A 72,089-nucleotide genomic window follows, 5' to 3' on the forward strand; every position below is an offset into this window, starting at 1 on the left:
CCGGAATTTCAGCGAATGGATTGGCCGCTATAGGTCGAGATCAAAGATGGCCATTGGCCGTGTCTTAAGCGTCCGTAACAGTAACAGCTGTTTCTAGTCTGATTCTAGTCAACTCGGTGATTTTTTTTTTAATTTATATTTTTAATAATATTAGCGAATGACGTAATATTTAGAAAACACGATTATTGTTTTTGTTTATCTTAGTCTAGTCCACAATTTACGTTTAATGAATGTTAAAAAATAAAAAATATTTAAAAAATTATACATAGAATTCGGTGACATAGGAATGCTGAGTATTACTATTAGCCTAGCCTCGCAGCCTCGAATAAAGGGTGTGAATTTATTATGAATTTTGCCCGTAGGAAAGTACCATGACAATTTTTGATTTTATAAAATGTCTTTACGCTTGCCCAACTTGTTGAAATATTCCCCTGGAATAGTTCAGCCAATACCTAAGAATGAGTTCATAAACTCTTTAGTGGGAGAGGAAACGGATCCACAGCTGAAGCGGGTAGGCAACATTTCAACAAGATGTACAAGGTTATTCTATAAAAAGAACTATTGTAAATCATTACCTATGAACGGCCAATTTCAATCACGATAAATATCGAAGTTGGCTGTACCCAGGTAGCGGGCCCTTAATGGGTTAGAGTGTGCAATAACTGGTGGTTTTACCGGGGAGTCAGGGTCCGGCTCTTGTAACCCATAAGGGCGGTGGCACACTGGGAGATGATAGCTCTGATCAAATGGTCCTATCTCCACCTCCGACTTCGGTGAGGTTTGGGTTGGATACTGAGCTTCGGCTCAGGCTAAAGTAGAGGGTCCGTGCAAACTGGCCGCCTCGGCGGATTGGGTAGCCTGCTGTGGGGCGGTGGTCCTCCGTATGAGGACACAGCGGTCCTGTTTCCCGAGCTTTTGGACTCCCACTGGGATCTCCAGTGCCAGCTGTGCCGGGTTACTTGGACTGCTGTGTGCTCGTCGTTGCCCTTTAGGAGCTCTCTCCAACGGGGTTGACTCTTTACCTACGTAGGTAGGGTGTCGGCTGGAGTTGCTACAGCATCCACTCTTAATCCCACTGCTGTGTGCGAAGTGGGGATTGGTCCACCCATTGCTGCTCCTTCTACTGGGTTGAGTGGCTTGCGTCAAAGGTGCGACCATCAGTAGCAGGGTACTGCTACCCATGCTGGATTTGTCACCTGTCCGGGCTAGGTGGAAGCTGGCGTAGGGCACTATGATGATAGGCCTCCGGTGGTATGGTCTATGTTACTAGGTACACCGGGCTATAAATTTTGACACACTACCCAAGTAGCGCCCCAGTTCTATTTTTTAGAACTACTACACTGCGCATGCGCAGTATTTTTTTTATCTCTAAGATAATTTACCCCCTACATGGCCACTTGCTTTGCCCTTTAAGAAACGCGCGCAGAGCTATACCCAAAGAAGCTTCTTGAAATACTAACAATGACACGAGCCAATACGCCTAAATCTTTACCGACCAGCGTCAAAGTTAATCTAACGAGGTGCACATGGCAAAGATAGAGGTACTAGACACGTGTTTAAAACGTGCGATTAAAATATAATACTTGTAAAGTCTTATAATTTTTTTCCTATAAAAGTGTAATACGCTACTGCGCTTGCGAGCCGTTCCAAGGCCAAAAAGAGGGTTATTTAAAAAGCGCCTACTTCTATTCTACCAGTGGATCAAGCTCCATGATTATACTGAGATTTCAAATATTTTATCGGCGTGACACGCTTACAAATTGCGAGGAAACCGATCTTCGGCGTCTCATTCTTAAATAGCTTCGGATTCAAACATGAGTGAATTCCAGAAACCAGAACAGTTTTGGAACATTTTGCATCTGATTTCACGTATTTTCCAAATCATTTGGCGCCAGATTCTCGTTGTTTTCATCGGAAGCAGAAGAGGTGCATTACCGGCCATCAGGGATCATGTGTTGCTGGAATCAGCCACCAGTCTGGCTCAGAAAATACGGACTAAGCAGGTGAGCTAAATTGTCTATCCAGTTAAGCCCAATGAAACTGATTGGTAACTTTAAATTATCGGCTTTTTAATAAATATTTATACGTGAATAACGTAATAAATCATTTTAATTTTAATTAATAAAAAGTGATGTGTTAAAATAAGAGTCATTTTAGTTTTTAAATATTTACGAACTTGAAGAATGAAGAAAATGTTTATTCTGACTATGCTAAAGATGGCGCTACACAACATTTCCGCGCGTTTCAATTAACACGTGACACCGAGCTAACGTCGCACGTAGCTACTAAATAGAAGTGAGAAGGCAACCCTAATGTTGCGTAACGCCATCTTCAAATTGTCATTAGTTGGATAAAAATACAAAAACGATTTAATAACCGCGTTAATGACAAAGTCACCTTAAGGGTTACATTATTTTCGAAGGTTACATAAAATCTTCAAGAATTCTTTAATGACATACTAATTTTAGTTTTTAAGTTTTTTGTTAAATTTATCAATTTCATTTTAATTTGGCTTAGCATGTATTAAAGGGTGCCAAATCTTCCAAAACGCCTCTGACTTCTGTCGTATTTAAATATTTATCGTTCAAAAATATGAATCACTTACTCTTAAAATAAACTAGTAGTACGTATACATAGATAATGGATCTCATGTGTCTAGACAAATCCTAGTAAACACGCACTTTATCAGAATTATTTTCTGCGATAGAAGATTACTTTTTTAAATTGCACATTAAGCTAGCTAAATTAAGTTTGTCGAATTGTAAAAGTTATAGGCTGATGAATTTTATATATTATATTCCGTTAAATAATTCTTAGCTATAAGCTCAAAATGGTTTTAATTACGGAAGAGGCCGAGAGCTCAAATTTCGTAATCATTTTATCTTTTAAAATAAGCATTTCCATCCTTAATATTCGACAAAGTAGGTGACCTAAGTTTATCCTGAGCTAGGATGAAACAAACTTCTCAAAAGACTCTCCCTTCCACCACTTAACAAAGAGTAGCAATTTGAAAAGTCTTCTACCCTTAATTACGTAAGCAACACATATCTTAGAAATATTAGGTTAAATTAAAAATGCTTTTAATTTATTTATATGCAGAACACTAATCATTATTATTAGTAAGAAAGACATGTATTAAATTGTTAGCATACTTTAAATTACTGTGAAATTTTAGTGAATTTTAAATTTGACACACCTAGAAAGCTGAAAATTTGGAAGAAAGTGTCTTAAGAGTGCCTCTTAAACATAACCAAGAATTAATTTATTTATGCTTCACTACCAAATTTCCGTTATTTCAAAAAACTAAATTTTATTAAAAGATTATTTTAATTCCAAAAAAAAGAATTACGCAGTGCTGTTAAAAAATGATTAAACTTTCAGAATTTTTATCTACATATTTTTAGTCTAATCGAAGATTGAAATCATCTGTTCAAAACCCACAAAAACATTCAGCTAGGCTAATATCCAAGGCACCCCCTTAGGCCGTAGTCATCTAGCGACTTTCACTTAAATCAAGTTAGACGGTCCTAGAATTAATTCCCCCCGGCACGATAGAGGGAATGAAAGTCGTAAATCGAAGACGTGAGTTTAAAGGCAGCAAATGAGAGACTAGTCTGATTGGATTACTTTTAGGCGGAAGGAGCATTCTCTTCGAGCGTGATTAGCCCAGGACAGATACGGTTTGACCCGGAACATTTTCCCATAAAGATGAAAATTGGTACATAGGTAGTTTTGGACCCCAAAAAATATATACTAAAAGTCCCCACCTCTCGAACGTGAGCTTCCAACGCCATCTTGGAAAATGGCCGCCAAGCACGCCGGACGTCATAAATTAAATGAAAGTGTCCAAAAATGTTAAAAATTGGTACATTATACATTTAAGGCTTTCTGAATAGTATTGTAATTTTTATTTGGTGTACAACCGTTATTTTGGCCGCCATTTTGGAAAATGGCAGCCAAAAAGGTTTTCCACGTAACTTTCCACTATATGTTTCAATATGTTTGTTGGTATATAGTTTTATTACGGCCTTTGGAACATGGTTACAAAATCTTATGTATCTGCGACTGTTATTTCGTCCGCAATCTTAGAAAATGGCGGACTGCAATGCCGAATTTCGCATTCAAAATTGAATGATATAGTCTGATTGTTTTCAAATTTGGTAAATTTTTTGATTATGACGCTGAGAACACTATTACAAAATCTTAAAGGTATCTGACGGTTACTTCGTTCGCCATCTTGGAAAATGGCCGTCTGGAAAATATTCACCTTGTCGATAGCATTCTTACAACTATTTCGAATTACTTTAGGGTTAGATTGTTAGCTTTTAAAATCTGGAAAATGAAAACCGGTGATACACATATAACACATTTATTTGTAGAAACATTTTATTGGGAAATGCCCAAAACTGTTTAATTAACTATATAATAAGCACATGATGTTTTCTTTGGCGATGTATCGTTTTTCATCATTTATATTCGAACTGTCGATGGGCTTTCCTTTCTCTCTTCAGGCCACGTGTTTTAATTTAATAGAGAACGGTCTATATCCCCGGGTCCTGGCAGTATATGGCCCATGAGGTACTGATTGGGGCCCCTAGGTGAAGGAGGGGGAGAAAGTCAATAACATTTTGAAAACCTTAGTGGAGCCCGGGGTCTAAAACATTTGCCCCGGGCCCAAAAAAAAATAGCACGGCTCTGGCGGTAGTTTAAAGAGGTTCATGGGGCTCCTTATAGGAGTACACTGATATTTATAGAGGTACACGGTACACGACGTTAAAGGGGTCAGCTAGGTTACTGATATGAGTACGAGTTCTAAAGCAGTCTAAAAGGTTTCTTAGAGGAGTCTATAGGAGTACTTCGAAATTTTAGAGTAAAGGCGTTATACAATCTAATAAACCGGTTCTAAACGATCAAATGTGTTTCTTATAGTGGTACACGGTTATTTTTGGAGGTACAAAATCTTTAATATATCAGTGATTAAATTTAAACCAGAAAAAAAATCATATTTATTCAATCCTGCCATTTTGATCCTTCAAATCGTTGCAGTGGCGCACGCGGGTGGGGGCAGAAGGCCCGGGCCCCCTCCAAGAACAAAAAGAAAACTCGGTTTTTTTCTAATTATTACAACTAAATTAGTCGAAAGAGTTTTGATCTTCACGGGCCCCCTCCAGAAAACAATCCTGGGTGCGCCACTGGATCGTTGTTAGGAAACTGCGCGATATTGTGTAGCAATTTTGGTGCAATCCTTTACCTCGGTGTACGATAAGTATCGTCGTTTTATACATGAGAAAATATATGGAGATACAAAATCTTAAATATATCAGTGATTAAATTGATGGCTTTACAAATTATACGATCAATGCAACTATGTGGGACGCGGTCGAAGGTCGGGCTCCCCAGCTACTTCCTAATATTTACAAATCGCAAATTATAATCTCGTCGTCTTCTTCAATCAAATATTTCCAAGGGTTACTTCAGATCATACCACACATTGCAGAGCAAACGAGACCAGATCTTTTGCAATCGCAGTTTTTAGGGCAAGTCGTTCTACAGTTACACGAAATGAGTGTGAATATGTGTGTTCGTGTTTTACAGGCAAACGCTCATTCGTAAAGGGGTAATTTAAAAGTAATTTAAGCTCACAAAAATTGATATTAATCGTTAGAGATATATTTGAAACCATAGCATTTGTTTCCATTCTGTAACCGTAAAGAAGTAACTCCCAACTCTTTCCTTACTCTCTATGAACTACTGAAATCAGAAAACGGTTACTTGCTCCAGAATGGTTAGTAAGCAAAGTATTATTCATGTAACGACTAATAGATTTTAAATTTTAATATCTACATATATAAACCGGTGTGTTTTAATTTCGAAATGTCTTGCTAGAGAGATGGGCAACGACATTTATTATTATTTGGACAAAGAAAGATGGATGTTTCTTGGTACGAGCTGCAGCAACTGATAAATATTTCATTGAATATTTTAAGAATATATAAATAGTTTTGGGCATTTCCTAATTAAATGTGTTATATTATTATTATTAAATGTGTTATTTTATTTATATATACATATACATTTGTATCAACGGTTTTCATTTTCCAGATTTTAAAAGCTAATAATCTAACCCTAAAGTGATTCGAACTAGTTATAAGAATGCTATCGACAAGGTGAATATTTTCCAGACGGCCATTTTCCAAGATGGCGAACGAAGTAACCGTCAGATACCTTTAAGATTTTGTAATAGTGTTCTCAGCGTCATAATCAAAAAATTTACCAAATTTGAAAACAATCGGACTATATCATTCAATTTTGAATGCGAAATTCGGCATTGCAGTCCGCCATTTTCTAAAATGGCGGACGAAATAACAGTCGCAGATACATAAGATTTTGTAACCATGTTCCAAAGGCCGTAATAAAACTATTTACCAATTTTCAAACATATTGAAACATATAGTGGAAAGTTACGTGGAAAACCTTTTTGGCTGCCATTTTCCAAGATGGCGGCCAAAATAACGGTTGTACACCAAATAAAAATTACAATACTATTCAGAAAGCCTTAAATGTATAATGTACCAATTTTTAACATTTTTGGACACTTTCATTTAATTTATGACGTCCGGCGTGCTCGGCGGCCATTTTCCAAGATGGCGTCGGAAGCCCACTTTCTAGAGGTGGGGACTTTTAGTATATTTTTTTTGGGGTCCAAAACTACCTATGTACCAATTTTCATCTTTATGGGAAAATGTTCTGGGTCAAGCCCTTTTTTAGTCTATCTGTCCTGGGCTAATAGGGATTGGAATCCACGCTAACAAACACCTCAATACAGGGTGTCTTCATTTGTTCGGCCCAGGCATTTTTCTCAAAAACTATACCTTCTAAAAATTTGAAATTTTCAGTATGTACTCTCTCGGTGGAGATCATTGTTATTTGTGAATTTCAGAAAAATCGGGAAATTTTTCACGGTTTTATAATTTGTAGTTTTTGAACGCTAGGTGGTAGATGAAAAGTTTCAAAAAGAGTTATTTGTAGAGCATACTCGAAAACCTTTAATGGAGTTGGTATGGTCAAAATCGTACGTTTTGTCAATGAAATAATAGGTCATGAAAAATAACAAGTTGGTACTACCCAAATGTATTTACGCCTCTTGTCATTGTAATGATTGTCTGTGAAAAATGAACATGTTTTGAGCCAAATCATTGTTTTACTTTTACAAATTAAGTGTTAGAAAAAGTGCAATTTTATAAGGAATTACAGTAGGACCCCGCACACGTTTTCTAGGGACAAACAGTTGGTGTTTTTTATTAAACAAGAAAAAGTAGATTTTAGGTTCTAAAAATGTCTAATTTATGCCAACTGATTTTCCGAAACCTTTTTTGTTTGCACTTCTGCTTCGTTTAAAATGTGGGTCCGTTTTAGTATTTTAAATGCCACCGCTTTGTTTGAAAAATATTATCTCTACCTTATCCGGTAAAAAAGTATGAATCGTTATACTCGTGTAAAAGTAACACAAAGATTTGGCTCAATATATGTTCATTTTTCTCAGACAATCATTACAATAACATGAGGCGTAAAAACATTTGGGTAGTGCCAACTTGTTATTTTTCATGAAATATTATTTCAGTGACAAAATGTACGATTTTGACCATACTCCATTAATGGTTTTCGAGTATGCTCTACAACTTACTCATTGAAACTTTTCGTCTACCACCTAGCGTTCAAAAACTACAAATTCTAAAACCGTGACAAATTTCATCGTGTTTCTGAAATTAATAAATAACAACGATCTCCACCCTGAGAGTACATACTAATAATTTCACATTTCTAGAAGGTATGGTTTTTGAGAAAAATGCCTGGGCCGATCAAATGAAAACACCCTAGCTGTATAGTAATTATCCCTTAACATAAATAATTACCTTCTTGATATAAACCACTCCATTTCCCTAGGCTATATTAAGTTTGAAAAATATATTGGAAATTAGCCCAGCCTACCTAAACCCATAAACCTGTTGTTAAAAAAATATTTTCTCTCAGGTGTCGTCCGTTGATGTCGTATTAACCTATATTCGGAGGATAGAATCAGTGGATCCGTTGCTGAACGCCGTCGTGGAAGACAGGTTTGAGGATGCTCTGGAAGAAGCCAAGGCTGCTGACGAGTACATCCGGACTTCTGGAAAAACCGCGGAGCAGTTGGCTCATGAGAAACCTTTCTTGGGAGTGCCGTTCACCAGCAAAAATGCCATCGGAGTTAAAAGTGAGCTTCCCTACGTTACCTTCCCTTTCAGAAAGAGTGAGATTTATTTTAGATCATTCGATGGTCATCCCAAAGAGTATGCCAAAGCAGAAACAAATGAATTATTTCTAACAGAGAAGTACCTTTACCTTTCGTAAAAATGAATGAATCTTTATTTCCGGAGAATCCAAGCTCGTTTATTTAGTTGTAATACGTAAACCGTCCAAATCCACCATCATTTGGTTTTGTGCCTAATTGTTATCGAAAGATAAATTCTTCAATTAAATTTTTTTGCGAAAGTACACTATAGCAAATAAAACTTCAGATTGAACCATCTGCAGTTATTTTTCGAAATAAGGAGCTCTTTAAAACACAAATTGTCTAATAGAGAATATACCATGTGAATGTGTGATTGACCGAAAGTTTTTTGTTAAGCTAATGATTTCCAAAACTTCCACATTTCATTCAGCTTGGGTGAAAACCTCTTTCCTAAATTGATGTTACGCATACCAGCGCCTATATTAAAAGTTTTAATAACTAAAAATTACTATAAATTAACATGGCGCTTAACTTATGTGCTTAAATAATTCAGGCTACTCATGAAAGTAAAATGTTTGATCTTCATAAGGAACTAATAAATATTCCATCGACATGAACGAAATTGCATTCATTGGTTTCTTAGATTTTACTAATTTCGCGCTATTTTCAGGATTAAAACACTGATCAGAAGCCACCATTGCATTGGCAGAGTAACCTGTACATTCTGTTAAATAAGTCTTCGGCCGTTGGGATTTTGGCACTTATTTCCGATTATCTGCTATGAATGATAGCAAATTGAAACCAATTTTATTTTTTATATTTTACTAATATCTTTCATACCTCTCTCTTGATTCACGTGTAGCATTTCCATATCCGCCGGAAACGCGAAATATCGTTTTTGACAACTTTTTTAATAATGATGTTACGCGCCTGAAATTTGCATTTTTGGATTCTAAAGGGTTGATTCATATTTAGAAAGTGCCATTGTTTTCCGGCTACGTCGAACGGCTGCTAAGATATGGCCTATTGAAAATTCGGGTCTCATTCGGAAAATTCTAAAATGCTTAATTAATCAATATTATTAATCCGGCATATAACCACACCGTTCCAACAACTCGTTAAATCAATATATATGCTTATTGATGAAACGACGAAAGTTGTTTTTTCCTCAACAATAAGATATTATTTCTCGGTCGCCTCGAGCATTTTAGAATTTTCGGAATGAGACCCGAATTTTCAATAGGCCATATCTTAGCAGCCGTTCGACGTAGCCGGAAAACAATGGCACTTTCTAAATATGAATCGACCCTTTAGAATCCAAAAATGCAGGTTTCAGGGGCGTAACATCATTATTAAAAAAGTTGTCAAAAACGATATTTCGCGTTTCCGGCGGATATGGAAATGCTACACGTGAATCAAGACATAGGTATGAAAGATTTTAGTAAAATATTAAAAATAAAATTGGTTTCAACTTGCTATCATTCATAGTTTTTCAGATAATCGCAAATAAGTGCCAAAATCCCAACGGCCGAAGACTTATTTAACAGAGTGTACTTGCTCCCATTTGGCCCCACTTTGTAGCCGGTTACATTTCCTCATTTGGCCCATCTCTACAGCAGATACTTGGTGCTCTGCAACTAATATCGGCTCCCATTTGGCCCCACGCTGAAGCTGGTAATTACTCCCTGTTTGACGCACCTCTACAATTGGTACTTGTTGCCAGTTAAAATCCGGTCTGCAATTGGTACCTATTCCCATTTGGCCCTGCGCTGTAGCCGATAATGAAGACACTACGGTACTTGCGAAGGCTCTATCTTTCTCTATCTCTCTCTATCTGCGTAATAACCTGATTACATTCTTGATATCGTGATATAAACACATTTGACCCTCTTTATAAAACCCGTGAATGGTGGAAGCTATTCAGAACAAATTATGTTACTGTGGAACATTTCATTTCTAATTATCCCTTTATCACAATTTACATTTATCAAATAAGTCAAACATTTTTTGGATAATTAAAAGAGCTGGTGTTGGATTCTGGAGTGGCAAGGAGGAAAGGATCCAAAGCCAAAGAAGACAGCGCTGTCGTTGCTTTGATGAGAAATGCGGGAGCCATTCCTCTTTGCGTTACAAACGTTCCGGAATATTGCATGTGGTTCGACGCCAGCAACACCGTCTACGGAAGAACGAACAACCCGTATGATCTCACCAGGATATCCGGAGGGAGTAGTGGTAAGCGATTAAAGAAATGAACAATAAGCTAGATCTAGTAAAATTGACAAGAAATCCTTCATCAAATGTAAATAGTCATCATTTGAAAAAGACCAACGGGTCATTTCGTATGAAATCGAGCTTTCAGTAATAATGATCGGCAAAAGTTTTGTAATTTTTTTATTTAAAAAGTTCCAAAAGAGGTTATTGAGTTTTTATTATTGCCATTTCCGTCTATATAACTACATAAATCGTTGTACAAGATCAAAGATTTTAAGTAATCAGACGTGCTATAAACGATGGCGTTATCTTTCAATTGTTTGCTATGAAATTTTAAAGTTGGAAAAGAGTTTTTTGGGAATAGCCATTCAAAGAACCGTAACGTCGTTCCATCATCTTCTCTTCAGCTTCCGAAAGTAGGAAAGAAGCCAGAAACGGAAAGCGGTATGATGTAGGCCTGTAGGGGAAGTGAGTCTTCCTAAGACAGGGGAAAGGGACTTTTCATTTGCTGACTTTGGAATCGACCTATTAAGAAAACCTCTTTTGATTCCAAATGAAGGTGGTGAAGGTGCGCTTGTGGGGTCAGCCGCCTCTCCGATTGGAATAGCGAACGACATCTATGGCAGCATAAGGATGCCTTCCTATTATTGCGGAGTCTTTGGACACAAACCAACTCGAAGTAAGTTCAAGAATGTATTTATTATACTTAGGGAAAGATACTATTTTGAGAATATTTGAAGCGTCGATCCAAATCCCTCTCATGCCCGAAGAGTAAGCTCCTATAAATTCAAATCAGCCCGGTATTTAACGTCTTCCGAAGCCGTTAAAGCACACGCCGACGATCCCTGTCTGTGGTAAATTCAACCATATTGCCCACGGATCGTCTAAACATATTCATTACCCCTTAGTATAACTAAATACGCTATTTATAAATTTGAAAGCGTAACTCAAATCTACCCTTGGAGAGGTATAAATTCGAATATTTCTAGTTTATTACCAATTCTGAATTTCCCCGTGAGTCAATCTCCTTCTGTTAACTTAATTTTAAAAAGAGGAAGATTAGTAAAATTAATAAATTAAAATTACATGGATCTACTTTTTGTATTAACGTTAACTCTTAATTCCACGTTATACCAATCTTTAAGGCTAAAAAATATATTCACTTTTCTTAACAGAGGTCATTTCTAACCTGGGCCAGTACCCATCGAGTTACCAAAATGAATACGACGAATACAATGTTACCGGGCCAATTTGCAAGAGCGCCGAGGACCTTTTGCCAGTCATGAAGGTCATGTCCAACAATAACCCAGATTTGAACCTCGACAAAAAAGTACGTCCAACTACTAAATCACTAGAACTCGTCGAAAAAAGAAATTATTCTTGAAATTACACAAAAGAAATCGAACATTTTCGAAACATTTACGGAGTTCTTTTTTGCTATTTTTACATGTCCCCTGTAGCACAAAGAGTCGATAAAGGGTCGGGCTTTGGTCGAAAAGTCGCTTTCCAATTGTCGACGCTAAAATCTTAGGCCAAGCGCTCACTGCTCTTCGTAACGTCTACGAACTACCTTCCACAAGCCTTTGCTTCGTAACGGAGACAATGCCTTGAGGAAGGCAGGACGGATACGAAACGGAGAGCCAGTGGGCGCCTAGCCTTAAACGTTTTTGAGATAATTCCTCGTAAGTACGTTTTTGATCCCTTTTAAAGTTGGTACGGTGACCCTACATTTTGTACCGCTTGCCGACTCGAAAAAGACCTTCAAATGTTTATTTTTAAATTAAATGGTAGCGAAATTCAGATAGTAAATAAGCACCAAACGAAAAGGTGTGAAGTTTTTGATTTATCAAAAAAATAAAAGATATCATTGTCTCTATCAATAATTTTTTTCATGTAATCGTAGGAAAATATACTTGCATGTATATGATTCGTGAACTAGAAATAAACAGCCCTCTGTTGAAAGTTCACTGTTAAGTTTTATTGGTAATTCAATAATTCATGTATTATATAATATTTAATCATTATTATAGTCAGTTTTGAGTCGGAAATACGTAGTTTTATTTCGTAGTTGGTTAACCATCACAATTTATAGTCGGTATAGAGTCACGTTTTGAAATTTGGTCGACTGTGGCCCAAAGTCGTTTTATAGTCGGAAACAGGTACATTTTAAATCGGCAGGGAGTCGACCTTAACTCCTCTAGGACATTTCGGCTGTAAAGATGAAGGATAATTTTCGTTTGTGGATAAAAATGAATAAAGTTATTATTTCTTATCCAAACGCCGAGCTCTAAGTCCAAAGGATTTATTGTTTGGTCTCTTATAACTCTTTATCTTTGAAAATTACGCCTATTATCGATTTCTAAGGCTATATTTAACAATACAAGCCGAGCTATAGCAAGCGCCATTGCTTTTTTCCCTAAGAAAGACGGTTTGGGTAGTGGTAGCTTTTTGGCAACACGGGAGAAGGGGGGGGAGGTAGTTAAAAAGAATTACTAGCTCGATGATTGGTTGAAACCTCTGTCGAAAGCGATCTCGTAAGCTTCGGACACGACGCGATCGACTTCGAGAAGTCCATCGAATTCGAGTAGCATTTTTCGACAAATATTTGATAGAATAGCGTTTTTCGACATCTCGTGAGAGCGATTCGAGATCGAGAGAGATCTCGATCGAGAAGTGCTTACAGAAAAGGGTTCCTTATTGATAGGTGGCGCGAAATACCATGTTGACCGCGAAAATTTGAATACCATGTAATATGCTGCATTATTTAAAAAACTTCTAGTGTAAAATTGTTATAGATTGATTGAAAGACCTAATTGATAGGTGGCGCGAAATATCATCTTGCCCGCGAAAATTTAAATACCATGTAATATTTTTAGTCTTGCGAAATACCATCCTGACCGCGAAAATTTAACACCGAAAATAACAAATAAGTGTGACACTTATCAGAGTAATACGCGATGCTTACAACGTATGACCTGAAGTAACAAATAAGTGTGACACTTATCGGAGGCCATTCTAATATGACCGAAAGTAACAAATGAGTGTGACACTTATTGGAGTAATAGGCGATGCTTACAACGTATGACCTGAAGTAACAAATAAGTGTGACCCTTATTGGAGTAATACGCGATGCTTACAACGTATGACCTGAAGTAACAAATAAGTGTGACACTTATTGGAGTAATACGCGATGCTTACAACGTATGACCTGAAGTAACAAATATTTTTACAGATTCCTTAATCACCTTGTTTTTTAAAATTAGTGTAACCAAAATAATGATCTTTTTAGGTATATTTGCCAAATTATGTTAAGCCACATTTCTAATGATAAAAGAAACTTTAGTGATCTTTTTAGGTATATTTGCCTAATATAGATTAAATTAAATATACAAAATCTTTACATATATTTAGGTTAAATTAAATAGAAAAATATATACATATACATAGGTTAAATTAAATAGAAAAATATATACATATACATAGGTTAAAATAAATCGAAAAATATATACATAGGTAATATATTAAACAGTTGGTTCGTGTTCGGTTTCCTCAGCGGTTGGTTACTTAGCGTTTGGCTCGTCAGCGGTTGGCTTGCCAACGACTAACTCGTTATCGCCATCCAACTTATTTTTTTGGGGGAAGAAACGAGGTCCTCCGCCACAAAAGTATACAAATAGTCACCCTCGTCTCTTTAAGCTTGTCTTAGATTTTTATAACGCACATCATACCTTTGGCCGATTGGAAATTCGTTAGTTCAAATTTAAGCTCTGAAGTATTCTTTGTGTTATGAGTATAATTGTGATTCTATACAATATGACCTATTCGATAGTTTCAATTCTTAATTTTATCTTGTAAAGTATCATTCACACAATATAAGTTTCGTAGGTTCTCTTCTTTAGGCTTAACTAATTTAAAACTTCGATTTGTCAGTCATTTCGGAACCTCTTTCAACGCGATCTTGAAGGATTTATACTCGATACAAGAGCAGGCCTTAGGCTTCACCATTCCCCTCCCCTCTTCTCTCCTTTAAAGACATAATCAAATGGTTAAATGACCTACTCTCAATCGAAATATAGATGCAAATTAAGTACAAAAATTATATTTACATTATTTTATTGATTAAAACCAACTTTTAATTTAATAAAATCATCGTGTATAACTTGCCAAAAGTATACGAAATTTTTATTCGCGGCTGGGCGTGGGGATTCCACAGCGTGGGCTTCTGGCGTTCAGAAGGTTGCGGGCTTTAATTTTAAAAACACTCTATAGTAAAAACTTTTGTACTAAAGAGTGTTGTTAAATAAAATTTTAAAGAAACCAATTTAACACAGTTAAACTTGATATCATAGGTCGGGGGGGCTCTGGGCTTCAAAAATCGCCAATGCCCTAGGTTAGGCTGGGGCTCGCGAGCGCAGTCGCTCTCTGTTGGATATTAGAATGCCGATCTCTGCTTGATATATAACGGTTTAATTGAGAGCCGTGCAATGAAATAATATCATCGCCTTCTTGGCGAACTTGTTCGTAACCTATTCGGGATCACTAGACATACTATTTCAGGTTGCTAGTTAACACATTTACAGTACCAAACCAAAGCAGTCAACTTCAAGCCATACCGAATCAATTAAATTCGTCATTTGACTTAATAAAAATTATTTTTCCATTAAGACCGCTGATTATTTTTGAAAAAGGAAGAAACCGCGCGAAAGCCCTCGGTTAGGCCTAACAACATTTTGAATTTTTAAAATGGGCCTACAGCGTCTCCATTGCTTTTTTGTCAACGGCGAAATATGGCGTATTTAACTAAAAGAAGCAGTTTTACCAAAAGTAAATGTCTCAAAAAGTGGGTCAACTCTACGTTTGCGCGCTTTAAAATATTTACTGAGAGCTAGTTTCGCAATAAACTACATAGTCTACTAGGTGGAATACATGAAGCAACGATATATTTAGTCTATGGTCTAGCGCAATTTTCTTTCTTCGATTTACTTGCCCATAGACATACGACGTTAAAAGCCTCACTTGGCGGCGATGAAGTGCAAAAATTTCTAATTTTGTAGACGTGTTTTTAACAACCTCTCCAACGCCCTCTTTTTACTTCGTGTTAAGCTCTCATAAAACATTATACCGTATTGACACACTTTGTTTATAAGGAGATGGGGTACTTCGAAGAAATACATAATTAACTTCTGCTAAAACTGAAGTAAGGGTTCTTCTTAACATTTCTTCCTCTCAACGGTTTTCGCCTTTGAAAATACCAAAAACGACTTCAATTAAAGTCTATTATGAATAATAATTTATATCATGCTGAAACTTATAACTGTTCTCTTTGTTGCAGGTGAATGTGAAAGATATTCAAGTTTACTACACTGACAAATACCCATCGGGATTCAATATTTCACCGTTGGATTGTGAACTCGAAGAATCCTTAAATAAGGCGAATATTTTTATTACAAACTAAAAAATTATAATTATTAAAATATTTAAGTTCAAGGTATTAAGATAATTAAGTGATTTATAGAGAGCATTCGTGCGCTTCTAATTTAAATAAGAAAAATCCTATCCATAATATAGAAATATAAGTAGGAATTAACAAATGTATACCCTTGGAATATCTATGGATACGGTCTTCCTTAAACATTCCAAGTGTATAATTATATAATTTCCCGATAGAATATTCGGGAGATATAATTTTGGTCATCAGTCCCGTATTTTAAGTACGTTTAAATGTCATTCGGATCAAGTATAAGCAACCTAATACCCATACCTAATACAATGTTTTTAACCGCCACAATCTTCATTTTTATTGAATTAAACAATTTCGATGAATTAAAAAATACAGCACTTCCTAGAATGATCAGCAATTGAGTTCACGGAATGGAAAGCTATGCCAGGCGTTTAAAGAGGCCTTATCAATATTTCTTACCAAAACGTCACAACTAAACAAAATTTTTATAAACATTCTTTTCTTAAGATTTAATAGTAACTTGATATTAAGGAAATACTTAATTTGGTTTCCGTGTCATTTCTAGTGGATTAGAGACAGCTTTGTCCTGGATTTCTCTTAAAATACACAACTGAGAGGCCCTTACTTTAGCGCGGTAGGTCGGGAAAGTTAGTACTGACGTAGCTAGACCGAGGGGTAAGGCAGTCTCATATAATCTGTACACCGAGTTCGTGCATTTAGCACTGTTAAAGGTACATATTTTCAAGAGTTCACGAGTTCCATTTAGCACTGTCAAAGGTACGGCAGTGTACACTGAGTTCGCAGAGTGTCTTACCCCTCGGGTTAGACTCAATTTAAGGAAAATACAAATATTAATATTTCTGTCAACCAAAACGGTTCCAATATTGGCCGCTTCCTCTTGTGGCCAGCGCTGGTTAGTAGTTTGTTGATGAGGTAATCCCTAAAAAAGTTCAGAACACTTTAGAGGTTATAATCCCTTTAAAGGGGGAATATTCTTCATCGTCTGCCTACACGCGCAGCGATGGGTTTTAACTAGCTTCTTATAAACTAGGTGCCAGAAATGTAATATTTTTGGTCATCCACCATAAAGCAATGGCTCCTTTAAACACCCTGCAGCCCATTGACAATGTGGGGCCCGTTTTGCACCCCCTCGATATCAAACCACAAATTTACAAAGTTTCGGTCCCCCCACCACACTTTCTATGGGGATAATGGGCCCTCAAAATTGGGCCCAATGGGATAAAAATACATGTACGTCTTTGACAGTAACAAAGTGGGCCTCGTTTTGTCGTTTTACCATTTGTGCGGTTTGGTGGTCTGGACATTGAAATGAAGCGCTTTGGTCAGTTTTTAGGGTTTCTAAATTTTAAACGGTTTTACAATTTTACGCGTATTTCGATAATTGGTAAGTTTTTTGAGTTGATTACTGTTACGAAGTTTTCGGAGGCTTATGAATGTTAGTTTTGAGGATGTCCATCGATTTCCTTGTTTTTGATATAAGTTCCTCTGCAACCAGTACGAAGATAATAATTTGCCAAGTTGAATATCAATTTCGGATTCACTTAAAACCTAATAAAGTGCCAAATACCGTTTTAGGACAAAAGTTATTTTCCAATACAATTGTTATTCCTTTCAGCTTCGCAATTGCGTCTTGCTCGTCGTAAATACCGATATAGTTCAGTGACTGCCTCGAGGGTGGTTGGTTTTCTTTTAACATGATTTAATCTTTCAGGTGGTGTCCTTTCTGGAAGGCGTTACTGGAAAGAAAGCGAAAAAGATTCGTCCTTCGGAACTGTCGTCTGGCATCATAGCAATGAAATTTGCCAAGTATGTCTTCGCCAACGCCCCCAGCATGATTGAAGAAGTCACTGGGAGCGGTGCGGAGTCATTCAACATTTTCTGGGAATTTCTGAGATGGATCTTGCGGACATCGCCACATACGCTCAATGCTTTGGTCTACATGACGTACATGAAGTACTACCTCTCCCAGCCAAAGTCCACTCTGACCAAAGCCCACGACAAAGCGGACAGATTGGACAAGGAACTTCACGAAATATTGGGAGACAACGGAGTTTTCATCTATCCGAATTTACCAGAACAACCATACTACCACCAAGAACAGTTCCTGAAGTTGAACAACGTGACCTACACCGTTCCTTTCAGCATTCTCGGCTATCCAGTGAGCCAATGTCCGACTGGTTTAAGCAAACACGGTCTGCCCTTGGGTGTTCAGGTGGTCGGGTATCGTCACAGCGATAGTGTAACTATGTCCATCGCGAGGGAAATCGAAAAGGGATTCGGAGGATGGAAATGCCCATCTAAGGTCTTTTAATAACGCTAACGAGACTTAAAATTAGTTTTAGCCTCAATTTTTTATGTAGAGATGAAACACAATCCAAACAAAATATTTAACAAATCGACATACATTTGTAAAAATGTAGTAGAGACGAATGCGGTAGAGTAAAAACTAGAGATCCAAAATCTTGGTTTGGACATGCAAACTCCTGTCACAATATTTAATCAAATTGTGTTGGCGCCATATTCCGAAAATAATAAACCGTTTTTCATTACGTACCGTTTCAACGCCACAGTATGATTATTACTATTTTAATTACGTAATTAGAACTGAAACGAGTTTGGCTTCCAAGGATTCGTATTCAATTTTACCATTGTTTTATCCGTCAAGTGATATACTAAAAATAATTGTTACCTAAGACTAAAGGTAATAAAATATAGGGGTCATCTATAGCCTTTGATAGTCGTATTAGGTAGATCTGTTTCTTTCAGTGTGAGATGCAGATTTCCATTAGATCTGTAGTTTATACTCTACCTCATTGAGATTAACCATAAATGGAAGAAAATTATGTCTCAAGGTTATCGTCATGGTATATCATCATTTATATTACACAATGGTAACTGTTACGCTTATAAGAGGACTAATATACTTAACATAAAAAAATAACTACTATTTTTTATGTAGTTTTGTTCTAGTTTTATTTAGCTTGATCGTTTAAGTGTTTAATTAGCTTCATAGGTTCTATGAGTTCCGATAAAAATTAATTTTGTAGGAAAAGTAAACTATATTTACAAATGGCAACTTCCAAGGTAATAATTGTATCATCCTTTCAAAATTGGAATGAAAGTTCTTGCTATAATAATGGGTATTAAAATTGGATATTAATAAACATCTGTTTATAATAATTGGTTCGTTGATGTATTTATATTATAAAGTTATGTTATGATTGATAAAAAAAGCATGAATTTCTTATTTTATTATTAAACATTAAGTCTTTTACAATTTATTATAAAATATCTACATATCTATAATTTAAATTATTTTCAAAGCGAAAAAGTAAATTTTTCAAAGGTTAAACTTTTTTTTATTAGTACACTCTAAAAACTAAGGGTTTAAATTTAAACCATTAATGTGTATAAACTTTTTGTCCAAAATCCAATCCATCGAAGGATTTCATAAAAACCATTCTAAATTTAATTGGTTTAGTTCTAAACCATTTATATTTCCAGAGAATTTAACATTTATTTATTTGGTTTAATTTTAAACCATTACTGTAGCAATATAAAACGATTTATTTGATATTAGAGTTTAATAAAGCTTGTATATAAACCATTTTAAATATATTTATATACTGCAAATACCACAAATGTTTAAAGTTATACTCTTACTAATATGGCGAGATACCTTTACTACGCTTCCAATAGCAGCTTAATGGTTTGAATTTGAACTCTTACTATACTGCCGGGAGACCTTTACTGCGCTTCCAATAGCGGCTTAATGGTTTGAATTTGAACTCTTACTATACTGCCGGGAGACCTTTACTGCGCTTCCAATAGCGGCTTAATGGTTTGAATTTGAACTCTTACTATACTGCCGGGAGACCTTTACTGCGCTTCCAATAGCGGCTTAATGGTTTGAAGTTAAACTCTTACTATACTGCCGGGAGACCTTTACTGCGCTTCCAATAGCGGCTTAATGGTTTGAATTTGAACTCTTACTATACTGCCGGGAGACCTTTACTGCGCTTCCAATAGCGGCTTAATGGTTTGAATTTGAACTCTTACTATACTGCCGGGAGACCTTTACTGCGCTTCCAATAGCGGCTTAATGGTTTGAAGTTAAACTCTTACTATACTGCCGGGAGACCTTTACTGCGCTTCCAATAGCGGCTTAATGGTTTGAATTTGAACTCTTACTATACTGCCGGGAGACCTTTACTGCGCTTCCAATAGCGGCTTAATGGTTTGAATTTGAACTCTTACTATACTGCCGGGAGACCTTTACTGCGCTTCCAATAGCGGCTTAATGGTTTGAATTTGAACTCTTACTATACTGCCGGGAGACCTTTACTGCGCTTCCAATAGCGGCTTAATGGTTTGAATTTGAACTCTTACTATACTGCCGGGAGACCTTTACTGCGCTTCCAATAGCGGCTTAATGGTTTGAATTTGAACTCTTACTATACTGCCGGGAGACCTATACTGCGCTTCCAATAGCGGCTTAATGGTTTGAAGTTAAACTCTTACTATACTGCCGGGAGACCTTTACTGCGCTTCTAGTGGCATCTTAATGGTTGGTGTTTAAACTCTTACTATACTGGCGGGAGACCTTTACTGCGCTTCCAATAGCGGCTTAATGGTTTGAATTTGAACTCTTACTATACTGCCGGGAGACCTTTACTGCGCTTCCAATAGCGGCTTAATGGTTTGAAGTTAAACTCTTACTATACTGCCGGGAGACCTTTACTGCGCTTCCAATAGCGGCTTAATGGTTTGAATTTGAACTCTTACTATACTGCCGGGAGACCTTTACTGCGCTTCCAATAGCGGCTTAATGGTTTGAATTTGAACTCTTACTATACTGCCGGGAGACCTTTACTGCGCTTCCAATAGCGGCTTAATGGTTTGAAGTTAAACTCTTACTATACTGCCGGGAGACCTTTACTGCGCTTCCAATAGCGGCTTAATGGTTTGAATTTGAACTCTTACTATACTGCCGGGAGACCTTTACTGCGCTTCCAATAGCGGCTTAATGGTTTGAAGTTAAACTCTTACTATACTGCCGGGAGACCTTTACTGCGCTTCCAATAGCGGCTTAATGGTTTGAATTTGAACTCTTACTATACTGCCGGGAGACCTTTACTGCGCTTCCAATAGCGGCTTAATGGTTTGAAGTTAAACTCTTACTATACTGCCGGGAGACCTTTACTGCGCTTCCAATAGCGGCTTAATGGTTTGAATTTGAACTCTTACTATACTGCCGGGAGACCTTTACTGCGCTTCCAATAGCGGCTTAATGGTTTGAATTTGAACTCTTACTATACTGCCGGGAGACCTTTACTGCGCTTCCAATAGCGGCTTAATGGTTTGAATTTGAACTCTTACTATACTGCCGGGAGACCTTTACTGCGCTTCCAATAGCGGCTTAATGGTTTGAATTTGAACTCTTACTATACTGCCGGGAGACCTTTACTGCGCTTCCAATAGCGGCTTAATGGTTTGAAGTTAAACTCTTACTATACTGCCGGGAGACCTTTACTGCGCTTCCAATAGCGGCTTAATGGTTTGAATTTGAACTCTTACTATACTGCCGGGAGACCTTTACTGCGCTTCCAATAGCGGCTTAATGGTTTGAATTTGAACTCTTACTATACTGCCGGGAGACCTTTACTGCGCTTCCAATAGCGGCTTAATGGTTTGAATTTGAACTCTTACTATACTGCCGGGAGACCTTTACTGCGCTTCCAATAGCGGCTTAATGGTTTGAATTTGAACTCTTACTATACTGCCGGGAGACCTTTACTGCGCTTCCAATAGCGGCTTAATGGTTTGAATTTGAACTCTTACTATACTGCCGGGAGACCTTTACTGCGCTTCCAATAGCGGCTTAATGGTTTGAAGTTAAACTCTTACTATACTGCCGGGAGACCTTTACTGCGCTTCCAATAGCGGCTTAATGGTTTGAATTTGAACTCTTACTATACTGCCGGGAGACCTTTACTGCGCTTCCAATAGCGGCTTAATGGTTTGAATTTGAACTCTTACTATACTGCCGGGAGACCTTTACTGCGCTTCCAATAGCGGCTTAATGGTTTGAATTTGAACTCTTACTATACTGCCGGGAGACCTTTACTGCGCTTCCAATAGCGGCTTAATGGTTTGAATTTGAACTCTTACTATACTGCCGGGAGACCTTTACTGCGCTTCCAATAGCGGCTTAATGGTTTGAATTTGAACTCTTACTATACTGCCGGGAGACCTTTACTGCGCTTCCAATAGCGGCTTAATGGTTTGAATTTGAACTCTTACTATACTGCCGGGAGACCTTTACTGCGCTTCCAATAGCGGCTTAATGGTTTGAATTTGAACTCTTACTATACTGCCGGGAGACCTTTACTGCGCTTCCAATAGCGGCTTAATGGTTTGAAGTTAAACTCTTACTATACTGCCGGGAGACCTTTACTGCGCTTCTAGTGGCATCTTAATGGTTGGTGTTTAAACTCTTACTATATTGGCGGGAGACCTTTACTGCGCTTCTAGTGGCATCTTAATGGTTGGTGTTTAAACTCTTACTATACTGCCGGGAGACCTTTACTGCGCTTCTAGTGGCATCTTAATGGTTGGTGTTTAAACTCTTACTATACTGCCGGGAGACCTTTACTGCGCTTCTAGTGGTATCTTAATGGTTGGTGTTTAAACTTTTACTAAACTGGCGGGAGACCTTTACTGCGCTTTTGAAAACACAGTAATGGTTGTTCTGTTAGCATTATTTACCAGTAAACATAAAGTAGATTGTACCCTAATTATTATTTAAATTTATATGCCCAATTTAAAATACCGACCCAAATTGAGACAATTACCCAAAATTTGATATTTACCCAAATTTAACTACCTTTGTTTAAAAAAAAATTAATAATTTCATAAGGGGGACCCTTAGAATCTTAGATTTTGCCATGTTAATTTACATATAGAAATATAATATTTTAGTTGTCAAAAACGTTTTCAGTTGCCATGGTAATACTAAATCCCATCGCATTTTTTCCCTTTGGGGTTTTTTTAGTTACATGAAGGTCTACTTAATCCCTGAATTTAAACAAAATCCGTGAGTTACACCTCGGGTAGTCTCCTTGCTAGTGTAAGGTAGGTGATGCTAATATAAATAACTTTAATCTTTATTATAATTAAATTTAATCCATTTAAATACAGAAACCTAAATTTAATAATTAACAAAAGAGGTAGGCTTACGTTAACCTAACGGCACCACTAGAGGTGTCAACGAGCCGAGCAAACTCGCGAGGGCTCGCAACTCGACACGCTCGAAGTGTATCGAACCGAGTCGAGCTAAGAATAAATGAGTCGAGTGTCGAAGCGAGCAAAAACGTATCGAGCCGAGTTCTAGAGCTCGCTCGTTAATCAGCAGAAAACGAACCGTGTCACGAACCGAGCCTATGTCATATCGAGCGAACAACGAGTCGAGCTAGTTTCTTGGCGAGTGAGCACGGAGTCGAGCTACTTTCGTGGCGAACGAGCAACGAGTCGAGCTAGTTTCTTGGCGAACGCATCAAACTACGAGCTAAAAAGTTGAGCCCTGAAACGAATCAAGTGCCCTCGCTTGAAAAAACCATTGGCTCGCTATTTAATAGCTCGAAAGCTTACTTTCTAAGGTTAAAGGAACGCATATCGTAACACCTTTCTAAAAATGGATATTAGGTTTATATTATTCTGTATTATATATGAGGCATTCAAGGACGTTCTTTGGGGGTGGGAGCAACCAGGTGGTTGCTCAGCGATAATCATGGATGGTGATGAATATATAAAACGTTTTGTACATTATAGCTGGCCATTATTTTAAACCCAGACAATAAACCGTTTAAACAAATGTGGTTTCCTGGAGCACTAAATTAAATGTATTCATTTCATTAGTGTAGCTTGACTAAGCTAGGGTCGGACTGGGTACGTAAAGACTCAGGTGAAAGTTGCTGTAGTCAGCAGTAGGGTTTCAAACTGGGTGGGCAAATCTGCTTCTTGAGACCAGGGCAAAAGGGCGATCGCTAATTCGGCCTATAGGTCAGTGTGGTCTTGAATTTAGCGGCCTTAATTGACGTCTCTGTACATAACAAAGACCTTTAACGGTCTTATATCCTAACACGATTTACACAGTAATAGTTGATTGTGAAAATTATATTTAGGCTTGGACAGTTCCTTTTTATTTTACTTATTGAAAACATTTTCTATGCATTTTTTTGTGGATTTCTAAATTGCCTCATTGACTTGAACGTTACGCGTTAACTGTGCTTTTACTCGGTCTGCATTTGCACTGATTTAAAGTTCTTAATGTTTGTTGTTATTCATCAGTTCACTTTGAAATCACCCTTAAGGCTCATTCTAACTATCCAACTTTAGTCAGCTGACCAAATTAGGCAGACCAGTCAGCCTGACTTATTTTGCATTCACACTAACCAACTGACACGTTCACATTACCCGCCTTGTTCGTCCGACAAAAATCTTTCAAGTTGTCAGCTGACTAAAGTTGGATAGTGTGGATGGGCCTTTAAACTGTCTAGTTCTACGATAAGTTTTACACTTATTTTTTGGTGCTAGAATAAAAATTGTAAATAGCATTCTCGAGTGGTGACAAAGGTTTCAATTAAAATAGCTGCATTTATTATTGTTCGGGTAATTAATTTTAAAACATAAATTGACGGATTTTAAGTGGTTATTTATTTTCATAAACTCGCTCGGTACAACTATGTATTTTACACAAGTCGAACAGAGCAATTTAAATCGGAAACCATTTTGAGCGAATATACAACTGTGTTGCCCTATATACACAGCTTTGTATTAGTTTTAGTAATATTGGTAGTTTTTCGAGAAAAGCCAGAAATCCTACACAGTACTGATGAGCCACAAAAGGGCGAAACCGGTCTACGTTTGGATTCTCCGGCTGAAATTTTGACTTTTAGACATTTTGAGCGAGTTATGCGGCGAGCGAGTCTTAAACGAGTCGAGCGCGACTAAAATAGGGTTCGGCGAGCTAAAACGCCACCCGAGTCGAACTCTCGCTCATTGACACCTCTAGCCGCCACCCGCGAACCTTCAACGAATGTAGAAATCAAAATGCCACGGACATTTGAGTATAAATAATCCAAGCAGTGTTTTAAGTGTATCTTACATATTATAGTTAAATTTCAAAAACATAATTAAGTATTCTGTACATTCAGGGGCGTAGCGGAGGTGGTTGAATTGGGGGGGGGCAAGGCATGGTTTTGCCAACTATAACTTCGATGGTTAGGGGAAACTCAAGGGGGAGGATGCTGACGAAACATTTCAAGAAGGGGGGGACGAAGCTTCGGTAAATAAAATTTGAAAAGGGGGATGCTGATGGAGGTCTTCTTCGTTTCGCCAACTCGACCTCGATTATACATTAACTATAAGCAATATTTGAATTAACATTTTCATAAGTTATGAAGAATGTTTTAATCACCCTGTACACTTAGAACACATTTACGTACGAAAAAAAGCCTCACCAAGGAAAAACGTTATATTATATTACTTTTGATAATACAGTATCCATACACTTAAATTTGTTACGCTTGTGGCATAACTATACAGTTTTCGTTTACTTATCTGTGTCAAAACCATACAGTTTTCGTTAACTTATCTGTGTCATAACCATATAGTTTTCGTTTACTTATCTGTATCATAACCATACAGTTTTCGTTTACTTATCTGTGTCTAAACCATATAGTTTTCATTTACTTATCTGTGTCATAACCATATAGTTTTCGTTTACTTATCTTTGTCATAACCATACAGTTATCGTATACTTATTGTTGTTATGTTACTTTTGGTAATACGATACCATATGCACAGCCTTCAAACCAACCATCACCTACTTAGAAATATAACTTTTGTAACGCCTGTGGCATAACCATACAGTTTTCGTATATAAAAGCCGGTACACATTCCCAGGGCCCGTACAACCAAAGGGTCCCAGGTTTGAGCCTTTCCCTCATCAATGGGAAAGAGTTATGTGTTACCTCTGGTCATACGTTGAAAGTGACGCATAATGTTTCCATAAGTGCCACACTTACTTGTTATTTCTGGTCATACTTTCAATGAAATTCAAATATTCCAGCATGCGTAAAAAAAATCCACGTTTAACGCGAAATGGCTAATTATTTAACTTTTTTTCTACGCGAGGCGCCACAAACAGGCGAAGTTTGTCCAATGCCGACCTTTTTTATAATTTCATTTTTCTCTCGATGGTTTCAGCAGCACATTAAGGGTTACCCAATAGTGGAAGAATAGTTTAGCTTCCCACCATTATACAGTGTTAATAGCACAATAATGGTTTATTTCTAATATAGTAGTAGTTTAACTATAAACCATTATGGTGTTTTCAACTTTATAGTAAAGGTTCCCCGCTGTTATATTAAAGGCTTACTTTTAAATCAGTATAGTGCTTTCAACAGCACAGTAAGGGTTACCCAATATTGGAAGAATAGTTTAGCTTCCCACCATTATGCTGATTTAAATAGCACAATAATGGTTTATTTCAAATATAATAAGAGTTTAACTATAAACCATTATGGTGTTTTCAACTTTATAGTAAAGGTTTTCTGCCAGTATATTAAAGGCTTACTTTTAAACCAGTATAGTGCTTTCAGCAGCACACTAAGGGTAACCCAAAAATGGAAGAATAGTTTAGCTTCCCACTATTATGCTGATTTAAATAGCACAATAATGGTTTATTTCAAATATAATAAGAGTTTAACTATAAACCATTATGGTGTTTTCAACTTTATAGTAAAGGTTTCCTGCCAGTATATTAAAGGCTTACTTTTAAACCAGTATAGTGCTTTCAGCAGCACACTAAGGGTAACCCAAAAATGGAAGAATAGTTTAGCTTCCCACCATTATGCTGATTTAAATAGCACAATAATGGTTTATTCCAAATATAATAAGAGTTTAACTATAAACCATTATGGTGTTTTCAACTTTATAGCAAAGGTTTTCTGCCAGTATATTAAAGGCTGACTTTTAAACCAGTATAGTGATTTCAGCAGCACAGTAAGGGTTACCCAATATTGGAATAATAGTTTAGCTTCCCACCATTATGCTGATTTAAATAGCACAATAATGGTTTATTCCAAATATAATAAGAGTTTAACTATAAACCATTATGGTGTTTTCAACTTTATAGTAAAGGTTTTCTGCCAGTATATTAAAGGCTGACTTTTAAACCAGTATAGTGCTTTCAACAGCACAGTAAGGGTTACCCAATATTGGAAGAATAGTTTAGCTTCCCACCATTATGCTGATTTAAATAGCACAATAATGGTTTATTTCAAATATAATAAGAGTTTAACTATAAACCATTATGGTGTTTTCAACTTTATAGTAAAGGTTTTCTGCCAGTATATTAAAGGCTTACTTTTAAACCAGTATAGTGCTTTCAGCAGCACACTAAGGGTCACCCAAAAATGGAAGAATAGTTTAGCTTCCCACTATTATGCTGATTTAAATAGCACAATAATGGTTTATTTCAAATATAATAAGAGTTTAACTATAAACCATTATGGTGTTTTCAACTTTATAGTAAAGGTTTCCTGCCAGTATATTAAAGGCTTACTTTTAAACCAGTATAGTGCTTTCAGCAGCACACTAAGGGTAACCCAAAAATGGAAGAATAGTTTAGCTTCCCACCATTATGCTGATTTAAATAGCACAATAATGGTTTATTCCAAATATAATAAGAGTTTAACTTTAAACCATTATGGTGTTTTCAACTTTATAGCAAAGGTTTTCTGCCAGTATATTAAAGGCTGACTTTTAAACCAGTATAGTGATTTCAGCAGCACAGTAAGGGTTACCCAATATTGGAATAATAGTTTAGCTTCCCACCATTATGCTGATTTAAATAGCACAATAATGGTTTATTCCAAATATAATAAGAGTTTAACTATAAACCATTATGGTGTTTTCAACTTTATAGTAAAGGTTTTCTGCCAGTATATTAAAGGCTGACTTTTAAACCAGTATAGTGATTTCAGCAGCACAGTAAGGGTTACCCAATATTGGAATAATAGTTTAGCTTCCCACCATTATGCTGATTTAAATAGCACAATAATGGTTTATTCCAAATATAATAAGAGTTTAACTATAAACCATTATGGTGTTTTCAACTTTATAGTAAAGGTTTTCTGCCAGTATATTAAAGGCTTACTTTTAAACCAGTATAGTGCTTTCAGCAGCACACTAAGGGTAACCCAAAAATAGAAGAATAGTTTAGCTTCCCACCATTATGCTGATTTAAATAGCACAATAATGGTTTATTCCAAATATAATAAGAGTTTAACTATAAACCATTATGGTGTTTTCAACTTTATAGTAAAGGTTTTCTGCCAGTATATTAAAGGCTGACTTTTAAACCAGTATAGTGATTTCAGCAGCACAGTAAGGGTTACCCAATATTGGAATAATAGTTTAGCTTCCCACCATTATGCTGATTTAAATAGCACAATAATGGTTTATTCCAAATATAATAAGAGTTTAACTATAAACCATTATGGTGTTTTCAACTTTATAGTAAAGGTTTTCTGCCAGTATATTAAAGGCTTACTTTTAAACCAGTATAGTGCTTTCAGCAGCACACTAAGGGTAACCCAAAAATGGAAGAGTAGTTTAGCTTCCCACCATTATGCTGATTTAAATAGCACAATAATGGTTTATTCCAAATATAATAAGAGTTTAACTATAAACCTTTATGGTGTTTTCAACTTTATAGTAAAGGTTTTCTGCCAGTATATTAAAGGCTGACTTTTAAACCAGTATAGTGATTTCAGCAGCACAGTTAGGGTTACCCAATATTGGAATAATAGTTTAGCTTCCCACCATTATGCTGATTTAAATAGCACAATAATGGTTTATTCCAAATATAATAAGAGTTTAACTATAAACCATTATGGTGTTTTCAACTTTATAGTAAAGGTTTCCTGCCAGTATATTAAAGGCTTACTTCAAAACCAGTATAGTGCTTTCAGCAGCACACTAAGGGTAACCCAAAAATGGAAGAATAGTTTAGCTTCCCACCATTATGCTGACTTAAATAGCACAATAATGGTTTATTTCAAATATAAAAAGAGTTTACCTATAAACCATTATGGTGTTTTCAACAGTATAATAAAGGCTTCCTGCTAGTATATTAAAGGCTTAATTTTAAACCAATATAGTGCTTTCAGCAGCACACTAAAGGCTACCCAATAATGGAAGAATTTTAACTATATTTATGGTTTAGAACCAGTACAGCAGGTAATCCATTTATGGTTTAAAGTTGTTTAAATTATTTACAAACCATTATACATCCATAATTTTCGCCATTAATAGTATACAATTTCCATTTAAACCAATTATATGCCATATTTAAACCTGTAATTTTTAGAGTGTAGAAAACTTAAATTTGTCACTTTTAAAAATAGTTCATAAATAAATTTGTAATTATACACATTTAAAGTATGTATAGCAAGTTCTAATAACTTCGGTTCATTTACTTAAGACTGTTTATAACGGTTATATTTTCAATGCCTAGGCATTAATGGAATTAATCAGATATTAAATTCTTTTCATGTTACATGTACAATTTTTCGTGTAATTACGCTGCCCATTGATCTTGAATAGATGCTTCGTAAAATCCAAGGCTTACGTGGAATTTGAAACTCCGCCAGGGTTTCCGCTAAAAAATGCTTGAGTGCTAATAGTTTAAAATCTTATATGCTTGGAATTTAATATTTTGCATATTGCAGGGGGTGATTTGGTGAGTTACAATTGAATAATATTGACCCATGTCTTCAAGGTTATTCAAATATTATATCGAGAACCGTTGAATTAAGAGATTCGGTTCCAATCAGAAAAATTTTCGCCGTCACATTTTGAGTCTAGATGGCTTAATACCGATGTGAATTGACCAATAGGAAGTCACGGACATTAAAATCAAAACACCAAGGTCATTAGTTATAAAAGCTCTAGATATCACGGTTAGGTGTTAATAATTTAAGTACTTGTGCTACGGTATTTAAAATATCACGACAAACTCACCCTGGTAAGGGGTCTTTGGTTATGGAAGTTCTGTTGACCTTGAACCATGTCTTTAAGGTCATTCAATATTCAAATTTACATCGGTATTAAACCATTTAGACCCAAATTGCGACGGCAAGCATTGTTCTATTTGGAGCTGAGTTTCATAATTCATCGGTTCTCGAGAAAAAAAAATGAATTGATGAGATAAACCTCAATGATCTTGAACAATATCTTCAAGGTCATTGAGGTTTATCTCATCAATTGACCCCCTGAGCCGGCTCTGCCATCTTAATATATTTCCTTGCCAAAATAAATTTTGAATTATTAGCAGTGAAGCATTTTTTAGTGGGCACCCTGTATATGAACTAAATTATCAAGATTTGGGAAATTTTATATCTTTAGGCTTCAGAGGCGACTTATGCATATGCGTTTCGGGAAACTGATCTTCCACGTCTCATTCTTCATTATCCTCGAACAGCGAAATGACCGAACTCCAGAAACATGAGACGTTTTGGTACATTTTGGATCTGTTGTCGCGAATTTATAAAATCGTTTCGCATCAAATTCTGGTCACTTTCGTGGGCACCCAAAAAAGTTCTTTACCACCAATAAGGGATCATGTGCCAAAAGCTGATTAGTGAACTGTTAGAAGTATGATTTAATTAATAATGATTTTAGCAATGCCAACCTAATTTTAATGTCAAACTTTCATATGGTACTAATTAAATTAATTAGATTTAAAGATGCAATTAGCAGCAATTACAGGAATGGTTCAAAATGACCAACCCCGGCTCAAATTCTTGCAGGGCCTCAACGTTTTGTACTTCCGTCTTGTACACTAAGTCTTTCAAATTACCCCACAAAAAATCGCACGGGTTTTAATCTGGAGATCGGGCCGGCCACGCAACTGGTCCACCTAGTCCTATCCACCTCAAGGACAAAATGCTTGTTTTGTCTAATACAAATTTTGGACGTCGACTCAAAACATTATATTATTCCAAATCGAGATTTTTGGCGTTAATACTCGCTATCGCACGAATTCAAATTGATATAAATGAAAACCAGTCTGAAGGAGATTTTTTTGTGAATATCCAACCAAGTTGCCATAAATTGGCTTGAGGTATTGTAGTTGGCTTGTTTGGCTAGCCAGCCGAATTCAGTAACCAGAATATTTGATTCAGAGATCCATCTTTTTCTGGTGGAGGAGTTAAAAGAGCGTGTCTGCAAGTCTTTTATAGGATCGTCTATTATGATAATGGAACACATAAAAACATTTTCTTTCAGGTGACTTCCTTTGATGTCGTATTAACCTATATTCGGAGGATAGAATCAGTGAATGTGTTGCTGAACGCCGTCGTGGAAGAAAGGTTTGAGGATGCTCTGGAAGAAGCCAAGGCTGCTGACGAGTACATCCGGACTTCTGGAAAAACCGCGGAGCAGTTGGCTCATGAGAAACCTTTCTTGGGAGTGCCGTTCACCTGCAAAAATGCCATCGGAATTAAAGGTGAGTTTTTCTAGTCGATCGTTGCAACCCGGGGTAGATTAACTAATAAGCTGAGTATATTTAGGCCTAGAGCCCCAAAAGCAGGGCTCCGAGACAAGAAAACGAAAGCTTTCCCATACAATGGATTCACAACTATACAAAGCTAACGTATCACATGTCGGATTCTTGTCAGCGTATAGAATTGTTCGACGTCCACGTGTCGCGAATAAAATTATAGATCGAGATGATGATCACACTAAATTCCAAAAATGTCAGTACTAAATAATTTGTATGTTTGGAACATTATTCGGTTCAATAGTGTGAACATGATTTAATATTTCTTGCCATCGGTCGCTATTAACTGGGACCCTTTGTAACAAACATTCATACAACTTTCCAAGAGGGTAAACGCAATATTGAACGCGTCCACAAAATTATATATAAATCAGTGTGAAAGGTAATTGGGTGTTTTCTTTAAATTCATTCTGACACTCTAAACGTGCTGTAAAATTGTTCCATTTCTAGCTTATCTTTTAATATTACAATGCTCGACTTAGAAATGAATCTCCGATATTTTTAGAGGCCACATAATGGATTCTGGAGTGGCAAAGAGGAAAGGATCCCTAGCCAAAGAAGACAGCGCTGTGGTTGCTTTGATGAGAAATGCGGGAGCCATTCCTCTTTTCGTTACAAACGTTCCGGAATATTGCATGTGGTTCGACGACAGTAACACCGTCTACGGATGAACCAACAAACCTCATGATCTCACAAGGATAACTGGAGGCAGTAGGGGTAATAAATACAAAATACAGTAAACTGAGTAGGCTTAAGCTTAGGAGGCCAGATAAGCTAGATAATAAGCAATTGTAAGACGGTAGGAAGACGGGTTTGAGAGTAACTTTAACTATATAAATGAGCCAATATTGCAGTGGTTTCAATATTACATTTCTTCTTTTGCTTAAAGCAAAATCACAGTTTAATTGAACATTTAATCATTTATGGCTCTTCCGATTGACGATTACCGCCAATATTAGCCTGAAATACAGCGATTAATACCAAATTCTAAGCGTCTCATCTATGTCTTGTGGAGAAGCTATGCTGAAAATTCCAATGTCTTCTTTGTAAGCTTTGCTTGGCGCACTCGTTCAGCTAGACGACAAAAAGATAAATGTGTGCCACTTATAACTTTCGGTTAAAGATGCTCAAAACGACACTGTGTCTAGTATAATACGTATGGAAAACGTTTTTTCTTGTCTTGAAAATATTGATTACAGTAAAAGCAATCGCTTGGTTTCCACTAGGTACTAATAATACGGTTTCACAAATTAACACTAAGCTTTGAACGTGGAACAATGGATAAACAATTAAAGAAACCTTCCTTAGTCTATGATTAAAGATACACTATCTCTATGTTTTATTTGAAGGTGGAGAAGGGGAACTTATTGGTGCAGCTGCTTCTCCGATTGGAATGGGCAACGTCATTTTTTTTTACAAACCAACTTGGAGTAAATTTAAAGACCATATATAACAGGTTGAAAGACATACATACCACAAAGTAAGCAATTCAAAATTTAAAGGGTTCAAATTGTAGTGTGGTTAGTAAAATGATATTAACACCACTGTGTAGTGCACGGTAGATTCCAGATTTTCGATTCCTGCAAGAGCAACATGTAAAATCCTCTTATATCAGGGGGAATACAAATTTCCAATTTAAGTGTTGCCATTTAAATGGTTAAAATCATCAAATTCAAATTTGAGATCGCCCTGTTTAAAGCAGTAATTTTTATAATAAGTTTTGAGTATATTTTCGATAGAAACATTTTAAAGGTCAAGGTGCCGTTTACTAATTTAATGTAATGAATAGTTTTTTTCGTTAACCTGCAAACCCTTAGGTCGTAGTAAACATAAAAATTGATTAAAATATGCTAGCATAATGATTCATTCGATGCCTACGTTTTTATAAAGACCTGTGCACACCTCCCGATAAGGAGGTACATTGTTTCTTTGCATTTGGTTCACAAAAGATTTCTGTCTGATCTGCACATATTAAGTTTTCAAAACGTTAGGGTTACCCCTTTCCATTGAAACTATTTAAATTAAAGAAATGTGCGTCATCGTCTTTGATTTCTTAAATTCTGGCAACTACGCTTATTTATAGAAGAAAAAAGTCTATTGCGTACCAAATTATATTTAATGCAACAGTTTACGCTTTCCAAGGCATATTTTTTGTGGGATTGGGCTCTTGGAAGTTGAAACCTTCCTGTTGCCTAGACAACGGGGCTAGATACGAGATTGCCGGGGACTGATCACTATGCGTAATCGGTGTACAAGCCTGTCGCTTTGACTGCACTTAAAAGACTAGGCGTACTCTGTTCTAACAAAGGTTGTACTCTCTGTACTCAGTGTACAGAATTTCGAAAAGTGGTTAGCTCCTCGATTCACGGGCCTTCAAAATAACGTATTCAACGGTTTATATAAGGGTAAATTTTACTTTGGTTGCCCGTCTAGTTGATTCAGATGGGATTTGGTCCGCCAACAGAAATATTTGACCATCCCTAAAGTGCAGTTTTAACACACAATCCTAAGAGATTTGTGTGTATACTAGTTTCCCGTAGAGTGTAGCAACCAGATTACCAGAGACAAGTTGGGCTGACTATTTTTTAGGCTAGATCCGGCCCAGCCCGAAAAGAAATGAAATAAAGTTTACCCGAACCAACCCGATCCGAACCGAAAAAAATCAAAATTAATTTTATCCGGCCCGGCCCGGCCCGACCCGACCAGAAAAAAAAAACAAAAAAAATTTTACCCGGCCTGACCCGTCCCGACCCGACTGAAATAATAGAACTAGTATAAATGCTTACAATGTTGCCAATGCCAATGACTACTAAATTCTACAAAACTTTTCAACAGATATATCTTTAAGGGCAGGAAACCATACCTCTACTTGGAATGCTTATTTTGCCGTATTACGTAGGTTAAGATCACTCTGACGGCTTTGGCCTCGCCTACGAGATAAAAAATGCCCTCTGCGCGCGCTCCCCTCTCACGTTGTTGTTTGTTAAGTTAACATAATGACGTCAAAAAAAACCGTCAGCCACATCGAGATGAAAATCTGCCGCGATAAGCATTCCAAGTAGAGGTATGGATTCCTGATAAGGGTCAATCAACAGAAAATAATATTCCATCTGAAGCCCATTAAGAATTTTTATTTAGGATTGAAGTCAATTAGAGGGAACTAACATTTAATCGGCGTACGCAATGTTGTGATGTTTGAATTAGTATCAATTCAATATTAATAATATTGAAATCAACTTAAGCAGTTAGCCGTCGCGGTCACTGTATCAAATTGGGTTCTACGGGTCCAACTGTTGAGCACTAAGGGGTGCCAAAATAGAGGGGATTGCATGGTTATTGAGAGGTCTAGATATCATCAGCGCAGGGGATAGTGTAAACTCGATTATCCATGACAACGTAAGAAAGGCTAGAAGGCGAAGACGTTATGTGAAGGTATTTCCTAAAGCTTGGAAATCTGTGTTTACTTGTTTAAATAAAACATTCTGTGAATTTAATTCTTCAAAGTAAGAAAGTACCTATTGGTAATAATCAACATTTTTGAGGACAGGGCACTTGGAGGTTGTCCTTCGCACCGCTAAGGATAAAAATGAAAATGATAAAGCCATCCTTAGGTGATATCGAGCCCTCACCAAAGCTGTTTCAATTTTGTACATTTGGGCCCATTAATTGGGTATAAGCTGTCCCTCAAACCATTAACGATAGAATGGAAAATGGAGCATTTCTTACCATTTTCAAGGTATACAAAAATGTAAAGGGCTATTAGACGTATAAAAACATTTCACATTTTTGATAGCCCTATCCCATTATTAATGGCGGACGAAGTTGAGAAAATCAAAATGCTTTGCGCTTTGTTCACTAATTTTTCTTCAGCGTTAATTAGAGGGACCGAGTTGTCTCGCCTTGAGGGAGATTTTTAAAATAGTGTATTAAAGCTATAGTTTAAACTAAATGGTTTGCAATGTCATTTTAACAGATTTAAAACTATTTAAAATAAATCTAACGCCATAGAAAGGCATTCAAAATAGACATTTGAATTCGGTACACAACAATAATAAATTTGGTGAAATTCATTTAAGTAGGTGCTCTTTCCGAATTTTTTTGAAGGGAATAAAACTTTCGCTGCCGTACAAGGATTTGTTTGTTTTTTTTACCCGTAGCAAAATCCGCTAAAGAGATTTTTCTAGGAACCTTGAAATCCGCTCAGGTACATATGCATGCCATAAAAAATACGCTAAACTTAGGACCATTCGGTCACAAAATACATCAGCTCTCACAGCTCTAATACAAATCTGTTGGTCTTTTTTTGCTACCCGTATATACAAAAAAATTACGCCACGTACAACCAGTGAATAGCATTTGGCTTTGAACTTGACAGTAATAGTTCTGGCTTTCTTTAAGTTTAATTTCATTAGTTTCTTTTTTCAAGTAAAAGCCCTTGATGTTGAGACACTTCTCTATCGTCTCATAATTATCTTTAATTTTAAATTAACTTTCACATTTAAATATTTTGGAAAATTGTGAAATACAACAAATTGTTTAATATAATAGGGGAATTTTACGGGGAGTTTTCGTGCCTGTAATGGGCGAAAATCCCGCCTGTTGGATGGAATCAGTCTAATATCGAAAGTAAAACTAAAACAAGCAATCTCCAAAGAACGATGTCCGACGAATCAGACGTTTTTGATAATCAATTACAAAAAATGGGAGGTGGGGGAGGGAGGGGGGGTTTCGGGGTCGTTCCGATTTGAAAGTCCCGTGGCTCTCTCGGCGTACGTTAGTCCCGTGGCCTTTATGCATCAGCCATTGGATACAGGGGGTTTAAAGGGGTACAGGGGTGTTTGGTAGGACTGCGTGTTTCAATTATTTTTGCGGGGAAAAGGGTACCACGGAAATTATCGCATTGGAAAAAGGAGGAAGTTGGGTACCACGGTAATTTTCGCATTGGAAAAAGGGGGAAGTTGGGTACCACGGTAATTTTCGCATTGGAAAAAGGGGGAAGTTGGGTACCACGGTAATTTTCGCATGGAGAAAAGGGGGAGAGGGTACCACGGTAATTATCACATGGGGAAAAGGGGGAGGAAGGGCCTTACTGGGGTGTTTCTACTATGGGGAAAAGGGTACCACGGTAATTATCACATGGAAAAAAGGGGGAGGTGGGTACCACGGTAATTATAACATGGGGAAAAAGGGGAGGAATGGTAATTATCACATGGGGAAAAGGGGGAGGTGGGTACCACGGCAATTATCGCATTGGGAAAAGAGGGAGGTGGGTACCACGGTAATTATCACATTGGAAAAAGAGGGAGGTGGGTACCATGGTAATTATAACATGGGAAAAAAGGGGAGGAAGGGCCTTACTGCGGTGGTTGCACTAAGGGGTAAAGGGTGCCACGGAAATTCTCGCATGGGTAAAAGGGGGAGAGTGCCTTACTGCGGTGGTTCGACTATGGGGAAAAGGGTGCCACGGAAATTATCCCATGGGAAAAAGGTGTTGGGGGGCGTACTTGGGTGGAGTGCCTCGAAACACACAACTAGCTGATGGCCCGCCTGTAAGGCGGGCTTCTCGGCTAGTCTATATAATATAAAGCTGTTGGTTGGGAAAAAAGGGGATGTAGGGCCTTACTGGGGTGGTTCTACTTTTGGGGTAAAGGGTACCACGGAAATAATCGCCTGGGAAAAAAGGGAGGGGGCCTTCCTGGGATGGTTCGACTATGGGGAAAAGGGTACCACGGTAATTATCACATAGGGAAAAGGGGGAGGTGGGTACCACGGCAATTATCGCATTGAGGAAAGAGGGAGGTGGGTACCACGGTAATTATCACATGGAAAAAAGGGGGAGGTGGGTACCACGGTAATTATAACATGGGGAAAAAGGGGAGGAATGGTAATTATCACATGGGGAAAAGGGGGAGGTGGGTACCACGGCAATTATCGCATTGGGAAAAGAGGGAGGTGGGTACCACGGTAATTATCACATTGGAAAAAGAGGGAGGTGGGTACCATGGTAATTATAACATGGGAAAAAAGGGGAGGAAGGGCCTTACTGCGGTGGTTGCACTAAGGGGTAAAGGGTGCCACGGAAATTCTCGCATGGGTAAAAGGGGGAGAGTGCCTTACTGCGGTAGTTCGACTATGGGGAAAAGGGTGCCACGGAAATTATCCCATGGGAAAAAGGTGTTGGGGGGCGTACTTGGGTGGAGTGCCTCGAAACACACAACTAGCTGATGGCCCGCCTGTAAGGCGGGCTTCTCGGCTAGTCTATATAATATAAAGCTGTTGGTTGGGAAAAAAGGGGATGTAGGGCCTTACTGGGGTGGTTCTACTTTTGGGGTAAAGGGTACCACGGAAATAATCGCCTGGGAAAAAAGGGAGGGGGCCTTCCTGGGATGGTTCGACTATGGGGAAAAGGGTACCACGGTAATTATCACATAGGGAAAAGGGGGAGGTGGGTACCACGGCAATTATCGCATTGGGGAAAGAGGGAGGTGGGTACCACGGTAATTATCACATTGGGAAAAGAGGGAGGTGGGTACCACGGGAATTATAACATGGGGAAAAAGGGGAAGAACGGAAATTATCCCATGGGAAAAAGGGGTTGGGGAGGTACAAATTACTCTATTTTGAAAAAATATTTTAAAATACAAAATACTCTATTTTGAAAAAATATTTTAAAATACAAAATACTCTATTTTGAAAAAATGTATTTTAAAGTACAAAATACTCGAAGTAACAATAATTGGTCGAGATGATTATTGGTCAGTCTATTTCTACTTAAAGTATAAATAAGTTTAAAGCAAAACATGCGTAAAATTATACCTTTTACGAAATCCCCAATGATTTTTTTTAAAATTGGCCATAGCTCTTAACACTTACTCTCAAATGTTTTAAAAGATTTGATATTGCATTCGTTTGAGCCGAAAGAGTAGTATTGGGACAAAACGTACATTTTGCTTTAACGTTCATCGTAATGTTATTAAAGCTAACTACTTAAAAATAAAATAAAATTCTAAATAATTTTTCAAAAAAGGATTTAAAATAAAATTCTTAATATTTTTTCAAAAAAGTATTTACTATAAAATACTAAATACTGAAAATGTATTTAAAGTAGTATTTAAAATACGACTATTTAAAATACTATCCAAAACAGCACACAACAGGAGTTATTGAGTAATTGGAAGTTCACTCCCTACATGTACTTGACTCTCTTCGTTGAAAAAATTAGTATACCTGGTTCGTTTAATAGAAATAAAAAAATCTAATATGAATTGTCAAAATTTGGTAAGTAAGTACCGTGAAAAATAACCCTAGTCAATTCCTGTTTAATAAATCCATGTTATTTTGCCAAAGGAAGCTTTGATTTATTTTTTAAAGCATTACAATTTTCAATAAGAGTTGGAAGAGTAGAGCATGTCATACTTATTTATATTTTCTTACTTATGATAATTTATTTTTATCTTTTAGATGGTGTTCTATTTGGAAGGTGTTACTGGAAAGAAAGCGAACAAGGTTTGTCTGTCGGAGCTGTCCTGCGGTAAAATGACAATGAAATTTACCAAGTACGTCTTCGCCAATGCTCCAAGCAACGTCATCGAAGAAGTCACCGGAAGTGGTGCTGAAACGTTCAACGTCTTCTGGGAATTCTTGAAGTGGATCCTGCGGACATCTCCTTATACTCTCAATGCCTTGGTGTACATGATGTACGCGAAGTACTACCTCTCTCAGCCAAGTCCACCCTTACCGAAGTCAACGAAAAAGCGGGCAAATTGGACAAGGAACTTCAAGAGATCTTGGGAGACGATGGAGTGTTGATCTATCCGAATTTACCAGAACAACCGTACTACCACCAAGAACAGTTTCCGAAGATGAACAACTGTAGCTTCACCGTGCCTGTTAATATTGTCGGATATCCATCGACCCAATGTCCACCTGGATTAGGCAAACAGGGTCTGCCCTTGGGTGTTCATGTGGTCGGGTATAAATAAATAAATAAATAAATAAATAATCAGCTAGGCTAATACCCAAGGCACCACCCTAGGCCTAGGTCATCGAGCGACTTTAAAGCCTTTAATTCAGGTGGCCGGCTTACAATGCGTAGGAGGGTGGTGGCAAGCCCTGCAAGCCCTGCAAGCCACGCGAGCCAACACGATCGCTTAACTCTGTCCATCGCGAGAGGAATCGAAAATCGATTCGTAGGTTGGAAAAGTCCATCTAAGATTGTTTAAGTGCTAACAGTACTTGAAATTATCATTTGGCCCAATTTCAATACGATTTATAACCATGGGCTTAAAATTAGACTTGATAAATATTTTTAAAAGTAAACCTTATACTATGTTATCTTTTTGCCTCTATTAGAATTTACTAACGTCGTAAGTTAATAAAGGGAGTGTTACGATTAGCAATTCAAATAAAATATGAAATTAAAAAAACTTTATTGCCAGTTTTATAAATGCATTACGAAAGATCGAGGCCTTGTTTGGTTTGAAAGACAGGCGAGTATGTGGAGTTCTCTTAATTTCGAAATCGCTCATTTGCTCGCGTAAGCCCAGTGAGTTTCCAAGTTCTTGTTATCTTGACCACTACGGGAAAACGCAAAAATAAAATTTGAGTTATAGATTTTTTTGAAAATGTGTGTATTCCGTAATTTTGTAATTTACTATTTAAATGAATTATCTGTTTGTTTTAAAATAGTCTTTAAAGTTTAAAGTGTTACCAGACGGAATTTAAAACAATCTGGTTTTATTTAAAAAGGTAAGTTTGATATCAGAATTTTTAATAATTTGCTCTCTTCGGCTCTCCCTTAAATCCCGAAAATCTTTTAATTTATCGGATAAGAATTTTAAGTTTACATAAAGCCACATAGTGTTGACCGTGATGAGTTTATTAGCAGCTGTAATATAATTTGCTAAACCAAACGCTTTTTCTTTCAAATCGTTTACTTATCCGTAGAAAATCCAACCTTCTCGACTTCACCGCTACTGATCTATGCTAACTGAAAAGGCTAATTGCATTTTCTCGTTAATTTAACTATATTCTTAGAAATTTGAAAAATTATCTTGGTCCTTTAAAAAAAAGATCTGTTCTAGTTCAAGAGTATTAAGAATCTGAACTTTTCTATCATTATGCATTGGTGATCTGTGATCTGCCCCCAACTCTTACCCGCAACAAGCTCCTTTGAACAAGCAGCATTTGACAATGTTGATATTCGTGAATCTGGTGATTCCATTGGAAGCGGGGCAAGGATTGCACTCGTCACTCAATGCCATACTCAACAGCGCCAAAAATAGCACTCCAAAAATGATGTATTTGCAAGTGGTCATCGTGATTGTTTACTGAAAACATCCAATCGATCATTAATTTTGGGAAGTTTTTTTATGGAAAATAACAATGAAGTTAAAGTAGGGTTTCTCTTTTATTTAACTATACATATTTCTTTTGATAAAATCGAGATAACGTTGAATATGTTTTCGTAGGCCAATGCCAGAAATGTTTTTTGTTAATAAAATGAATTGTACCCTATTTAGTTCACCGAAAAGGGAAACAACTTTTCGAAATTATCAGAGTTTTAAAACATTATCCTTAATTGCTTATAGACATGCTAATGCGATGTGTCTTGTCAGTGAGCTATGGCCACAATCTTCACCAAGTTAAATTATCCTTACGGTCCTTACCCTCGTTAAAATTCATCTCTCATGCTAATCAATTAATATTTTTAAGTCTCTATCAGATCCACTATTGAAAAAGAAATTGATACATCTTTGAATTTTGTGACCTTGGAGCTATCATTTTTTTGTAGTAAAGCCGAATAGTTGATTTTATAAAATGTCTTTACGCTTGCCCAACTTGTTGAAATGTTGCCCAGGAATAGTTCAGCCAATGCCTAAGAATGAGTTCATAAACTCTTTAGTGGGAGAGAAAACGGATCCACAGCTGAAGCGGGGAGGCAACATTTCAACAATATGGCCAAGGTTATTTTATAAAAAGAACTATTAATAAAAAAATATGAAGTGACTAGACAGCTAACGTCAAAGGTGACCACAATTTATTTTTTCTTTTATTTAACGCTTTAAAAATTATAATTTAATATATAACAAATTGAATTTAAATTTAAAATAAATTAAATTTAATTTAAATTTAATATATATCAAATGTAATTTAAATTTAATATAAAACAAATATGATATTTCTAATCTTATATTTAATTTTGGGTTGATTGGGTTGGGATATTTTATGTCATTATATGGACAGAATTTGCCCTATAAATGGTTGATTTGGTTTTATTTTAAAATCCGCTGGAGTTTTTTTCGCTTATATTACATTCCCAAAATATAACCTTACCAAATATTTCAGGTAAATTTCACTTCATAAAATTTCAGCAAATTTAAATATTTATCTCGCGGTATAATAATAAAAAAATAACATACCTTGAAATAAAAATGAATCGAAAGACGAAATATTTTCGAAAGCTTTAAATTCCGAAACTCGTTTCGAGAAGATTGTGACTGTGTTTTTCGATTCCCCGATGTATATATAGTCGCGATGAAAAAAGTTCATTAGTCGCGTAATGAAACATCCGAGAAGTTGACGCATCATTTTGATTGAAATCGATTGTGATCACATCGCGTTTCCGGTGAAAAAGTAGGAATCCCTCGTTAGTGGTAGAAGGTAAAACACCTCTTGAACACCGGGTTAGCGCTCATTAAAAATGCATTTATTACGCTTGAATCGTTCCCGGGTAAAAATTATCCCGTGACTTGATATAATTTTAACGAGATTTCGTTATTTAAGATCTTGGTCAACGTGATGGCAATTTCTTGAAATGTTAGCAAAAATTAATGCGGGTTAACAGAGAATATTCGGCATAGCCTCATGTCATAGAAATTAGAGAGAGGAACGGAAAGTGTAGCCTTGACAAGGCATTAAAATAATATTCTCAAAGCTATGCGTTAGGCCCATTTACTTCCGGTTGCGTTCCGGCTTTCTATTGGCTGATCGAGAAATGAAAATAATTTTATTTTCTAAACTCACATTGGCTGATTAAAATTCTTATTTCTTCATAATTGAGCCGGGAATCAGGAGTACTTACATTAATTTAAATTAATTTTATTGGATATTTATTATTATTTATTAGTAATGGTTTTCGTCAACTTTTGAATCGGTGTTGTAGGAATCTAAACCGAAAACAAATTTATCAAATCGTAAAGCTTAGGCCTTAGCATTTGACGCAAAGAAATTATGAACCTTTTCTAGTCTCCATTGCATCCTATTTATACATTTAAATTGTTCAAATTAACGATAAATTATTTATCGTCGATTGGAACAAATTAAAAGTATAATATTAATCAATAATTTCCAATAAAAATTAAATTGTTGGGCTTTAAAATGTTATTAACCGAGCTAGATCTACGCGAAGTTGTAGCAGACAGCAGAAGAAATCACATACTTTAACCGGAAGAGAGTAGGCCTAAGCCGCCTAACCTATTTGAAATTGCGACTGACTTTTCGTTCCTCTCCCTAATTTCTATGCTCATGTTCCTCTCGTGATTTCCAGAATGCGGATAATAGAGAGGTTAAAAGCAGAGTGCTCTACGTTTGAGCACGGCCAACTTTGATTTCTCGCGATACAGCGGCCATCTCATTCGTTGACGTTTCTGTGTTAACCTATGAGCAAAAGATGTGTATGACGTCAGCGCCCCTAGCGGATTATTATTTTCAGTATAGTTTTTACATTGAAGACAATATAACTACCGAGCGTGGCGCTGACTTCCTACACACTATAGTACAGTTTATAGGGGGAAAATCCTTGCTCGCGGAATTTCGAGGAATGTGTTGGCCGTAGTAGCGCGAACAGCGCGGATCAAAGTTGGCCGTGGTTTGAGCGTCAACGGTCGACAGTCACGTGATCATTTTAAACTGTTTTATTTTCGCGTTTATACTTTGGAGTCGGAACCTTTTATAACTTGAAGATGACACGTAGTATAATATCTACAGCATTTAAATAAAATACGTAATATTTAAATTTTCCTGATCAACAAATCTAGAGATAATTATAGCAAGTTGTCCATTTTCTAGCAACGTGCGTTTTAGCAATCGTAAATACTGGTTTAAATTGAAATGTTCCTAAGCCTTGTATATTATAGGCGAAATCAGACTAAGGAGACATATTTAAAGTAAAGCAGGTTACATGAAAACAAATGTTTGTCTTTAGGCAATGCTCACAGCCATACATAAGGCGCGTTTTAGTAATGGTTAAACCCTTTTCGTCATGTACCCGAGTTAAGCAAATATTTAAAAAATAATTTAAAATTATATTTCAACTGAAAATGTTTTGTTTATCAGGCAATGTGAAAGCACGCTTAACTGATATTAAAGGAATTAATTTCACGAACCTGTAGATACCCCGGACGTTGTGGTTGAAACTTTTAGAGCGCCCTGCCTAACCTCTCTACTAACAGAGCCTTTGGTTGCGGCCATGTATTCTTTGTTCACTTACAAGCATCCTTGATATTAGTCATAGCACGTACCATTATGTATTATTGAAATTCCAAGGACAAATTTAAAATTTATTAAGAAAACGTCTTGTCTCAGAAAATGTCACCTTTTCCAGGAATGAAGGGCGTAAACCATACTATATTTATGGATTTAGTTTTTTAAGCTCTTTTTGAAAATTATTAAATCAGGAAATCGTTGAAATATAAAATAATATACGTAACACGACGAAAATTTAACTCGCGGACTGGCAAGAAATAATTCAGGTAACAGGCTTATTTAAACAATAATATTATTGGGTTAAAAAGAGGCAACTAAAGGGTGTCTGCCATTAGGCTAAGAAAATAACTAGTACCTTCCATTAAAAGCCTATTTTTAAATACCCAAAAAATTTTATTACCCCAAAAAAACGCGAAGTTGATCTTTTGTTGACAGTTTTTACATAAACCATCGCTTAAAATAGTGTTAAAAGTAAAAGCAGTTTCTTTTAAAAAATTATAACGTATTTATTAACTTTGGCACCAACTAGGATAAATATAAGCGTTAAAATCGAACCTCGAATGGTTTCCCTGTCATCAGTCTATCGAACATTGAATGAAACATAAAAACATTGTCTAAGACCTAAAATATTCAGAGAGTTAGACGAAACAAGCATGGCGTTGTACGAAAAATTTAGCGTCTGAATAAAACTAATTATAATTATGGTGTTGAAAAACTATTATTATATAATTTTAATAGAAATTATGGTGTCGAAAAACTATTTTTATAAATTTTATAATTGAAATTTTGGTGTCGAAAAACTAATATTATATAATTAAAAGTGAAATTATGGTGTCAAAACCTATTATTATATAATTATAATTGAATTATGGTGTCGAAAACTATTATTTTATAATTACAATGGAATTATGGTGTCGAGAAATTATTATTACATAATTTTAATTGGAATTATGGTGTTGAAAAACTATTATTATATAATTGTAATTGAAATTATGGTGTCGAAAAAAAATTTATATAATTATAATTGAAACTATGGTATTGAAAAACTTTTATTATAAAATTATAATTGACATTGTGGTGTTGAATAACTATTATTATATAATTATAAGTGAAATTATGGTGTCGAAACCTATTATTATATAACTATAATTGAATTATGGTGTCGAAAACTATTATATACTGGTTAAATACTGATTTTAAAAAATAAGTAGATAAAAATAAATGCTTAGGACCTGGAATTGAACACGTTAATAATTGGAAAAAACTATTGTTCTAAAAAGTATTATTGACTGTAACTTATAAATAAGAGTTGTAAACTTGAAAACGGATTATACCCCTGATGATGGAGCGATGACGCTACCGAAACTAGTCGGGTTTTCATAATGTTTTCAATAAATTTTAAATAAAATTTTCTTGTGCACTTTTGAAATATCGTTGTCCTTTGATTTAACCAGTATCTCTGTGCAAGTCGCCAATCAAACACTTAATATTATTATATAATTATAATTGAAATTATGGTGTCGAAAATCAATTATTATATAATTATAATTGAAATTATGGTGTCAAAAATCAATTATTATATAATTATAATTGAAATTATGGTGTCGATAAAAAATTTCTATAATTATAATTGAAATTATGCTATTGAAAAACTTTTATTATAAAATTATAATAGGAATTATGGTGTCGAAAAACTATTTATATAATTATAATTGAAATTGTGGTGTCGAAAGCTATTATTATATAATTATAATTGAAATTATAGTGTCGATAAAAAATTTCTATAATTATAATTTAAATTATGGTATTGAAAAAATATTTTTATAAAATTGTGATGAAAATTATGGTGTTTAAAACACTATTATTCTATAATTATAATTGAAATAATGGTGTCGATAAACTATAGTTATGTAATTATGGTATCGCAAGTAAAGTATTTTTCTTTACCAACGATCAACGTTCATTATAAATAAATGTTTATTCAGTTCCCAATTTGAAAAGTATTATAGAATAGCACGGACATACCTGTCTTTTAGAAAATTATTAAAAAATTAATTAAATAATGCTATATTTTCTATGTATAATTCAGTGGAGTTATGTGTCATTTAATTTTTAATACCATTTTGATGTTTTCCAGAAACACGGCACTTAAGCGTTTATTCTGGCGCCATCTACGACAGTTTTTCGAAAGCAGATATTACCAAAGATAAACACGAGAAAAGGAAATTATTTATTAATACGCTTTTCAGACAAGGCGTATATAAAGGTTTAAGTAAGCTGGTAAATAAGTTTATTTTTTCGATATATTTGTATAGAAAAAATTGGTTTATTAAACGGTACCTTAACCTGGTTTTAAATGGCTAGTCTGAAAAGCGTGTAAGTATTTTACTATTCTTATGGAAGATGGCACTAGCGTAGACTCTATTTCTGGCGTTTTGAGGAGTGCGATGAACCGAAGAGGTACAACTTTCGTTTTATTATCGAAAGTCACGGCCACGATATTGAAACTGTTTAAATTATTCATCGCATACTTAATATGATTTGGCAAACACGGATGCTTCGGCCGGTATTTCCTACCGTTTAATAAATATTGCATTAACGTTTTCAAGGAAGTAAGTCAAACGTTGAAATCGTAAAATAACCTATCCTAGTATTTAGTTCAATGCATTATAATACAACAGTGGCGTTGTTATGATTTTCATTGGGGTCTAAGGATAGGTATAATCCTTGAAGAATATATTTTGAGGATTATATTTTTTATTGTTTTATTTTTGAGCTACTGGAATGAAAAAAATGGTTTTCAGTTAGAGATTTTAGCAAGGAATTTATAGAAAAGACCATTGTTATTAGTGAAGGCATTTCTTAACGCTTGGAAGCTAATTAATGTTTTTATATATTGGCTACGTTCAATAACTCTCAACGAAGTACCTGAAAAATGATTTTCGTTGAGACCGTTGCTAACGTGACGTTGGATCTTGTTGAACGCTTTTTACGCTTGTTGTAAAATTTGTAAAATATCGACTGTGGCGACGTCTGTAGCTAGTCTTACTCCGTGCCAGTGCTTCCACTTGGACAATCTCATTTCTCCCTCGGTCGGTTCTAAAAAATCCCTTTTTATCCCTTTCACATTTTTTTTAACTAAAACAATAAGATTAATAATATTTACCCCTTATATAAAGAAAAAATATTTCTTAAAAATATTTTAAAATCTATGACACACTTCCGAATCCCAGTTAATTTCATTCGTGGATTCCAATAAAGGTAGAGGCGCGGTATTTGAAGTACTAGAATAAAATATTTCTAGTGACAATTAGGAAAATTCTCAAAAGTCCTCAATTTTCGAAAAATCCCTTAATTTTCCCTTTTTCCCTCTCTTCCAAAATAAAATCCCTTTTAGGTCGGAAAATCCCTAAAAAGGGATAAAATCCCTCAGAGTGGAAGCACTGCTCCGTGCTGCGACGTCACCTGCTCGAAAGCCGATGACTTCGTTGCTCAACGGACGGGCAACGTGACGTCAAAACCGGAAGTCAAAAAACCCGTTCGGTAAAAAACCGTTGACCGTTTAGCTCAGCGCTGAGCTTTTTTAGAGTTACTGAACGCAGCCATTGCAAGATATCGCGATAGATTTGAATTCTTCTTTACAGTAAAGAAGTTACCATGGATTACATTCTAGATTTTTTAGGGTACATTTGAAAACATTTGGGGGCGATAATTTTAGAATTTGGGCGTCCTTAAAAAAGGCCTTGTGTCGCCACTGTACAGAAAATTGGTCGAAAATACATTTTGTATATAAGATTCAAGTTCGTAACGATGAAAATTTATAAATCACAAATTATACCATTATACATGGCTTATGAACCAGCGCCTATTTTAAGTATTTTAGAATAAAACAATATTAAGAAAAATTAGAATATTGATAATTAGGTCACTTTTGCCAAAAATGTACAGTAGTTGTCAAAACCATTTTTACTACTACTCAAAATGACTTAATTTTAGAATAACCAAAACAGGCGGAAGTGACCACTAAAATAGGCTCTGTAGTAAACCAAGTTTAAAATAAAAAAGACATCGATTACGTTTCCATTATTATTTTTGGTGGCTTAGTTATTCAAGCTTCATTTACGTACAACGACGAACATTAGCACCACTAAGATATAGTACTGCCGCACTTTTCACTAGAGTCAAGATAGTGCGAGCAGCAACTATAGTCTCCACTTTCTATTTATCTTCAAGCATTAGATGAATAACGAAACTGTATAGTTAACGCTTTATCAGAGATAGCTCAACTTTTGGCCTTTTATCGACGTTTTCATCAAAAGTATACAATATTGCTTTCCTTTTAGAATGTAAAATTAATCCACATCACAGCTCAAAATGTACCGCTGTATTGCTCCACATGGTGGTGTAAAATGTAAAAATTAAGAGTAACGATATTTCCTTTTTTAAATAAATTTCGACTGTGAATTAGTTTTAAATTTATTATTTGAGCCGCACTATTTTTTCTTCCGAAAAGTATCAGTGTGGGAAAAATATTACTTATCTCTAAAGGATATAAAATACACTTTTGGAAGTATCTATAAAGATGGTATTCCTAATTAAAATAGTTCATCTTTTGAAAGATATCAACAGATAAAATAATATTTTAACAAGGATATAGTTTCCCAGATAGCAACGAACTCGATTAAGAGTTGTTGCAACTCTCCGCTATTAACGAGAGTCACTGTCCCTACAATCACAATAGTTCTGATTCATTTATTCATTGCGTAATTAATAGGATTTGTCAAACACGGAAGATGGAGTATCTACAGGGCACCGAGCGCTTTTTTCGATAAAAATTAATAGTCATTTTCCCTTATGACGATTTTCCCCGTTGTTAGAAACATTGGGGAAATTTAATGTCAAAGCGCCATTTCGCACTCCGGAAAACCACGAGAGTAGTTTTTCCCAGGCTTACGTGGTGAGATATTTATAAAAATTTTCTTTCAACGAATCATCTAGCATTAAGCTCAGATAAATACTCGCGGCCAAAGCGCACGTGTTCGAATTTTGTATAAGGCAGGCTCCTATAGATTTTCCACCCTAAAGGCTGGTTCGCTGGGCCAGTGTTTTCCGGGTTTTCTCTATTTCCCGTTGTTCTGTGCACATGGACAAGATTTGCCGGATTTTACCACCGTAAAAGTCAATCAAAAGCATCCCTTGCGACAAGAACATGGATTTCTTCAAATTCGTCTATCCGCTACCGAAAATCCTATTTTGGTCATATATCTTATCTTACCAATTTTAACTTATAATAAACTAATGGTTGAATAGGTAAAAGAAACTGTTAGTAGCAGTGTTGGGCACCGCTCATCTCATTGTGAGCGGATTGGTTATTATGAGCGAAAATTAGCGGTAAAATATCTTTTTAAAAGAGCGCAAAACAAAAATGAGAGGAGCGAAAGTTTTACCGCTCAAAAAAGAGCGGAAAGAGAGGAGCGCCGATTTTACCGCTCAAAGAAGAGCGAAAATTTTGCCGCTCAAAAAAAGAGCAGAAAGAGAGGAGCGTCGATTTTACCGCTCAAAAAAGAGCGGAAAAAGAAGAGCGAAAATTATACCGCTCAAAAAAAGAGCGCAAAGAGAGGAGCGAAAATTTTATCGCTCAAAAAAGAGCGGAAAGAGAGGAGCGCCGATTTTACCGCTTAAACTTCTGTCTTCTGGGTGTCCGATTTCAAAATAATTCGCAATGGCGACGAGGGTTTTCGATACGTGAAACTAGTACACGACAATCGCTATACAGTGGCGTAACTAAACTTACGGTCGCCCGGGGCGGAAGACAAAACCTTAGCCCCCTCTCATACAATTAATATTAATTAATTAATAATAATTTGAATGACTTCAAGTATTAATTAATTAATTGACGAATTAATTCATTATTATGGCAAATGAATAACAAATATTATTCGCTTTGGTAATAAACATTGAAATTAAACTTAAGACTTTACTGAAAGTCTGAAATACAAGGAATAAAAATGTCGTGATAATCTGCGAGGGCACCATTCAAAACGTGCCCTCCGCTCTTATAAGTTTGCACCTGGGGCCCCTTTCGCCCTCCTGGTAGGATCGCTAATGCCCCTACATACCTAGGGATTGTGTGTAGAAAGTAGATGAAGATGTAGTTAAACTTCATAAGTTAATTGTATGCTAGAAAAGAGCGCAATTATTATCGCTCAAAAAGAGCGAAGAGATTAGCGAAAATTTTACCGCTCAAAAAAGAGCGGAAAGAGAGGAGCGAAAATTTTACCGCTCAAAAAAGAGCGGAAAGAGAGGAGCGAAAATTTTACCGCTCATAAAAGAGCGGAAAGAGAGGAGCGAAAATTTTACCCCTCAAAAAAGAGCGGAAAGAGATGAGCGAAAATTTTACCGCTCAAAAAAGAGCGGAAAGAGAGGAGCGAAAATTTTACCGCTCAAAAAAGAGCGGAAAGAGAGGAGCGAAAATTTTACCGCTCAAAAAAGAGCGGAAAGAGAGGAGCGAAAATTTTACCGCTCAAAAAACAGCGAAAAGAGAGGAGCGAAATTTTACCGCTCAATAAGACGTGAGCGTGAGCGGCAAGTTCGGATAAACTTTGACTATACTAAATCCCCCCCCCTAAATTTTTACATAGTCAAACTCCCCCTTTGATGAATTTCTAGCTACGCTATTGGCATCTACAAACCTTTCACCCAAATAAAGTAAATCCAAGAATTTGGACCTGATGCTACGTCCCCAACACTAGTGGTTCTTGGAGACTTTCCTAAACATAAAGTTAACCAAAGGGAACAAATTAATAGGCTAATAGCTTGTTCGAGACTACTATGTAAGCTATTATCAACAGTTAAATGTTTGAAACAATTAAATGTTGTGATGAAGAATTATTTACATATATTTAGGGATAATTACTAAGTTAAGACCATTTATAACCATAATAAAATTAGCCTAGTATATCATTGGGCCATCGCTGCTGGGGAAGGTAGGGATCAACCATGGATTAAACACTAGTGTTTAATCCATGGGATGACTCATCCTTGCTCGCGTGGTCCACCTTCGGCGACCTCTGACCCGAAGGGTTAAGAGCGGGATAAAGTTACCAGTGACACTTACTATTGCACCACAGTAAGTCCGCAAATATTTCTCGGTGGGTTTTTTCTCCAGCCAATCAGGTTGGAGACCGTTAGCCTCATTCGAAAGGCCCACTGTATAAGGGACATCGGGACACTGGTCAAATTCTCTTGGGTCCCGGAGAGTGAACCAGCGCGTCGAATCTTTTCTATTCTCTCTTCTAGATAAATTTACTTGGTGCCATTGATAAATATATATATATATTGTTATAAATAAAATAGTATTTTATAGTTGGACTCAGTTGGACTCTCGACAATTTCCAGGCTTTACAATTGGTGCCCAATGTGGGGCCTAAGTTGTTGAATGTACGAGAGTTAGATTGCTTAGATTACTTAAAAATTTTAAGTTTAATTTTTGGTTTTGGGTTGGTAAAATTTTTAGTGTTAATGTGTTTTATTTTGTTGTATTGAAAGTGCCTTTGTTTCCCAGTGGGTTGTCGGAGAGGTTTTGGTTTAGGCGACTCTAGGCTCTAAGAGTCGCGGCTTAAGTTATAAACATTAAAACCAGATCTGGAATGGTTTTGGGAAGCGAATGGAGTTCTAGTGCAGGAAACCCAGCCCAGAAGGATATGGCGAAATTCATGGCCCGTGCTTTGTGTAAAGCCTTGGATAGTTTTGCGGCCAACCGTGATGTGGGAGCGCGCGCTGCCCAAATCCCGAGGGTTAAGTTAAATAAAGAAGCGCCGATCTACACGGGTCCGGCCAACGATAAATCTCCGTTGGAATTCCTGGAGGCTCTCGACCGGTATCAGGCGGTTACGGGGTACAGTACAACCGTCGTGCACTTTGGTGGTCGTTCCAAGGAGGAACGTTTTTCGTCAGGCATTTCTCCACGAATTTCTAGCCACCGATTACAGCAGGCTTATCCAAATTGAGTTGGATACCCAAACTCCAGGTGCGGATGAACCCCTGACGCAGTATATTGACTGTGTTGTTGAATACTACCGTCGGATTGGGGAAACACCACCGAGGCTGATAAGGTAGCTCGAGTGTCACGGCAATGTCACCCGACATAACGTCATCACTTAAGGGGAAAGGTATTCACCACCCCGAAAGAGTTGTCGCCAGAGGCCAAGATTATTCAATCACACCTTCTCGCACAAGCCATCCGTCCGTCGCTTTAGAATCCCTAGAGCCAACTCTGGCTTACGGGGGAACATTAGGACAGGAGTTTATCAGCCACCGGAATGCAGATTTATTCTAGCCCGATATATCTGGGGGCATTGGGTGCTATGGGAGTAGGCCTAGCTGCACTGGATCCTTATTGGCATTATAGGATTCAGATGAAGTCTGCTAATCGGTCGAGTGCGGCAGTCGCCCCTCAACCAATGCAGCAAACTTTCCAGCAGAATCCTGTAGACGATTTTAAGAAGGTTCACCAGAATTTGGTTTGTTATGATTGTCGGAAACACGGACATATCAAACGCCGCTGTCCCGAGCAGGGAAACGGCCGAGGGACATCTTCCAATTAAATGGATGTACATAAATTAAAACGTGGTAGGAATTTCGAATACTCAGAATTGCACTAGCTTTGTCCACCGGTGTGCTGACGGAACATTTGGGAAAATCCCTAAATTGTTACGGTTCCAAGCTTTGAAACATTCGTTTCTAGGCTTGTTAGACTCTGGTCCCTCCGTCTTTCTCTTGAGTGGTAATTTTATCCCCATTTTTTAAAAAAAAAAGGGAGGAAAATGAGCGAAAACAGCACTACAGTTAGGCTTTCCAAAAAGTGGGCGCTTTATTGTAGTTCAAGGTCTGACCCCCCCCCCCCTCCCTGTTATCTTGGGTAGAGATTTTATTGAGGCGGAGAGAATAGACCTAAGAATGAGCGAGCGGGGTCAATTGGAACGAATTGCAGGTTTGTATAATATGAAGAATTATTTCATTTCAAGTCGAACGTTTTTGAGAGAAAACGCAGACGGGTTTCGAATTCATCGATAGTTTCAGACGGCCCTTCCTTAGCCGGGCGTGAAAATTGAACAACTCATAAGTGGTGTGTCAACGTGGCATTAAACGAGCGCTGAGAGTTTGGATAGTGAGTTCATACACGTCTGGGGCAGAAGCTCCCGGTTGCTCCGTAGGAGGTACAATAGCTAAAAAGTGAAAGACATCTTGAACTTCGTCTCCTGCCTAATATAAGGGCATGGATTTTTTATGCGTTGCATCAGTAACTCCAAAAGCAACCAAGAAGGAATAAAAACGGCAAAGCCATTTTTACCAGTCTCTTAAATTTTGTGTTCATTTATATATAGCAAACATTGACGTATTCAAACAGGTTTTCTCGGGGTAACGTGGCCGAGGGGTTTAAGGCGCTGGTTTAAGGTATCAGTTTCTTTGAAGGTGTGGGTTTGAATCCCACCGTTGCCCCGGCTTTGGTGATCATTCACATACGGCAAACGTTGACTAATTCGACAACATCCTTAGCCATTTACGGGATAAAGCGGTCTAAGGCGCTGGTTTAAGGTAGACGTTGGTTCGCATTCATCCGTTGCTGTAGCTTTTGTGTTCATTACCACATGACAAACTTTGACGTATTCGATAAGATCGTACGTTATTACTAGGGTAACGTGAGTAAGTGGTCTAAGGCGCTGGTTCAAGTCACCAGTCTCTTCGGAGGCGTGGGTTTGAATACCACCGTTGCCATAGCTTTTGTGGTCATTTACACACGGAAAACATTGACGTATTCGATAAGGTCCTTTACCGATAGCCAGGCCTAGTGCTCTAAGCCGCTGGTTTAAGGCAGCATTCTCCTCGGAGACGTGGGTGCATAATCATCCGTTGCCATAGGTTTTGTGTTCATTTACATAACCAGTTTTTTCGTAGGCATGGGTTCAAAGTAACTTAGTTGAGCAAAATTGGCCGCGTTTGTCGATGTGTACCAGAAAAACTCGTCGACATCTCCCATGAGGTAATCAGCTATTTTAAATTTTCATACTTTTTTGCGATAAATTCATAATAAATATCACTGCCCAAGTACGATTTTAGAACTGCCGACTAATTTAGCCCTGAGTAATATTTTAATTGTTCTAATAGCTATAGTCTTAAACCCATTTCAAGCCATTGAATTTAGTATATCGTATCATCGTATGACAGTGTGTGTCTTTTATGTAGTCGAAGTAGCCGTACACGGTAGGCCTACATCTAGTATCAAATGCGAGGGGTCCGACACTCGTCTAAAATGCGTACGAAATTTTAAAATCTTCAAATCTTTTCGTCCAGATTTGAAGATTTGACCGAAATTTCATAAATTTACAAAAATTGCAGAATTTCCAAATTTTATATGTGATTTGCAAATTTCAATGAGATTTGATAGGGATTTGAAAATTTGGATGAGATTTGATAGGGATTTGAAAATTTTAACGAGATTTCATAAGGATTTGGAAATTTTCATGAGATTTGATCATGATCGTCATTTTAATATTTCATTAATTTAACTGTTTTTCGAAAATCACAGTTCTCTCATTATCTCATATCGATTCAAGGGGCTTCAAACCGTTTTCGTCAAAGTCTCTAGTGTGAACGCGACCCAAGTCGTGTTCACACTAGAGACTTTGAGAACCGTTTTCGATCGTATTGAGAAATCGAAATTAATTTTGAAAAGTATAATTTCATTTTTCAACGATCACTCTATCGAAGTGGCTCAAAAAAAAATCAAGTTGACCATTCCAAAACGGTCGAAAACGGTTCTCAAAGGCTAGTGTGAACCGTGTTAATTATCTTCAAACCGTTTTAAAGGGCTTCGAAATCGGTTTCGTGACGTAACACCGTCCTTCCAAAGTGGTCCAAAACCGTTTCGCAATCGATTCCAACGTGTGACCAAAGTTTGTGAGAAACGCAAATTTTGATTGTAATTAGGAAACTTACTGCAGTTAGATATTTAAATTTGAAATTTATATAATTTTAAAGCAACGAAGCCCAAGTATTTCTTTAAGGGATATCTAAGCGTTTGAATTTCCAAAGTTGTGTTAATAAGAGGCCAATTTTATTGAATTTACTTAACTAATCAGTCTAAAAGTGTGTATTACTCGGTGACTAAAGGGTAGTATATCAACATTTCGATATTACCAACATCTCCGGGATTTTACCGCTCGGATTTTACCGTAATATTCAGATAGTATTTTTTCGATAGACAAGAGTGTAACAGTACTTTTTAATTTGTAAATTCGACGAAATATCTTTAATTCTGGACCGAGCGAGAAACAACAAGACGTACGACAGTCAGAATACACACAATCCTTCTAATGTGTTAAGTTTGTTTGAGCTATTCACAGCAACCTGCAACGCCGGTATCACAACCAATATACACTTATTTATTACGTCTAGTCACACTTTGAAAGCATCGAAGATTCCTTTGATCAGTGCCACTCTTATTTTTTACTTCTGATCACACTTATTTGTTACTACTAGTCAGCCGTTGAGTGTCACACTTATTGTTTCTGGTCATACGCCGAAGACTAGGTCGATTAGTTTCATACTTATTTGCTACTTCTGATCACACTTATTTGTTACGTTGAGTGTCACACTTATTACGTCTGGTCATACGCCGAAGACTAGATCGATCAGTGTCATACTTAATTGTTACTGCTGGTTGAAAGCGCGTAGACCTCTATAAACACGCGGATTTACAATGTTAGAAATTGTGGTGGTCCGTATACGCTGCCCAAAAAACCTTACTTAGAATTAAAATTAAGGAACGTATTTGCAACTCTAGGTTATATGTAAACCACAGCTATTCAAAAGTATAACTTTCATGAAAATCGGATTTAAATTAAGGAACTGTACGTAGATTTTTAGTTTAAAATTTAAAACCACGAAAATTGGGGTCCCGTAAATTACCTCGAAAACTATACTTAAATTTAATATTTACTGATAAAACCGAAGTTGTAGGTCTGCTGAATCCTAACCTATCCAATAATATTTTTTTAACGTTATCGGACTTAATTTTAAATAAAATATCTACCACACAAAGCGAAACCACCGAAAATAGTAAATTGGGCAAATGCCCAACTTCTAGGGCTCCGATTTGAAAACTTTATGAAAGGCTATCAATGGCGATGTATGTACATTCGAACGAGATATCATTGACTCTTCTATCCCTATCCGTTGAAGAGATATGCGCGACACGGCGGCATCGGCAATGGCTACACTGTACGTGAGACTTATACACACAAATCCTTAGGATTGTTTGTAAAAAAAGCGTTGGGAATAGAGTTGGAAAAAGGCTAAATATATATTGGTATTTTGGGAGTAATAATGGGGCGCCACATAATGGAACAAAAAAATATATTATATCGTTTTAAATATATTTAAACGAATTGAATTTTCTTTAAATAATAAAGCATATATCATACTACTTAGAAATATAGAAATTCTAAATTGGCCAACTTTAAGATTCAAATGCCTAGTTTGCCAACTCTGTAAAAAAGTTGGTGGTGGAGGCTCCCCCCCCCCCTGCCCTCCCTATGGCTTCACCCGAGGAAGACGGTAGTGATGTGAAGGGGCTAGCCGGACTTCAAGATCCTGGGCCCCTAGGCGGATGAGGAGTCTGGGCCCCTTTTTAGAAATATAGTAAATTTTGGTAATTGTAAAACAAAATCTTCAACGCAGTTCAACCTAGCAAATTCTAAAATTTTAATTAAGATTGATATTATAGGTTCATGCCTTCGTTAACGGTGCTTAAGGTCACTGGAGGGTCCCTTCCAAAGATGCGCCCCTAGGCGAAAATACGGCCCTGGCTAGCCATGATCGTATTATTCGTATTATAATATAAATATTGGCAGCACTTATACATGTAAATAGAGATAATGGGCCTTGTAATTTTATCGCGGAATCCTGGGCAAAAAATTGTAACCTAACTTGATGTTGTGCATTTCTACGTTGTTTATGATAACTGGTTCTAACGTTTTTTTTTAAGTTTTTTAAATTTTTGTAATTTGTAAATTCTTTTATATTTTTTATTTTTATCTATTGTCCCCCTAACGGAAGTTTCTTGTAAAAATTATTGTGTACGCTCGAATCAGACCTGACGCAGCCCCCGAACGGGTATGGCGAAACTAGTCGTCTCCTTTTAATAAAAGTAATTATTACAAAATATGTGGACTTATTATTTTACTCTACGTATTATTCGTATAGAGGCAATAACCCGGTTCGAATCCTGGTCATGGCATATGACCCCATTTTTGGGAACCAATTCATGTCAGCGTGGATGTGAAGGGGATAGGAGTGACCGAATAATGGTTAGAATCTTGCGATGAGGTCGCAAGTTCGAATCATGGTTACGGAAGAAAAATTGGTGGCAGAGTTGTTATTTAGGAAACAGGGAAATTCAGGCCTTACTTAGGGTTTTTCCGGTCGTGGGCGAAGCTTCTGCGATATGCACTAATTGGTACGGCTCTCTTTAATATGCACTTCCATGATACATGTACGATAAGGACCCATCACAGTGCTTTTCACCATCCACATCCCCCCCCCCCTGGAAATCTCAGTTCAAAGGGTGTAAGTAGCGGTGTGCGGGGACGGAGAGATGAGATAGCAACCCCAAATTAGTTGGACATTAAACGGGTAGCCCTCGGCGGTCGCCTCCCTCCGCTGTCCCTAATATAACGCCGGCCCTGATTTTCATCTACTATATATAACTATTTTCTTGGCTATTTCTGATAGCAGAGAAAAATCCAGCAGCTCATAACTATAAGAGCCAGGTAGCGGCATACGCGAAAAGCCTATGTAAACTGAAAAAGCTAATGGGAGAGATCCACACCTCATAAATTACGTAACAAATACTCAAATTCCATTATTTATTCGCGACAGAAAACAATCGCTACGCCCCCTTTGGTTCACCAATGAAACCTAGATAGGTGCCGGCTAAAGCAGACGCTAATAGTCTACTCCAGCGTGGGAAATAAGGCGGTGGCAGTGGGCAAATGACCAATTTAAAAATTTCCCGAACCAGTTTATTAATTAAATCGGAGGGGGGTTAGTGGTCCACTGGACCACTTAATTAATTCGAGGTGTTTTAATTTTTTTAAGTGATTCTGCTTGAATATTTTGCAATTGGTAGGTCCATAAGTGGATCATTCTTGCTAAGTATACAAATTCCGGGTCTCAGTCGGGTATCTTGTCAGAGCTTGTAGAGCAGACTCCAGAGATAAATTTTTGAAAATATTTCGGCGGAGGCGCCACCGAGTGGTCAAGACGGCAACTAAAGGGACGTTTATTAAACAAAACTCTACCCTTGGATTTGAAGGTCTGTGTAACGGCGGCTGTGGCCTGTTTGTACACTCCAATTCGAATTAAAGGGAATGTAACCTGCAAAGCAACCTTTATGAAAGACCCCTTTAAATTTCAAATTTCCCTGTACAGTGGCGACAAACATTTCTAAAGCCAAAGGCAAGAGCGGACAGAGCTGTAAACGTTGGTGTTCCACACCAAATACCTGAGGTTATATTCCCTTTAACTAGGACTTTGGGAGTAGTCGTTTTAGGCAATCGAGTCGGGTATCGAGTACGAATTTTTTTTATCGAGTATTCAAGTCGAGTCGAGTACTTGCTTAAGGGAAAATTTTCTTATTCGAGTCCAGTAATTAAAAAAAAACCCTCGAGTAATATTTTTAACGAGTTGGGTTATCGAGTATACTTGATTAGGAGCTGGTCTTATTTGAGTAATTATGAAATTAAATTTAAAATTAGTATAAACTAGCTTTCAATGCTGAAAAATATTCCTTTAATTAAATGAACCACAATTTTCAGAACTTTAGTAACCTTATAGTGACTAGTGGGATATAAAAAAGACTAGTATATTAGGATAATAGCCTAATCATAGTAATTAATAGTAAAGTAACCATAGAATATACTTCTTTTAATTATTAATGTACCGTCTGTCCGTATATTGCTTAGGAAGTTAAGACTCCTAAGTTCTAACGCCGGCCGACATCCGAATTCGTGAAGTGACGCTCCAAACAAAAACTGAATAATATTGTTTGAAGAAAAACCGCGCAGGCGCACTACGTATTAAAAACCGTTATCCATCCCCAAGGTCATTCAAAGCATTTGTTGTTTGTACGTCACTACGTCTTGTAGGTACTCTTTATTATTTCCACCCCCAAAAATTGGCAAAAACCCGACTTTGAACTTACAGCAGCTTATTCGAGTAATCGGATACAGGACTATTGAACTTTTTGGTCTCGATAATCGACGAGTGTTTTCCAATTACTTATTCGAGGTTCAGTTCAAGTACTCGATTTAAAAAAATGCCGAGTACTCGCACCATAGAAATAGAAATGAGACTAGAAGAAGAAGCAAGATTAAACTGTGGTGAGATGTACGAATAAAAAGGCTGCCATGAGAGCGGAATCGCCAGTATTCTTTGTGGGAGCACGACATCTATTTTAAAAAATTTAAAGTTAAATTTTTTTTTATAGATGGCGCACTCCTGCGTGGATTAGTAGCGATTCCACTCTCATGGAAGCCTTCTAGCTTGCCCATTTCCCTTGATATTATCGGATAGCGCAGTGGTTCTAGTCTCATTTCTATTTATATGACTCGCACAGCCCTAGAATTCACCGTATTAAAATTTAAAAACCGTTAAAAGTTAAAACACGCTATTATAATGTAGCAGACGATGTGCACTGGTCACGGTCCAGTTTATTTATTCTAGGCCAGGGGGGTCACTGGTCACCTGTCCACTTTCAAAACAATCCTTATTTCCCACCCTGGTCTACTCTTCCCTCATCTTTATTTGGTAAATTTGGTTTTATAAATAATGATACTTGCATTGTAATATAATTTTGGCATCGTTTGCTTATATTTTTGTTTAAGAAAAAACGTTCTCATGATTTTTTATTGTCAGTAGCAGACGCTATATCATGGAGAAGCTAGAGCCGTTACGCCACCTACTCGTTTCGGTCGCGGATAATACCACCAGTTAATTAAAAACTATCAAACTATAATTATAAGAGAAAAACCAATACTAAATTGAAACTAAGTTAAAATAACTCATAATTTACGTCGATATGATGTTATTATGAATAAATAAGTAGAAGTAATTATTTAAGTTAAGAACCATTAAACGATTTAAAAATGATTCAAATACAAAATTTTATAAATTATGGTATTTTCATTTACAACATTACATCTCAAACCAGGTAAACAACTTAAAACCAAACAATTTAAATAGTCATTGTGATAGAGATCTTAGAAGACCACAAGTAAATGAACCGAAGTTATCGAAATGGCTCTCAGAATCGAAGGGTGTTTTCCTTATGAAAATCGAATCAAATAAAAACTAATTTCCATCCCCGTCTTTTGACGCGATAAATTGCACTTGGGAATTGTGGGTATAGCTATTTCTAAGTTTAAAAAATGGTTTTATAAAAACTTTTTTTTCAGTCTAGGAGCGCACAAAATTTCAAATTCGAGGTCAAAATGTAACTTCATAAGGAAAACGCCTCCAACATGGGGAGTATAGCATTCTGATAACTTCAGTTCATTTACTTCTGGTAAGACTGAAAAAATGCAAAGCGCCGTTGCAGACAATCTACAAGTTTCAACCAATCAAGACTCAGAGTGGTTCCGGAAATTACCATGTTTTTATTTGTCACTCTTTTGGTTCGCGTTTTTAAACCAGCGTCAATCTGCTAGAGCTTCGAAAGGTGGAAAAAATGAATAAGGACTTGGCAGCATGACGTATATAATGCGTCACCCATGCTTTAAATACTGGTTAAGTTAATTTTTTTACGCTGGTTACCTCGATTTGTTTACGAAGTCCTTTTTTACCTATCACACGAGCCCAAACTTTAATGTTCGCATTTCCCTGCTGCTTGGTTTTGCGTTTGTTGCAGCCTACTTCCAGGGGCTGGTAGACCACACTTTGAAGCTCTCTGGCACTCTACTCATCGTAGGAAAATGGGAAAAAACCAGGCATACTTCTCAACTCAACCCCTACAACTCCTTAAAATTTTTGCATACCATTTTGAAACCCCCTGTATATAATCAACATCATTAGGATGAAAATTAGATCTTAAAAACCTTTAGTACACGCTATTTAGGCAGATAACACTTAGGCGTAATTCTTTTCAAAGCACACTGTTAAGTGAAACATGTCTAACTTCATTCAAATCACTCCTAATGTTCCTTGTAACTATTACATAAACTTAACATATCAATTATAATTAATTAACTCAAAACGTTTGAAATCTCAAAACCGGAAAGTACGAAAACTCTACGGAAACTTCCAGAGATATGCTGTCGAAGATATTTTTAGCAATTTGCCTAATTATTTGCCACGAAATGACTAATTGAGCGAAGCGGAACCACTCTCTCGTCTCTCTTTGGCTGGAAAGGTCCTAGACCCACTTGTTTCAGGCCCCGCCATACACAGCAGCATTCTAGTTACCCATGATTTTTGTGGTTCTTACAACACACTCCATGAGTCCATTTGAATAGAAGAGTTTGGGCCAAAACTGCCAACCCTGGAAGTTGCAACTATTTTATTTATTAGTATTTCTAACACATTAAGAAGCGAATGAGTTTGGCAGTTTTCTGAAAAAAAATAAAAAAAATATAGAACTTCTAGGAACTTTTACATTACATAACTTTTCAAATTGAATTAAAAATCATAATAATTTTACTTTCGATATCCCCTGCAATAAAGAGTTGATAACATCAGATGATCAGAACGCTAAATAACCTGAGCTTTTAAAACCAATATTTCAAGACTAGTCAAAAGTGAAACAAAAATAACAGACATTTTTATGAAATGCATTAACCATTCAAGTTTTTTGGAAATTAACTGCTGCAAGAAAATACATAAAAACTAGAGATGGTAGTGTTGAAATGCCCCTTCCTTTTCATGAGCTAGGAATTCACTGATAAAGGTATGAAGCTAGCCTCCTTTCCCCCTTGAACTACGAGAGATCGCGTTCGAAGGGTTCTACCAAACAAGTGGCCTAACGCAGGGTCATAATACAGCATTTTCAGGAGACCATAATGCCCATGTGCCTAAAAGGAAATTCAACTCTTTTGTGAAGAGGACCAGCATTTTAAATTATTTTATTACATTACCCAAAAATGTTATGTATAGAGAGACAGTCGTTCTAGGAGATGAAACTATATTACTCCCTGAATTCAATCACCAATCTCTCAAAATGGCATTAAGTGACATCTCCCTATTATTTAATACTTTACAACTAAGTGATAATGAAGAATAATAGAGTATGTAACACTTAAGCATTAGCTACACCTAATGAAATGCCACTATTCTGTTATCAGCTGCAGGTTATTTCATTGTCAGTGTTATTTTGAGGTAACTGATCTCCTCCATATTTGGAGCTGACACTTTGGGAGGTTTCAGAGTTTACAGTTTGAGAGATTGAGCTTTGCTTACGACGTAATAAATTTTTCTTGTGCATTTCTCTCTCTCTTCTAGCGTAATCAGGATCTCTTCTCCTTAATGCCATTTTTGCATTTTCTAGTTCACGAAGTTCTTCATTATTTCGTCTTCTAGCTGCAATTGTTAGGTTCTCTCTTTTTCGATACTCAGGGTCTTGACGTCTGAGGGCTTGACGCTGTCTTTCTCGCTCACGCACAGCGGGATCTTTCCGGCGAAGGTTCTGGAAAGCCCGTTCACGAGCCCTCACTTCAGGATTTTGACGTCTTTGATACTGCGATATTCTTCTTCTTTCTCTAATTCGTTCCAATTCGGAATCACTGCCATCTTGTGTTTTTGTTGTACGCATGCGTTTAGACTTTCTGTTTACCACTTTTTTTCTAGTTACTTTTGATGAACTTCTAATATTGTCCCCATCCTTTGATTTTTTCAGTTGCTTAAGATAGTCTGGATCTTTTCGTTTCTGAACAACCATAGGTCTCCGTTTTTTCTTTGTTGTTAGTTTCTTCATTTCTTCTTCTTCAGAGTCAGTACCACTATTCTCACTGTTGAAATTGGAACTGTCATCTGAAACTTCTTCTTCTGAAGAGTAATCATCTGTTAAATTACTGTTCTTTTCACTCTTACTGGTGTCAGATTTCATTTTCTGGCTCTTATACCTTAATTGTTTTTTATCATTTTCTTTGGTGCGATAATCTTCGTCATTTATTTTTCCTTTGCCAACGACACATTCTTTCTTTCTTTTACTTTCTGTGGCTCCTAATTGTTTGGAATCAGTCTCCTCAGCGGAATTGCCATCATTTGTGGAATCTGAGCTACCTTCTTCCGAAGTGCTACAGTGAACTGGTTCTTTTTTAGGATTTATCAAGGTAGAGTCTTTCTTAGTTTTATTATTTAGGTTACCATTGGCACTTTCATCATCCGGTAAAATCTTATCTAACTCTGAAAAGAAAAAATTTAAATTATGAAATAAATAACTATTTCTTCAGAATCTTAAAGGGTGTACAATCCAACTTGAAATTGAGGGATATTATATTTTTTTTCAGCGTGAGAGAAAAACCTACTCCGGTGGGTAGTGAGGGTAGATATTTTCTGTGGAAATTAGTACTCAAGGAGATTTTTATGTAAGCTTCGCACACCTGACCAAACCTTCGAGGTTATACTCCCTTTAACTTTTTTCAGCTAGAACACTGAAAATATATTAATGGTTTTGGTTGAAATTTTGGCAAAATACCAACACGCCAATGAACTTCCGATTTCTATATTTTTACTTGAGACGATCATGGACTAACAAAACGTTTTGTTAGTCCATGAGACGATACTGAAAATTTCTGTGTCAAAATTATTTTGAGGATATGACAATATGCCGAGATATTAATTTTGTAAAAATAACGTTTTTTTAGCGTTACTTTTCGCCGAAATTCGGCCCGCTTAATTGTCACAGGTTAAGTAGGAATACGTGATGGGCACAAAAGAAATAAATATGCAATTAAAGTTAATCATTTTCCAATTTATATTTATGGAAATGGTTCAACTTGCGTAAGTTAAATGTTACAAAAACTTTTTACATGGTCAAGGATCAGGGGAGTGCAAGGTAGCTGCTGCCTTTAACTCAGCCAACTTTGACACTCGCGCAATAGCGGCCAACCCATTCGCTATCGGCGTTCAGGGCCACGCTCGTTATTATATATTGGCTTGAATGCAAAAACTATTCTAAAAATAATTTTCCGCTAGGGGCGCTCCGACGCCGACAGATATTTTTGTACGTAGGTTTAGGTTAACATAGAAACTTCCAACGAATGATCTGGCCGCTATTGCACGAGTTGGCCGTGCCTTTAAAAACGCCAAAAACCAATACATAGTTTGCACCGAAGGGAGGGGCCTATGGTCTCCAAGGAAACTTGGAGGGCAATCAAAAATGCAAACCATTTCGCGCGTAGCTACTAAATAGGTAGCCATTTTGTTGGTAATCTCGTCAAAGCTACAAAACGTATTAGATTTATGCTTTAAAATTTTAAATGGGCCCTAAACAAAGCCAGATAAGATTCTAAGGCCGGGTTATTTAAATAAAATATCAAATTACGACAGAAATATCTACGAAAAGAAGTTGACAAAGCTTATCAAAGTTAGGCCTTTCCGGTCATCCTTTTTACAATTACCTTCGCTATCGAATAAAATAAACAATTTTCGTTCTCCCTTGGTAATTGAACTACTGGAACAATTTTTAACCAGGCAGATAACCATTTTTAACGTGAAACTAATTTCTTAATCATTTGAAAATAATTAAAATCCGCAAACAGACGATTGAAACTGTTAACCCTCCCGTTTTACTAAGAAATCTACACCGGCAAAATGGCGGCATAGAACCGTTCATTCTTGCTCAAATTAAATATTTATTCTTGGTTCTTATATCTATACTTGGAACTGCGTCATTGATGACGTAGGGATGCAAACTATGTATAGCATCGCCATATTGCCAAGGAAAATATAATATATTTTGTCCTCACTCCTCTCCTAATAAAAAAATCGCTATATATTTCGTGAAATTCGTGTATCCTACTATACCACAAACGGAAAATGGGGTTAGAAAACTTTAATTTGAAAAAATTAATATCACGTAATTTCATTTCCGGAAAATAATTTTCACACAGAAATGTTCAGTCTAAAGTATCCAAAAAATAAAAAAATCGGAAACCTTAAAATTTTCAACTTCCATCTCTCAGAAGAAGAATTGAGAATATTTTCACTGATGGGTTTCCAAGGGCTATGATGTCAAAGCCAATCAATTTATGCTATAGCACTAAAAATACTGATACCACACTTGTTTTTTATAAATTACGCTGTTTCTTCTAAAAAGAAAACTCTAGGAATAGATTGTTTCCAAAAGCTGATATAATCCAACAGGTTAAAAAGAAATTTCATTGATGCTTCATTAAAGTAGTTAAATAACTATGGAAATATTGTGCCTTAAAAAAATTCCCATAAAACATTTTGTGGGTTTACTTTTATAAATGGTCTCCCTGAAAATTTAATCTTAGTTAAATTAGACCGTGGGCTTAGTCATTGAACATTTGTTTAATTCCACGTGCAATATAAATGTTGAGACCCAGAATCCCTTCCTCCTAACTCCTATGCTTATCGAAATATCACTGGTTTGCAATGTATAAGACTCCAGAAGTGTTAATGAAGATGGAGTTTATAATACCTGCCAAATTCCAACAAGACCTTCTCAAAAATCAAGTAGAATAACATTAAAACAAACAATTTCATTGAAAAGAAGGCCATTAACAATTTCTGGGTCATCCAACACAATTTTCCAGTTATAATTTCCTCTAATGGCAAGTGTTTAATTGTTTATTGTTGTTTGTCTACATAGTTTAAAAATAGTTGACTTAATCACGCAATCTGACTTAATTGTTTCAAATTTCAAAAATATAAATTAAACCATAAACTATCAGTTCTTAACCGTTCTAAATTAATCATTAGCATGTTTATTATAAAAAAATCCGGTTTGCTTGAGCAGCATTATATTTGCACCACAGATTAAACTATGAAATAAGTTACGATATTGTATAGGACCACATGTAGATGGCGTTGTTTATGGGAGAACCGGTTATCTTGATCATAATAACACAGTAGCACCATCTAAGTTTTAAAAATGTCTCTTAAGCTTCCAGATATACCACCAATTTAGGTCAACAACAAGAAATCCCACTTAAAGCCTTAAGTTGAAATATAACTATCTTTAAAATAGAAATGATTGTTTAAAATATTAAGTTTTATGTTCAGATTGAATAAATTTATCATTATTTAAGGAAAGTGAGCATTATTTTTATTTTAAAAAGAGTTTTTGTCTTCCCTTAACCCTTTGGCTAAAATATAAACCATTCAGCTAGGGTTTCAACAAATAAAAATGTTACATCTATATCCAGCCTTTAGTAAACAGCAAACTGCTAAATTAGTTTCAAATTGAACCTTTTAAAACTCGAGAAAAAGAGAGGACTGAAGACTGCTGTAGCATTTGAGTCACCCCAGCAATTAACTTAAAATTTCTACCCAAGGTTTATATCTACGAGCCTTTTAAGGTTGTTTATTTTCGAATTACCAGAAGTTTTAATTATATCGCTTACAAGAGAAGTATCCATCAAATCCATAAAAATGAAACATGTACCTTCAAAGGCTCAACGCTGATTCCATTGAACAAAAATGTCTCGCCAAACTGCGGATGTGTACAGTGGCATCAATAAGGCCCCACAATACAGAAGGGCCACAGGGCTTCAGGGGGCCCCTAAATTCTTATCAAATAATATGCTAGATACCAACTAAAATCCTGAAATGAGTTTCGCAGGGGGGGGCCCTAAGGGTGTCTTATATACGCCACTGGATGCGTACACCCCCAAGTTTATCCTGCGTATTACTTTTTCTAGCCATGTAAAATATTAAAATTACACTGCAAAGGAATAAGTAATAATCAGCTAGTCTAATACCCAAGACACCACCTTAGGCCCAAGTCATCTAGTGACTTTTAATGCCTTTAAACAGGTGGCTGGGTTACAATGCGTAGGAGGGTAGTGGCAAGCCATGAGAGCCAACATCTCCCTACACTAACAATTACCATTAACCTCTACAAGTTTTTTTGTGGAAAGGGGAACCGAAGAACTCACGGGAAAGCCCCTTTAACCAATTAATAAGTCATTTTCCTGATCTAATAGTTTTAGAAACTCGCTATATGATACATTTCGTAGTGCACTATATTTTCTTCCAAAAATAATTTGGAAAATCAGTGAGAGCCTCTGAAGGTAGATGTTTCAAGCGATTAAGTTCAAGTTCGTTTATTTACCCAGAAAGAGGCAAAAATTGCCTATCATACCAGGTTTTACATAAATACAGGTACAATGTACAACAATAAATACCGAAAGAGTGTGAAAATTACAGGGAACATTACTTTAGAATCATTAGTAAGATCCATTTTTAAGTCCTTAATATTTTCAGTGAAGGGAAATGAATACTTATCTCGTTATATATTATTATAAGTTGAAACATATACTTTGAAACAATTCTTTTTTCAAAATCTTAGTTCAGTGATAATTTTTCCTAATGGTCATACTTCTCTACGTCTTATGTTACTTATGGTAATAATATTTCAGAACCAAACCAATAGTTTAGTAAAAGAAGAGGTAAGTAATAAGCTATGGATTTCATTCCAACATTCCCAACAATCTGAGATGAGCAAATGTTAATAGGTTTGCAAACAAACTGGATTGAATACGATTTTGAAAAAAAATTACACTAAAATAATATGGTAGGGTGCACATGCCAACAGTGGCTAATATTGAAAATTGCTATTTCATATCTTCACTTTTGTTTTGGTAATAATTAGTTACCAAAGGTAGTTCCAAGATATCACATGGACATTTCAAAACAAAAATTAGTTAGGGCTGTGTGAGTACTCGATCTTTTTTGAGGTCTAGTACTCTAACTCAACCTCTAATAAGTAATTGGAGAATACTCATAGATTACTGAGTACCAAAAAATTGCATATTCCGGTACCTGATTACTCAAGTAAGCTTCTCTCTTAACTCGTCGAGTATTTGTTTTTTCTATCCTAGTTGCTTCCAAGTTCCAAGAGGGGTTTTTACAACTTACTTACTAAGTCATGGAAACTGTGGTTCATTTAAATTAAGGGAATATTTTTCAGCATTGAAAGTTACTATATACTCCTTTAAAATTTTATTTCATAATTTCTTGAATAAAACCAGCTCCTAATCAAGTACTCTATAACCCGACTCGTTAAAAATAATACTAGAGGAATTTTTTTAGTTACTCGACTCTAATAAGAGAAAGTATCCTGAGGGCTCCGTCACTTAAGGAAAAGGTGTACAAGATTCGGAATCAAGGAATCTTAGAGTTGATTCTTGTTGATTCCATCTGGATTACGTGATTCCATGTTGATTCCGCGCTTCTATGTTTTCGCACTGATTAAGTGATTCCACGCTGATTCGGTATGATTCCAGATTCCAGCATGATTCCATGATTGGGCTATGATTCCACAATTCGGGGATGATTCCTGATTCTAGAGGACATTCCAGGATTCGAAGTTAATTCGACTATGATTCCGTGATTCGAACACGATTTATTGATTCTGAAAAATTTATGATTCCCGCCTAGATTCCTGCGATTCGGAATCAAGGCCTGTACATGATTCCATGAAGTGACAGACCCCTTGAAGTATCCTGTTAATCAAGTACTCAATTACTCGACTCGAAAAAGAGAAAGTTTCCCGGTAATCAAGTACTCGATTACTCAACTCAAATGAGAAAGTTTCCCCTTAATCAAATACTTGATAATTGACTTTATTGCCTAAAACCACTAATCGCACAGCCCTAAAATTAGTTCTCTATTTGAGCCGCACTCTCTTGAACTCCCTTCCTGATTCAAGCTAGGGAAAGTCTTTTAAGAAAATTCCTATCAATATTCCTTAAAAATGTTGTACTAGAGATATTTATGGTAAATTCTGAAGAATGACATTTGGAACAAAAATAAACATTTGTAATAAACAGAGGAAAAGAGAGACTATCGTTCTTCAAAAAAATGAGTGACATAATTGTTTACCTAGTGTTAATCAGCTTCTCTGAGTGGATCTAACTTGGCTATTATCTAAATGGCTTTAGATTAGGAACAAGAGTCATAAATATTACAGGTTAACGAGAGAAACTTGTGAATAGAAACCTTTGGTGATCAACTTTGCTATAGAGTGCCAGCAGCTTGAAACCCTGTGACGTCACCAATGTTAAACGTCTATTGAGAAAAAACGCAAGTTTTCATGACAACCACTACGGAAGCTACGGCTGTGACGTCACTATCTTTTAAAAACGCATCAACTGCTAGCACTCTATAGAGTTAGTACGAGTGGGTTGCCAGGTAAAACTGATTAAGAACTTCTACCCAAGATCCATTTTGTTTCCCCAACAATTAGACTTTTAGTAAAACTTTTGCATAGAAGTATAAGAACTGTTACTTATGACATGTTCCATGTACACTTTTGAATTGCTATTAGATCACTTAAGATTACAGATAAGTGTTTCATTAAACAATCTTGATCAATTCTCGGATAAATTCCACTATTCCCAGATTAAAGTTGACATCCACTATAAGCTGTTCTGAATTAGAAGATAGATTTCAGATATTGAACTCAAAATATTAGCTACTCATTGACTAAAGAAATGGTTCTGACATTATGGCCCTTGCATATGGGAAATTAGACTCTAGAATGTGTTTTGAGGGAGGAAATGTCTTAATGTCATGTGGCATCTACTTAATGATCAATCTCTAAGCGAACAAATGGAAAATGCCATGTTATAAACATCTAATTGAATTCTATTTCTATCAGCAAATCATGGAATTATACCTTTGGACATCCTAAGGTGTAATAGCAGCCTACTCCAAAAGAATCCGTTCAACACTGAATATTATTTTGTGACTTAGAGTACTATTTCCACAATGCATTATAGTTTGTTTTCAATGATAAATAACCAGTAGGTTCGTATCTGACAAAATACCTATAATTAAAAGATTTTCCTTTTAGAAACAATAATAACAAATACCACAATTCTCTTCAAATTCCTTATCTACAAATTCGACCAATAGAAATATAGAATGTTAGGTGGAAGGCAAACCAAAGAATATACAACCCAGGAATGGAAAACGTTGAACTTTTTGAGTTGCAGCTATCGGGTTTATCAGTCAACTTCCGGTAAAAAAAAATAAACTGGATATTAAAACAGCGCCCGCCTCTGCAGGAGACGAGAGACAATCATAGTCAAACCCAACCAAATTTGTACTTCTACCATCACTGAAATGTTTATTTATGTCGTTTTTCTTATGGGCACAGATTTCCCGAAATTGTATGGCAGGGCCAATTTCAGAGTGTCTATTTTGGACCGTTTTTCGGGCTAAATTAGCTTACTTTTAAATGCAATAGCTATTTTAGCCCGAAAACGGGCCAAAATAGTCTTAACCGCGCGGCCAACACTATTTTGGCTTGTTTCTCAAATCCTGCGAAAATAGAGTTTGGCTGGGTTACCACTATTTTGGCCTGTTTTTCGGGCTTCGATTTTTTACAGGTGAAATTAGTCACGGTCGCGCCATAGAAATCTTATAACATAGAATAATTCCGTATAAATATAAAATGGGCCAATAGTTCTTTTTATAAACTAACGGGGCCTTCTTGTTTAAATGTTGCTCTGACGTCACAGTCTCTTACTTTCACAAGCCTACTAGCGCGCGCTACAGTCGCGAGGAATATAGGTTTTTTTAGCGCGCGTGCAAATCGGTCGTGCGAAGAGTATACTAATAAAGCTGCGTCTTGTGACGTAAGAGCAACATTTTAACAAGCTGGGCAAGACCACTTTTTATTTTATAAAATCAACTATTACATTTTTGGAGGTTTCGTCATTATCAGCCAATCACGATTCAAAGAGTGACTACGGCAACGACTCGTTGCCATCTAGTTTGAGTTACTGAAAATAATAATTTGATTTTAGATTACGTCACCTTAAGAATCCGCATTTGATTGGCCCACGTCAATCGAGTCATGGCCCCTGCGCGCGCTCACAGGGCGATTTGCGGTGGACGGTAATTTGTCGTTGTACAGGTAAAAATTTGGGTTTCCTTAAGTAATTTGAAATGTTAACAAACGACGGGCTTTCAAATTGATGATTTGGTAAAAATTACTTCAGGAAGTTCAGTGAGCCTAGTGGAACAACAACTCAGGACTATAATTACTGCAATATCCGTTTTTTTAAAAACACTTTAGTGTAATGTATTTTTTCTGGGATATAATTACTCTTTCATAAGGTTTTTGTTTATCTAAGTTTCTACAAACATAATAATAAATATAATATTAATTACTTTAAATGTGAAATAACCTTTAAATACAAAGGTTAATACTAAGGACCTTCAGTCACTGCTTCTCCCAAAACTACCATTGACATTGCCTGCTATTTTAAAAGTTAGGCCTATGTCAGGCCTAGGCTTAAATATTTTCAAAGCGAACCAAAACGAAATATATTTTATCTTCCTCACAATGGCATTTAAATATTCCTTATAATAAGTAAATATGAAAACAAAACTAAAAGTTCAAAAAATCTTAACACTTTCATTAAATAAAAATCCAAAAACGTTGAAGTGGTTCATATGAAAAACTCCAGCAAAAACCTATGGGAATTCTGCAAGCTCGGATCGGATGGATCCTGTAAAAATCCTCTGAGCTTCTACTATTTTTAACCGCCATGTTATGGCGCTAGCGGCTTGCCGTAGTCAATTAATGGCCGCTGATTGGCTGAAGCTTAAGCAAAGACTATATAATCATTAGTCGTTGCTACAAAATGACTTAGCGTCAGGTTCTCCCGTAGACGGGAGCATTCTAGGTAGGAGTATACACTCTTTTTCGCGGTCTTTTTGACCCCTCTTTTTGGCCGCCCGCTAGTCGGCCT

At 36.5% G+C, this 72,089-nt stretch overlaps 3 protein-coding genes and 1 long non-coding RNA gene across 5 annotated transcripts; 2 read left to right on the top strand and 2 right to left on the bottom strand.

Moving 5' to 3' along the window:
• Window positions 1–1,711: 1,711 nt before the first annotated feature.
• Window positions 1,712–18,873, top strand: LOC149946002 (fatty-acid amide hydrolase 2-like). Its single transcript, XM_090172053.1, has 7 exons — window positions 1,712–2,003; window positions 8,032–8,251; window positions 10,292–10,501; window positions 11,040–11,159; window positions 11,656–11,810; window positions 15,813–15,911; window positions 17,674–18,873. Exons 1-7 carry the CDS (start codon window positions 1,815–1,817, stop codon window positions 18,271–18,273), a joined length of 1,593 nt encoding a protein of 530 aa, XP_090028179.1. The 5' UTR covers window positions 1,712–1,814; the 3' UTR covers window positions 18,274–18,873.
• Window positions 18,874–30,653: 11,780 nt separating this feature from the next.
• LOC149946003 (fatty-acid amide hydrolase 2-B-like) lies at window positions 30,654–32,298 on the top strand. Its single transcript, XM_090170702.1, has 3 exons — window positions 30,654–30,686; window positions 31,320–31,539; window positions 32,099–32,298. Exons 1-3 carry the CDS (start codon window positions 30,654–30,656, stop codon window positions 32,107–32,109), a joined length of 264 nt encoding a protein of 87 aa, XP_090026828.1. The 3' UTR covers window positions 32,110–32,298.
• Window positions 32,299–40,034: 7,736 nt separating this feature from the next.
• Window positions 40,035–41,283, bottom strand: LOC149946004 (uncharacterized). Of its 2 annotated transcripts, XR_016480528.1 has the most exons (3): window positions 41,262–41,283; window positions 40,750–40,922; window positions 40,035–40,169 (listed from the first exon to the last, which is right to left on the bottom strand). It is a non-coding gene; the product is annotated as an uncharacterized LOC149946004 (long non-coding RNA). The 2 variants fall into 2 exon arrangements; XR_016480527.1 differs by lacking the exon at window positions 41,262–41,283 and having other exon boundaries at window positions 40,750–40,923.
• A 19,105-nt stretch (window positions 41,284–60,388) lies between these two features.
• LOC149946005 (uncharacterized) lies at window positions 60,389–70,197 on the bottom strand. The gene is made up of 2 exons (XM_090172697.1): window positions 70,004–70,197; window positions 60,389–63,537 (listed from the first exon to the last, which is right to left on the bottom strand). Exons 1-2 carry the CDS (start codon window positions 70,011–70,013, stop codon window positions 62,474–62,476), a joined length of 1,074 nt encoding a protein of 357 aa, XP_090028823.1. The 5' UTR covers window positions 70,014–70,197; the 3' UTR covers window positions 60,389–62,473.
• Window positions 70,198–72,089: the final 1,892 nt, after the last annotated feature.

This window comes from Leiobunum rupestre, chromosome 4 (genome assembly GCF_980474605.1).
Source record: "Leiobunum rupestre chromosome 4, qqLeiRupe1.1.hap1, whole genome shotgun sequence".
Lineage (NCBI taxonomy): Eukaryota > Metazoa > Arthropoda > Arachnida > Opiliones > Sclerosomatidae > Leiobunum > Leiobunum rupestre.

Coding starts and splice junctions, on each gene's coding strand:
- LOC149946002 (XM_090172053.1), top strand. CDS start 1,815: ATGAGTGAATTCCAGAAACCAGAACAGTTTTGGAACATTTTGCATCTG. Junction 8,252..10,291: donor AAATGCCATCGGAGTTAAAA/GTGAGCTTCCCT, acceptor GATAATTAAAAG/AGCTGGTGTTGGATTCTGGA. Junction 11,811..15,812: donor ATTTGAACCTCGACAAAAAA/GTACGTCCAACT, acceptor TCTTTGTTGCAG/GTGAATGTGAAAGATATTCA.
- LOC149946003 (XM_090170702.1), top strand. CDS start 30,654: ATGTGCCAAAAGCTGATTAGTGAACTGTTAGAA. Junction 30,687..31,319: donor TGATTAGTGAACTGTTAGAA/GTATGATTTAAT, acceptor ATTTTCTTTCAG/GTGACTTCCTTTGATGTCGT.